This window comes from Doryrhamphus excisus, chromosome 9 (genome assembly GCF_030265055.1).
Source record: "Doryrhamphus excisus isolate RoL2022-K1 chromosome 9, RoL_Dexc_1.0, whole genome shotgun sequence".
Classification (NCBI taxonomy): Eukaryota; Metazoa; Chordata; class Actinopteri; order Syngnathiformes; family Syngnathidae; genus Doryrhamphus; species Doryrhamphus excisus.
Window position 1 is genome coordinate 8,269,547 of NC_080474.1, and position 62,515 is coordinate 8,332,061.

At 40.7% G+C, this 62,515-nt stretch overlaps 5 protein-coding genes across 8 annotated transcripts; 1 reads left to right on the forward strand and 4 right to left on the reverse strand.

Moving 5' to 3' along the window:
* The first annotated feature begins 485 nt into the window (after nt 1-485).
* Nucleotides 486-23,530, forward strand: agpat3 (1-acylglycerol-3-phosphate O-acyltransferase 3). Of its 4 annotated transcripts, XM_058082552.1 has the most exons (11): nt 486-1,079; nt 3,409-3,566; nt 12,162-12,219; nt 12,309-12,539; nt 14,108-14,277; nt 14,385-14,546; nt 16,709-16,862; nt 16,957-17,059; nt 18,570-18,645; nt 19,323-19,521; nt 20,937-23,530. In XM_058082552.1, the coding sequence occupies exons 4-11, from the start codon at nt 12,362-12,364 to the stop codon at nt 21,026-21,028; spliced, it is 1,134 nt and encodes a 377-aa protein (XP_057938535.1). In that variant the 5' UTR covers nt 486-1,079; nt 3,409-3,566; nt 12,162-12,219; nt 12,309-12,361; the 3' UTR covers nt 21,029-23,530. The 4 variants fall into 4 exon arrangements, with proteins under 4 accessions (XP_057938535.1, XP_057938533.1, XP_057938534.1 ...); XM_058082550.1 differs by lacking the exon at nt 3,409-3,566; XM_058082551.1 differs by lacking the exons at nt 486-1,079; nt 3,409-3,566 and adding an exon at nt 4,838-5,249.
* Nucleotides 23,531-25,780: 2,250 nt separating this feature from the next.
* Nucleotides 25,781-27,026, reverse strand: LOC131135798 (olfactory receptor 10A3-like). The gene has a single exon (XM_058082088.1). It carries the CDS (start codon nt 27,024-27,026, stop codon nt 26,112-26,114), a length of 915 nt encoding a protein of 304 aa, XP_057938071.1. The 3' UTR covers nt 25,781-26,111.
* A 1,448-nt stretch (nt 27,027-28,474) lies between these two features.
* On the reverse strand, nt 28,475-29,663 carry LOC131135638 (olfactory receptor 13D1-like). The gene has a single exon (XM_058081770.1). The coding sequence runs from the start codon at nt 29,402-29,404 to the stop codon at nt 28,475-28,477; it is 930 nt and encodes a 309-aa protein (XP_057937753.1). The 5' UTR covers nt 29,405-29,663.
* A 10,589-nt stretch (nt 29,664-40,252) lies between these two features.
* LOC131135854 (frizzled-7-A-like) lies at nt 40,253-44,500 on the reverse strand. Its single transcript, XM_058082225.1, has one exon. It carries the CDS (start codon nt 44,032-44,034, stop codon nt 42,334-42,336), a length of 1,701 nt encoding a protein of 566 aa, XP_057938208.1. The 5' UTR covers nt 44,035-44,500; the 3' UTR covers nt 40,253-42,333.
* A 2,899-nt stretch (nt 44,501-47,399) lies between these two features.
* On the reverse strand, nt 47,400-48,814 carry LOC131135855 (frizzled-1-like). The gene has a single exon (XM_058082226.1). The coding sequence runs from the start codon at nt 48,637-48,639 to the stop codon at nt 48,187-48,189; it is 453 nt and encodes a 150-aa protein (XP_057938209.1). The 5' UTR covers nt 48,640-48,814; the 3' UTR covers nt 47,400-48,186.
* Between the last annotated feature and the right edge of the window lie 13,701 nt (nt 48,815-62,515).

Sequence of the window (62,515 nt, forward strand, 5' to 3'; positions counted from 1 at the left end):
ATACATACGTTAGTATCGATTTGATACGGTCCTTGTATGATGACATCGATATTTGGCTCGATCCGCCCACCCCGAGTTCATACTCGTGATGGGAACCACGATTCCTTTAACTGACTCTCATTCTTATGAGTCACTCGCTGAAGTAACTCGACTAACTCTAAACGGTGGGGGGCGCTCTGCGAACACTCAGTGAGTCAGTGAATTCCCGAATCTTCGGCAGAAAAGGAAAGAGAGATTTTATTTGAGACAAGAAACTGATATGTTGCTTTTCGACGGGGCTGATACATTTATACAAATACAATTACAGTCGCAAATTGCACAATTAATGACTTGTTTACTTTGGCTAGCAGTAGCAGTGGTGAGTACGTGAACGCCTTGCAAGAGACGCGCAACCCTGAGTCCCGATTCAGTAAAATGAGTTTTGAACGACTTGTTCATGACACGCACATTTCTAGTTCATAGTCTGCCTGTATTCCGCTACTTCAGAGGGTAACTAATGAAGCTATGGCTGGAAAATGTACATAATTTTCGTTGTACACGCGTGTAAAAGTTTAACGGAAAATCACTGTAGCTTCATTTGGTTACGAAATGTGCCAACGCATAAAAGTAAAACTATTGATTGTGCTACGTGGGACTAGTTTTATTTGGCACATTACTGAGATAAGCATTTAAAATGAACTAATATGACAATTGTGTTATTGAATTAAAGAACCACTACGTGGAAATAATCGCCAACGTCTATTACTTAATAGGTAACTGTGCAATACTGGCAATAATATGACAGGTGTTCAATATATTATCGTCTATTTTATATTTCCAAGTTGTAGGGGGGCGGACAGACCGGATGTCATCTTCGAGGAAATGTGGCGCTCGAGCCGACAAACAATAGTGCTCTGAAGATCGCATGACCTCAAGTCATCTTTGGAACGTCTCTAGAAGGGGACGTATAGGGAAAAGGGGGCTCAGTAAAGGGGTCTTTATATTTTTTTATTTTTTAACAACCCCACCAGGCCTGAAACCGGTGACAAAGTATTACCGAATCTAGGGACCGGCTCCACTCCCAAGTGCTCCATTTGCAGGTAAGCCCACTGAGAATGAGCCGTACTAACGGCTAACGGTAGCTAGCTAACTAGCATAGCATAACGCTAACCTAAAGCCGTATTGGTGCGCTGGCCACGGGACGGCACAACCAAACCGTACCCCCCCCCCTCGCCAAATATTATCTTCATAAAATATCAACTCTGAATATGCTAACTTCCTTGAATACTTTTCCCTTCCTGTAGTCTCCTTGTGAAATGGTAAATCGTCAGGTGCAGGCTTGTGTCCGCTACTCTCAACTAATTGCTGTTTGACAAGATTCACCGAAGGTCGCCTGATATTCTCAGTTCATCAAATATTGCATTAATATTAATATATGGTATTATGATGTATATAATGTAACCGTATGCTTGCTACTGTGAGTTGGCAGGACTGGTAACAGACATCCCAGGCACATGGGTCACAGATAACTGTCACCATATGACTGCTATGCTAGCAGCTAGTGGCTCAATATGGAACGTTTACGAACATCAGCACCAGGGCTTAGTCAAAATTCAGTAGCCAGAAGCCAGTTGCGTGAACAAACAGCTTGTAGGTGTGTGCTCATGTCAATAAATGTGTGTGCTCATGTCAATAAACGTGTGTGCTCGCTTATAGAGTAATGTCAATCAGATGCAACTTCTGACATTCACCATAAGTTGTATCTGTTCATGGGATGACAGTGAACAAATAATAATTCTATAGCATTTAAAGTAGCCAATGTAAAGCTTGTATAACATAAACTTACCTTCTTCTCCAAGTAATTCAACACACAGCCATGAATGGCCAAATTTGGCAGAAAATGTCAACATTTTGCATGTAATTTGATGACCTCTCATGACTTCTTCATGATAACCAAGTCAACCACCACTTTACACAAAATAAATCATGACGACTTGAAATAAGACTGAATGTAATGCACAAAGTTAGGGAAATTGCAGAAATAATTTGTAAGAGACTTACAAAAGAGAAGGAATGTATTTCCCCATCAGACTGCTCAATCGTGGCGGAATCTCATCACACACACACCCTGCCCCCCCTGAGCTAAATGTGCCGAAGAGTTGCCGATGCCGAAAAAAATCCTCTCTTGAATGGACGCTAGCTGTGTTAGTTTAGTTTATGTGTGTGACCCATGTTAATACAAACACATTTTCAATGTCCTCTGATATCATGTAGGTTCTAAGTGAAATAAGGATGAGATGCATGTTCAACCTTCAACAGACATTCTCAACACAAATTTCGGGACAAAATAAGAGTACCGTTCACCACTTCTGGTCTAACTGTGTAAAGAAAATAAGGTTGTCATAACAAAATGTCTCATTTACTCGAATAATTCAAGTACCTTGATTATAAACAAAATAGTTGAGGATTTTTTTCTGTCCTGGGGAATCTCTTATGTCTCTAACACACTTACACCATCGACGAAGAAGGAAGCTGAGGTTTGAAAGCACGGGAGAATGTGCCAAGGCAACAAAAGGTATGGAAAACAAAATGTAAAAAAGACAGAGAATGTAGCTAAACAGCAAGTTGGACATGCTGAGGTGTATTCATTGTAATGTGGCACTTACATACCACAACAGCACATCTTATGTGGCATCGTCTCCCATATGCAGTGGAAGATCGATCCGCAACAAGGTAAACTTAACATAATGCAAACCAATGAGATTAAGGTTAATGTACCTTAGTGACATTACGTGAGCCATGTGGAGGGCTAACTTTGTCTCAATTCTGACTACTGCACAATGTGTGGCAGTTTATAACCATGGTAACGTGACTTCGTTCATGGTTTATTTCAGCCAGTGGGGGACAGAGAGTGACATTGCAGTGCCTGCTCACGCAACAGTAATTATTGCAGGTTAATGTGGCTCAAAGTCTGCCTCAAAATTAAGGCACCAAAAGACTCCATAGATGTGCACCCGCAAAAAAACCCTGCTCATGAGGACTGTTGTAGTTCAGCCCCCTAAACCACCATCGCACGCCTACTCTAACAAGCCAAAAGGACTTGTATTTTGCTCATAGACATGCCACTAGACGTTGATTATTAGTTGAAATGTCTTATTTTTACTTGTGTATTAATAATTGTTCTTTAACCAAGCAAAAAAAATGTATCTAATTATTTGATTAGTCAAAGGAATATTCCGTAGAATACCCGATTACTGTATTTTCCGCACTATTAGGCACTCTCACAAACCTTTACATTTTCTCAAAAATCAACGGTGCGCCTTATTGTGCACTGACCAATCCGAGAACATGACGTAATATCCACAGTGCGTACCCTTAACGTACGCTACGCCTCCGGGGCTGCAAAACATCATTGTGGCCATCTCTCAGCAGGTGAAATACCAAGTGAAGCAAATGAATTTGGCGCTTGCCATCATTCCAGGAGGATTAACAAAAGAACCACTGGACCGCTGTTGTCCAAGCTTTGGTGAAAACCAGCATAATTTCTCAACAGCCACCTGACAACAACCTGACTGACTCCGACAATGGTGAGAGGGAACCCGGCATTTTTGATGGCTATTTGCAAAATTGTCTCATTATGTATTGTATCAATAAATGTAAGAAGTTTTGCATAGAAAAGTTACAAATGTCACCAGACTATGCTGGTAAACTAAAAGTAAAAGGTCAAATAAAACAATTCCTAAAATAGGTTTTCTGAAAAAATAAAAGATCTTGTTGGACCTTACAAATGTAGGAAGAAACATTTGAGTGTTAGATGGGTCTAACACTCAAAGTTTCACACGTTTTGTCAGTCCCTCTCTAATTTACCTTGGATTTGCAGAGATTTGAATATTTAAATGTAAAGGTAATGTATTCAAGAAGTGGGAGTGCAAACAAAGGTTTGATTGTTTTTGGTGCATGTTGGCCCACTTTTGGATGGTAGGTTTGAACAGCAGTGGTTTTAGAAGGAGAACGTTGATGAATTTGACTTTTTAGTTCAAGTTGCATTCCTGTCCATCAGATACTGTTATGTATGGTTTCAAAGTCCTAAAGGACCGACACAGTCAAAATATGTGAAATGTGTTAATGGGTATGTTACAACATGGATAGATCTGCTGCAGGACTTTAAACCATTCATATACCCAACGTGCAGTCGTAGTAGTTAGTCTGCTTTGTGTCGGTGAAATGCTTGCCACATCTGTAGCCATGAATTGGTTGCCAGCTAACTCTTTTTCACATCGCCACAATCCAAATGTTGTTGCTGTGGTGGTAGCTGTATACCCATAAGATCTAAAGTTAATGTGCCTTATCTAGCCTACAAATATTTCATTGAGGGTCATGTGAAAGGTCCTTGTTGTTTTCATATTTTCCTTGGCCTGGCTTGGGGTTAGAAGTTGTGGTCAAGAATTCCGCAGATCACTGTTATTCTTCTTCTACTGGTAGCAACAGTCCACTTCATTGGTCAGTGATTTGTAGAGAGTTGCTGATCATCAGCATCAGCATTATTATGTTACATGGATAGAGTAAACATGATTTATGCAAACAAAAAGTTGATTTCCGCAAAAGTTTGTAGGCAGGCACAGTGCATCAGCCATGATAATTTGGTGACTATCTGGATACAGGAAATGTATTTGGTTTGAAGGTGCCTGCTTTTAAATGCACAATGACCAATAGCAAGATGGAATGGCAATCTCGACCATGCGATTGGTCCTCGCCACCCTGCTCGGAGAGAGGACTGCCCTCTCCTTTGGTAATGGTAATGAGATGCGACGTATCCAGGATGCCTGTACCTTGCTAATCGTCACTAATCTAATCCATTGGATTAGAGAATGAGAATACAGACAGACAGTTCTATGGGACATGTGGGCCGCCCTCCTTCCTTACATCTATTAGTTGAATCTCCTGACCGTCTATAGTGACCACTCGGTATTTGTGTGGCTTATGGGCATTTTTAACTTTTGCAATTGGAGGTTGTTTTGCTTGCCAGTGAACACTATCTAAGCAGGCAGTTCCACCAACAGAAGCTGTTGCTCTCCTTCCGCTGGATTATGATGGCTATGAAGCAGGGCGGCCTGTGACTACCTGGTGCTCACAGGTGGCGTTTTGTTTTTGTTTTGGCACTCAATCTGTGAATCAGCAGCAGCCAAAATGCTGAACCAGAGTGCTGTGATGATCTTCACTGGGATCTGTGGGGCGATGGTGCTTATGGCGATGGCCTACTATGTCTACTGGTAAGTTCCGTTAAAGTATGGGTCCAGGATAATACGATGGACTATACTCGAAATTGTTTGAAATTTGTTTTGGAAAAAAAAAAGCATCTCTTACATAAAATATAATAGATACTCATTGGTATATGTACATCTTCAAAGAAGCAGGGTTTATATGTTGGCAAACAGGCAAGTAATTCCCTGCCTACAACAGGAGTAGTGGATCGTTAGAGCTTTCCATAAAAATATGAGACTGGAACAAAACAAAAAAATGTGAAGTTCACATCAGCAAATGCCTTTAAATGAATAGTGACAAACAGCTGTCCAGCCCTAAGCAGCTTTAACCCGGTCACTGACTCTAATCTTTCCAAGTTTAGTTGGATCACAAATGGGCCTGTCTTCCTTCAGGCAGCAGTGTTCCCAACAGGACTGTAATCTACTTGTGGCAATGAGTTAAATTTTCTGAAGTGTGTTTGTGCAGTCATCGGGTATTTCATTGAACTTGTGAAACTCTCATCTTACCCAATACCCATACCCAATATATTTTATGGTCTTGTCTCTTGAGCTCAGTGTATTTCACACCCCTTGAAATGAAAAGCCAAAGATACAGCAAAACACTGTCCAATGAAAATATTTTCTCCCCAAAAACCACAAGCTGCTTTATTGCATTTATTGCAAAGTAAAGCTCTTGTGAGGGATACTAAATCTGGCTCTTTTCAGTAGGCATTATAGATTCCTGTCGTGTCCTGCATTTTAAGTCTCAGTTTGTGTCCTGTGCATGTCTATGTGTGTGTAGTGTGTACAAAGTGCAATGATGAAGTAAGGAGAAACGGTGTCAGGAGTGAACAAGAGCAAAGGTCTAGGTCTTTGTGGAAGTGTGGAAATCTGTATGAGCTGTTACTACCCCAACCCTGAACTCTCAATATTGTGTGCAAGCATAGTACAAAAGTGTGTATAAAGGCATTTATCTGTACTTATTTATCCGTTATCTGTACATTGTGCTTCCCATTTGGGTCAAATAAAACAAGCTTATAAAAATGATGACAGAAAGGATAACTTTTGGTCGTATATGCCAAATTGCAAATTATTTCCCCACCCATTGTGAAGAATTTAAGAAATCGGACCGTCTAATAGAAGAGTGGTGCTAAAGTATACAATTTACGTTTGTGTGTAGTGGCTGACTGTGCTCCACAACAGGGTTTTTATTATGGCCAGCAGAACGATATACAGTATTGTTCTATAGCAGAGGTAGGGAACCTATGGCTCGGGAGCCAGGTAGGGCTCTTTTGATGACTGTATCTGGCTCTCAAGCTAAGCTAAGCTGTTTGCTAACATTTTAAAGTAAACATCACAGAAATCACTGTTAAAAATATTAAAAATCAACAACTTTCTTATGCATTTTAATCCGTCCATCTATTTTCTACTGCAATACGGCCGACCATATCTATCTTTCCTGATGATATTTTCCAGGTCAAACACCAAAACTCGATTATTACTGGGTAATGCGGTAGTGTACCTCGGTCATTAAGATGTAAATGTAAACTCCTTTAGTCAAATAGTCACCTAGCTAAAGCTGCAGAACCAAGCCTTCTGGTGAAGATGGCCAAAAGAATGAAATATACTGAGTACGGTGCAAAACCATGCAGCAGCAGAAGTTGCATTAATGGCAACAAGTATTTGATATATTATTGGACACTGCGCTGCTCACGAAAGTATGCTGGCCACACCCCCTTGGCGTGGGGTAGTGTGCCTGGTCTACGTAATTAGAGCCCATTATATCTAAAACTGTTGGTCTTACATAAAAATGCACACATTTTATTGCATTCAATGTTTAAAAAAATGTATATGGCTCTCACAGATACACATTTTAAAATATCTGGTCTTCATGGCTCTCTTAGCCAAAAAGGTTCCCGACCCCTGTTCTATAGGATAGTGCTAGACCTGTCTGGTGGCAAAACAACCACTCTTCCTATGGAACGTTGAGGGAGAGATGTTAGGAGATTGTTGTAAGCAGACAACTTGCAACTGCTATTACAGTTGTTACCAGACAGGCGGACAACCTCGTTCATCGGGCCACAATGATGACAACAACCCAACAGTGACCTGCCCCAGGTGACACCCCCAACAGGGACATGAATAGATAAATTCTAGACATTAAAATTGAGAACCGAAGAAGCCTTTTGGACAAAACATCTACAACAAACAAGAAAAGTCCAGGTGCCGCGATTCAACCTTTATCATAACCTGGATGACAAAAATTTATACAGACATAGTATATATGACACTGCCCTACTTTCCAATTTTGAACACAAATTATCCTACTAATTAATGACCTTTTTACGTTTTCAGAAAAAAATATATAATAAAAAATAGTATATAGTAATATATATATATATATATATATATATATATATATATATATTATATTATATATATAGTTATATATACTATATATATATAGTTATATATATATATATATATATATATATTATATTATATATATAGTTATATATACTATATATATATATAGTTATATATATATATAGTTATATATATATATACTATATATATATATATATAGTTATATATATATATATATATATATATATATATATATATATATATATATATATATATATATATATATACTAATTAATGACCTTTTTACGTTTTCAGAAAAAAATATATAATAAAAAATAGTATATAGTAATATATATATATATATATATATATATATATATATATATATATATATATATATATATTATATTATATTATATATTATATATATAGTTATATATACTATATATATAGTTATATATATATATATATATTATATTATATATATAGTTATATATACTATATATATATATATATATATATAGTTATATATATATATACTATATATATATATATATATATAGTTATATATATATATATATATATATATATATATATATATATATATATATATATATATATATATATATATATATATATATATATATATATATATATATATATATATATATATATATATATATATAATATAATATTATAGGCACCAGAAATAAAAGTGAGTGATGATAAGGTGAATACAGCACTCCCATTTTGGACAAAGGTCATCAAGCAATTGGCCACTGTGGATGTTTGGACTTGATGACATCAGTGGACTTATGGCGCAGATGGTCACGTGACAGTATTGCATCATTCCGCTGCATTCTAACACCAAAAACTTGGAAACATTGTATGTGTGCTGGCCCAAGAGACTGAGCTGAGTGAGGTACTGTAGATAGTGCATGCTTTCCATTCAAACATATTTGCTTCATTGTTTTGTTGCTTTACTTCAAGTAGTTGAAACAATTCAAGTTCAACAATGTCAGCCAGTCAGTCTGCTGTTGCTCTTAATTTCTGGTTGGTTATGGGTTTTCTCATCAGGATTGGTTAGTTTAGAGAGATTGTTTATTACATTTGTTATTATTTATTGATCTATTAATAATTTTCTGTTGTAATCGATGAAATGTTACAATAGAAAGTGAAGAAGTTTGAAAATGGTCCATACTTCCAAAGCTCAGTTGAATCTACCTCCGTAAAGGTCTGAAAGGCATCCACTGTCCCCTTTTGCTGTGGCAGACTGACAGCTAGAAATCAAGCTAAAGCTAGCCAGACCAAGGAGCCAGGCAGTGGTACAATGTTAACGCTGATGAACAGTGAAAGCAGCGAATCGTGGCATTGGACGACCAGCCTTTTTCGATCACTGTGCGCTTTTGGTAAAAGGCTCAAATCAGGTCTGCAATGTAACCTCTTGTGCAAGTTTTGTTTGTTTTTAAAATGTGAAAAATAAAACACTATAGGAACTGATAACATTGACTACATTAATTTCGACAGCAATTTTGTAAACTTTCCATTTATATTTCATGTGCAGTTAAAACAAGTTTGCATTCATTGTTTTTTTTAAATCAATGTTCAATTGGAACATTGAAAGTGTATGCCGTCAATTGTTTTAATTGAAATCATCAGGCCAGGCTTTCTAAAGACCGGTGATTGACCAAAAAATAATCATCAGTTGTCACACAAGAATCACAAGCACGATGACATCTGCCCAAGTCAAAATTTGCCTGGAATTTGCAGTCATTTTAATATTTAAATTGTTTGCCGGTATGAGCTGTTGTAATGTGCTCAACAAGTGGCAGAAATTGCAAATATTTTTGTTTTAGTTGCATGCGAATCCACTTGGGGAATGTAGGTCTGAACAAAAAGGATGTTAAATGATGCTCAAGACTCTGTGAGGTCAGTTCAGTTTGTTTGATACCCAATGAATAATTGTTTTTGTTTAAAATTTTAAAAATGCAGTCTTCCACCTGCGATTTTAGCATATATACAATTTTTATCATGACATCATCTACACTGTGCATGTTTAGGCTTGTTGCCCAATATGTATTGTCCATGTGTTTTTAGGACCATCTTTTCTAGAAAGGCAACACTAAAAGCCACATTCTCAAGTTACATCAGAGTACCTTTGTACTTACCAGGCTTGCCTATCCTAGAAGCAAACAAACATAATTTCACTGGGGGAAACTGGAGCTAGAGATCGAGTCTGGGCCGCATCAAGTATTGGGAGTAGGGCTGGGAGTCTTGGTGTACTTCACCATACAATATGATATGTGATTGCCATACGATAACAATATCTTGATACAGTGATAGGGAGGCACCCAAAAAAAGACAAATGTAACAGTTTGTATGTTGCTGCATTCAGTTGGAATAGGCTCCAGCTTAACCGTGATGCTAATGAGAACAAATAGTATACCAGAATACAAGCAACAATGCTGCAAAAAGAATGAGATTGTTTTAGTCCAACATACTGTAAGTGTAAACAGGATTTTAGTTTCTGTCATGCTGCAAAGTCAAAGTGTCTCGTCGTCGTCTGTTTCTTTCATTCCCACTGTAGTTTCTGCCCAATTTTCTGTTGTTCTGGTGAGGAGCTCCTTCTAGATGACATTTAAATGGTGACTCGGCACATTGACAAAGGAACAGCTTGAGAAGTTGATAGCAGCTATATGTACAGGCGAGAGCCTGTCGATAGTAGGGTTTAATATTGTGATGGTTTGAGATAAAGATGTTTGTCACACCCCTAATTGGGAGTAATGCCAGCTCCCTGCATGCAATGTGGGACGTGGTTTGTAACAAGTGGCTGAAGTTGTTTTGGGGGTTAAGATAGTTGTGTATTATTCCCAATAGTAGTAGTTGCCTCATGGATGACGCTTTAGCACAAAATTACAGTATTTAATGAGTAACGAACCTACCTAACCCTAACCACTACTCATTAGTTCTTAATTTCTTCATTAGTTCTTTAGTAACTACTCTGTTTATGTGCCTTAGTCATTAGTTGCACACTATTTCTTCATTAGTTCTTTAGTAACTACTCTAAATGTATGTGCCTTAGTCATGAGACCGCACAACAATTGTAGGTAGTGTTCTATCTGGTGACACCCGTGGGTTTGAGACCCCTGCTCTAGTTTATATGATGTGCAAGGTGATTTAAGTGATTATTACTCCAGTCCATCTCTTTGGTGATCTTGTGCAGTCCATAAGATACCGCCATATTTGTCAAAGCACATACTTGATGTTGTGGTACTTTGGTTCTTTGATCGGAGCTGCATGCGTCAGTTTACAACAGTCCAACTCTGCAGTCAGCCACAAACGACAAGACATTCTATAACAGCAGGTGTGGCCTGATGCACTCAGAAGTCCACGTTTGATGTAATCACAAAGGTCTGAGGAGGCCCCAGGATATATGAGATGTCCCCTACAAAGAAAACGCCCATCTGTCACCTGGCTTTGTTATGACAACACTCGCCAAGGGATCAGCAATATTTTGCGACTGACTTGTCTATGCTGTGCTTCATTTACCTTACAAGTCAGAATTTGGAAATGAGATTGACATCAACCCATCTGGGAAACAGGTGAATGCTTTCAGGGACACATTCAATGCTTGTCATCAGTTTAACTGCCGTATGTTCATTCTTTTACTCATAGTTTTTATTCATTTAAACGTTTTATGGAAAAGTAACTTTTTTGCCAACCATCAAATGTGAAATTAGACAACCAGTGCATTTTTCAAGTTGGCTATCTATTTCAGAAGCTGTTTCTTTCAAGAAGCGGTTGGGATTTTGGCCCTATTGTGACAGCATGTTTCTACCCTCCCATGACTTGGGAACTGAATGGGAGATTTGCCATTGTATCACGTTGAAGCCAAAAGCCAAGGAGAGTTGCAGCGTTGATGTTATTGATGTTGTTGGATGCACACACTGTCAAACATAACATCATCTCCAAATCCACACAGCACATTGTGGAAGGATTTTTATTTGGGGTTGTTACCAGTTCTTGGGGCTGCAGGCCATGGTGGGAGTCCTGACTGCTGGGCTAATCCCCTTCTTTGTCTTCGCACTGCAGTATGCATGGGAGAGCACAGCCACCTCCTTCAAAGTCCATTGAACAGGCCCATTTAGAGGTTCTTGAACCTCGGGATATTTTGACCGAAGCATGCCACAGTGACATTATTAAGACACCTCAAACCTTGGTATTTGGCACTGAGCACCGTGCCTCGGGCTGTTTTCTATCACTAGACTGTTTTGTCATTTCAGTATATTTTGAAGGTGTTATCAACGTCATACGTTTTCCTCCATAGAGAAGATTGGCTGCCAAATAAAACTCTGATGGATATCTATTATAAGATGTTTCTAGGTCCTTGAGTCAGTGGAATGTAGAATTGTAAGTCTTGGCCGTAATTAATTGTCAAGATTTACTTAACGAGTACAATCTAGCGGCGGAATAGCCTGTTCAGAATGTTAAAGACTACTTGAATCTATGAACCATGACAAATATCCTGTTTGCTTTTGTATGCCTTGCTAGACACAAGTGTCTCTCTCATTTCAGGACTGTAGTATTGTCGGAAGGACCGTGCAAACGAGGCTTATAAAAGGATCCCACCGTGGTAAGGAACAGGAGGAATAATCCTTAGTAGTAATCTTAACTGTGACACACTCACCCATTACTCCTGGTTTATTTTTTTCCACCCCTCAGGTTGGTCATAGTGCATAGAGAGGAGCCTCTTCAGCTCTCTGGGCTCCTCAACCATGGCTCTCCTGGCCTACCTCAAGAGCCTGTTCATCCTTCAATTGTTGATGGGCTTTGTGTTTGTGGTGAGCGGCCTCATCATAAACTTCATCCAGCTGTGCACGTGCATTATCTGGCCAATCAACAAGCAGCTCTATCGCAGAATCAACTGCCGGCTCTCGTACTCCCTCTGGAGCCGTAAGTAGAATACATACTGATATTGTGTGAGTGATTGAAATTTGAAGTCATATTTATAGTGTGCCAAAACTTGGTATCGTAATGGCAACAGTGCCCGCGTAAATGCAAATGCAAAACAACATTGCATTTCTGAACATACAAGTTTTCTTTAGAAGTTGCAAATTAATTTACATTTGTACAGCAAAATAGAATTATTGAAGAACACACTAAAATGACTAAGGACATTATTATTAGCCCTCTTTAAGAAATGGCCATTTATCTCTTCACCAAGAGAGACGTATGTTTTGGAGATAGGAGGATTTTGAAATGAGGACCTGGACCCAGTTTTACTGCTGACTGCTTGAGGTTTTCTTTCAAAATCTCCACATATCTTTCTTTGTTCATGAGTCCTTCCACCTTGACAAGATTTCCAGATGCACTGAAGTATCCCCACAAGATAATACTCCCACCAGCATGTTTCACTGTGGGGATGGTGTTCTTTGGTGGTTGGTGTTCTCCCATTTTTCTCCAAACATAAGCAGCGTCTCTATGGCTAAAGAGTTCTTGCTTGGTCTCATCAGACCATAGGAAATGCTTGGATAGCATTGTACATTGTTCTCCTGCTATGTGTGCATCAATAATTATTTTTCTCAAGTCTAAACTGATTTTCGGCATGGTGCTCTCTCAACTAACAGCTCAAATACCCATACTGAGGCTTTTAAACCATGTTTCAACTTAATTGTTGAGTGAAATCGCCCGATTCTCTTGGTCAGCTTTAAGAACATCACCTGTGAAGTTAAAGCACATCATTTGCACAAAAGTAGTTTGTGCAAATGACTTAATAAATGGTCGTTTCTTAAAGGGGGCTAATCTGGTCATTTTAGATTTTCTTCAATAATTCTGTTTTGGTGTACAAATAAAAATAATTTGCGACTTCTAAATAAAACTTGTATGTTCAGAAATGCTATTTTGAAAATTCCTTGCTCTGTTAAAAAAGTACTTGGGGAATATCTTGAAGAAACTTCAAATTTCATAGGGGGGCTAACAATTTTGTCTTCAAAAGTATGTGCCTTGTTTCGGTGCTAAATTAATGCAGACTTGTTATTGTTATGTGCAAACAACTCCATTGCTTTGCACGTCAACAAGCAACACTTCCCCATGAGCCATCAATGAAGGTCACAGCAAGTTGCATTCACTAATGGAATTCTGAACATCAACATTACAACACAAGGAGGTTGTAACACTTCTAACTTCCTTGAAACAAATTTGACATGTTTTGCATAAATTAAACATTTTCAAGCATAAAAATGGCTTAATTAACTGAAGTACAAATATAAGGCATTCAGAAGATTCGTTAAAGGACAGAACAGCAGGCCTCTATTGATCTCACAGCAGGCACAATAATCCCTGACACACTCCTGTTGCAGCCATAACCCACGCCAAGCTTATCTCCGAACCCACATCATCATTTCCTGTCCACCCCTTATCTCCCCTAGCACCAGAACAATCCTGAGCATCACTGTCCAACGTTAAAAGTTAATACATGTGGCACCTGCACACCTTACCATCTTGTCATGTTTTCTGGACAGAATTAGTGATGCTGCTGGAGTGGTGGTCCGGCACAGACTGCACGCTTTACACTGACCAGGCTACGGTGGACAAATTTGGCAAAGAACATGTCATCATCATCCTCAACCACAACTACGAGATTGACTTCCTCTGTGGCTGGACCATGTGTGAAAGATACGGTGTCCTTGGGGTCAGTTGACTTTTTCCAAATTCAAGTTCAAACCCACGTCTGACTTTTAAGTCTGCACTCGCCTACACTTTTAACGGTATTCTTGTGCCTTTGTATCCCCTTTTTAGAGTTCAAAAGTGCTAGCCAAACATGAGCTACTGAAGGTTCCTTTGATTGGCTGGACCTGGTACTTCTTAGAAATAGTCTTTTGTAAGAGAAAGTGGGAGGAGGACCGCAAAACTGTCTTCAGAGGACTGGAAAGGCTGAAAGACTATCCTGAATATATGTGGGTGAGTACATGGATGCAGAACTGGAGTGTAGTGCTGGGGTGTGTTTTTTGTTTTTTGTTTTTGGCCCATGGTATATTGTAAAAATATAGTTAAGTTGCAGAAAAAGTTATAACGTTACAAGAATAAAGTCAGAATTATGAGAAAAAAAATTACAAGAAGGTGGTAATAGTTGGAAATAGAAAAAAACAACTGTAGTTTCACGATAATAAAGTCAAAACATTTTTTTTTAGAATAAACTCATAATATGAGGAAAAATAGTATCATTTTGTACAATAAAGTTGGAATATTAAAAAATACATATTTTTTTGAAAGTCATATAATTGCAAACAAAATAATGTAATCAAAATTTGACGGTGCACCCTATGATCCGGTTCCAAAACCTGTAAAAATGTTGTTGTGCTACTTTGGTAAGCGGTCAAACTATTTCCAGCTGACACAGGGACATAATACATACAGTGGTATGAAAAAGTTGTGCACCCCTGATCATTTTCCTTTATAAATGACTGGTTGTTGGGATCAGCAATTTCAGATAAATATATCACATAGAAGACAAACACAGTGAAAGATGAGAAATGATCAGGGGTGCCCAAACTTTTTCATGCCACTGTACACTGACAGCGATAAACCAATTGGAGAACATGACATAATACATACAGCACAATATGTACAGTATGCACGCTTAACGTCTGCCACGCCTCTGGAGCTGAAAAATAACATTGCGCCTTTCTCTCCGCTGCTGTGAAAAACCAAGTAAAGCAATGAATTTGGAGCTTGCCATAATTCCAGGAGGAACCAATGGGCCGCTGTTGTCCGAGCTTTGGCGAAAGCATCATTCTTGAACAGCGACTTAACAACGAGGCTGACGCCGACAATGATGAGAGGGAACCCGGGATGCTTGATGGCGAAATTGCCTAGCTGTTCAAGTCAGATACAGAAGATGAATAAAAAAAAATACAGCAAGTGTATTCTTTGGCGGAATGTTGGCTATTACTCAGAACACAGAAAACAATAGTGAGAAACTGACTTTCTTACGCTTTGCGTTGGTTGTTTTTGGCTTTTCACCTCCATGGTGTTGCAAAGATCTTCATGATGTTTTTTGCAGCTGTGCTTCGGATGCACAATGGGGTTGGTCATGTTATAGCCGCCGGGGATTGGTGTGTGGTGTGTTTTGGGACTTGGAATGGACTGCTTGTAGTCGAGTGCTAATGTCAGAGATTTGACACACTGTCTCACGGGACGTCAAGCATGATAGCGAATTTGGATTCTGAGGTTTGTGCAGCTGTTAAGACATTGTTCCACATTTGGTTGACAACATGATGATACCACCTTAAGGGTATTTGACTTAAAGGGTGGCAATGGTGGTCAAGGTCCATCATTTAGTATGCTTTTCACATATTGCACACATTTTGAAGCTTGCTTGAGATCAATCCTTCAAGCTTGGTAGAATAAAATGTAGAAAGGAGTAAAAAGGGTGTCATAAACTTTGTACACAGTGTGACTGCTTGGCTCCCCTCCAGAGCATGGCTGTGAGCACAGCTGAGCACACATTGTTTGAATGCAGCAAACGAAAATACTGACAAAATGATTTAAGTTTGTAGGTTTCAGAGTAAACGTGTTTGGCCTGTTTTTCACTTTAATTTATCTTGGCACCAATACAAATAAACAGATGTTTGTGTAGCTTTGTCTGCCAATATTGATATCGGCGCAGCAAGTGTACCTGAAGCAAAATAAGAAGCAACCAGTACTTACAGTATTAGTCCAGTTTCCTACTTTACTTTTTTGCTCTTATACAGATGTTTGTGCCAGATAGAAATGTACTGCTGTCCAAATTTTATCACTGTTGTTGATTGTAGGAGAACATTTAGTAATAATTCGGACTATCGACTTTTGTTTTGTTTTTTTCATGACTATTTTGTTGAGATTTAAATAAATATGGCGCTATAACTTGCATTGCATATTGCAGTATTTGTTTTATTTTTCACTGTTTATTTGTGAAGTGCATCCAGGCATCACAGTAGCAAAAGCATAATTTGTGCATTCATTTTACAACAGTACTTTGAAGAACTGCCACTACTAATATCAGTATCTGTTGATATCGGTTCATCGGATGAAGCCAATATGGACCATCTCTCGTAAAATGCTTGTATTTCTGCTTCTGCCAGTTTCTGCTGTATTGTGAAGGTACCCGCTTCACAGAGAAGAAGCACCAAATAAGTATGCAAGTTGCAGAGAGCAAAGGCCTGCCCAAGTTGAAATATCACCTCCTACCACGTACCAAGGGGTTCACCACCACCCTGCAGTGTCTGAAGGGCACAGGTAGAGTGGTTAAAAAAACAAAAATATGTTATGTTTCACAACGCCTACATGAAACTGCCCCCTTTTTTTCTCCCCGTTTGTGTTTCTTCTGCAGTGACTGCTGTTTATGATGTGACTCTCAACTTCAAAGATAACCAAACACCGACTCTCCTGGGCATCGTCAATGGCAAGAAGTACAAAGCTGACATGAGCGTAAGGTGAGAAAGTACCACTGGTAACCTGCCAATTTGTCTGAATACAACCCAATACACTGACTGGGCGTTTCTTTGTCATGTACTTTACGCATGTTAAATATAACGGGGGGTTGTGCTCTAGAGTTGTGTTAGAGCCTGTGACTCGAATTTAGTTGGGATAGGCTCCAGGTAGGTAAGCAATATAAAAAGGGATACATTTTCCAATTTAAAATAACACAAAAATGTATTGTTTCCAATTAAGATGTATAATTGTTTTACTTGAATTCCTGAAAAAATGAAGGGAGAAAAAAATTCCAAACCTACTCAGCCCTGTGTGGAAAAAGTGAAAACATAATTTAATTAAGATTAATTGACATTTCTCAGTGTGGAAAAGGTTAGAAAGCCATTTCTAAAGCTTTGGGACTCCAGCAAACCACAGTGAGAGCTATTATCCACAAATGGCGAAAACCTGGAACAGTGGTGAACCTTCCTAGGAGTGGCCGGCCAACCAAAATGACCCCAAGAGGTCACAAAAGACCCCACAACAACATCCAAAGAACTGCAAGCCTCACTTGTCGAGTTAAGGTCAGTGTTCATGACTCCACCATAAGAAAGACACCGGGCAAAAATGGCCTGCATGGAAGAGTTCCGAGACCAAAACCACTGCTGAACAAAAAGAACATTAAGGCTTGATTCTACTGTCTACCAAACATACCTGACGGAGACTGTCCAGCCATCTGTTTGTGACCTCAAACTGAAACCAACTTGGACAATGATCCAAAACACACCAGCAAGTTCACTTCTGAATGTCTGAAGAAAAACCAAATGAAGACTTCTGAGTGGCTGAGTCAAAGTCCAGACCTGAATCCTATTGAGAAGCTGTTGCATGACCTTAAAAAGGCTTCATGCTGGAAAAGCCTCCCATGTGGCTGAATGACAAAAATTGTGCAAAGATTTCCTCCACATTGGCGAAGGAGACTCTGCAGGTTATTGCAAATGCTTGATTGCAATTGTTGGTGCTAATGGTGGCCAAAACAGTTATTAGGTTTAGGTTCATTTAAGAGTGTCAAACATGCAAAATATTTTTTTGTCATTTTAATAGTTATTATTTCTAGTGGAAGATGTCAGATCCATATTTGCGTTCCTGAACATGAAAAAATAGTTTCAGTGATTGAATGCTTGATTAATGTGTAGCTTCTCAGAGAAGACAGGTTGTTTCCCAGTTTTCTACAATGTTGCCATGATGCAATGACAGAAAGACGAGTCACGTGTCAGTATTTGGAGGAGTATTGTAATTATGTCCCTCTTGTTTTAAGTCTTTCACGTCAGGTAAGGGAGCCCCCTGGTGGTCAGACAGTGCCACAGCTCATCTTGTGATGATCGGTTTTTAGTGCGGGCCCCTGTTCTGTTTTCAATGACAATTTCCACCTTTATGAATAAGCACTGGAAATTTGATTTTGAAGTTACCGACTGTCCTGCTATGGTATCTGCCTCTACTATATTGACTTATTTTTTGTTGATGCTTCACATACAGACGCTTCCCCGTGGAGGATATCCCAGATGATGAGACTGCGTGTGCCAACTGGCTGCATAAGCTCTACCAGGAGAAGGTAAGAGTTTGAGTAACATCATGTTGGACATACGTGACTTCTCCAATTCATTAAATTAATCACCAGCTCATCAATATTGTCACTACTGTGGCTGAAGGCAACCTCCTTACAGTCAAGAGGAGCTGCAGTTTCATGTATTACATGTGGTCAGCATCCAGCAGCATTATCAACCTCCGCTTGCACTCTCAGATGTTGGATGTTGTTGACAATGCACTCATCAGTTGTATTAATGCTGGCTGTATCTTAGCGCTATTACATTGGTACTGTTACTGCTGTGTTGTGCAGTATACTTGGTGACACCTAATGATCAAAGAGGGCTAGAATTGCCTTTCCACTTTCTCACGCACTCCAGGTTGTTATTTGAACAGGACCTATTGTGCTTTTTTTCCACTTTTCTGACCTATAAATGTAGCTAGAATGTTGTCGTGTTAAACAATGCCAAAGTTTAACACAATGAGGTTTGCGCATTTGGAAGTGAGCCCAGAAAGTAGTTTGGGATGGCTCAAAACATTCCGTTTCAAAAGGCGTGGTAAAACTGCACATCTGTGATGTCACAGATGGGCAGGCTTCCTTATAGGTTCCCTTTAAGTAAAAACATGGCGTCTTCAAAATATACATAAAAATATCCAATTAGAGCATTTTTATGATTTATTGGCGTGTTTTCCTGTCCCATTCAGGATGCTTTACAGGAAGCATACAGCAAGGAAGGCAAGTTCCCCGGGCCCACAATAATCCCTCCTCGCCGCCCTTGGACGCTGTTCAACTTCCTGTTTTGGGCCACCCTGCTGCTATCCCCACTCATCAACTTTGCTTGTGGAGTGGTGGTCAGCGGGTCACCCCTCCTCATTATTGGCTTCATCATCTTCCTCATCATAGGTAGGTCCACACAACAATAGAGATATACCCATGTTGTGCAGCACGTGGAAAACACATTATGCTTCTTTTACTTTGATGCCACGGGAGCATTTCACAAATAAACAAGCCAAAGACTGCACATCAAATGTTGAGGCTTCAATAAATCACCTGTTTTGTGGGTGAATACAGCCAGTTATGAAGTTACAAAGTTACAAATATATATAGTTTGGCAAATGTTACATATTTTGCCTAAATTAAGTATTTGAATGACCTAAAATGCAAATAAGAGGCATTCAAAGATGCTGGGATGATACAGTATGTGGTATTTTAACTGGTCACTAGGTGTTAGTAATGTTACATTGACACAAGATATTGGCCACTGCAGGGAGTACTGTCCAGAAACTGGAACTGTCGGAACTGTCCGATGCAATGCTAACATTTGTGAGTCTAAATGATGTCTCATTTTCTCTTGTGTCTACTAAATTGGGTAATAAGGTAATAAAATAGTCTAAAGGTAAATATAGGGGTGCTATTTTGTGTCTTGAGGGCTCTGTTTAAAACCGTATTTAGATAAATGTGTTTTCGATGCTCTAACCAAAATAATACAGTATATTTATCAATAAGGAATCCTACAAGTCACTTGTTTTTTCACTTATTTACTCTTGTGTCCACTATATTGGGTAATACAGGTGTATTGGTGACTATAGGGGTGTTATTTCATGTCTAGAGGGCTCTAATGTAAAAACCTGTATTTAGAAGGTCGTAAACAGGTTTTCTTTGCTCTAACTACAAAAGTATTGTATTTTTACAGAAGGATCCTAGTTAATCCTAGTCCACTTATCACAGTCGGTCTGGAAGTAATTAACTGTGACAAGGGATTACCGTACTGTTAAAGCTCAGTTTTCAGCATTAATTCATTCCTAAAGGTCAGACGAAAACAAACGTGTGAAAATTGAGGCAGTTTTTCCCATAGGTAAATGTAAATACAATTTGTTCCAAACACCCAAAAATATTTACAAACATGCATTTTATAGATAATTATTTGAATTTTGCATATAGAATTATAAATATTAGCACTCTGGCACTCGACTCGCAACTTTCTTTAGCCCCATGGCAGGCTATTTAGCAGTCGCACTGAGTAAAAAGTGTCACACATTGAGTCACCAACATGTAGGGTCAGTTGTCCTCTTGATTTTGCGGAACAGAGCTGGTTTATTTAGGAAGACCAAGACAGTGTTTGAAAACTAAGGTTTGACTGTATTCAAGGAAGACTCCTTTTCCCCTCGCATAAATAGCACTTTGCAGAGATACAGATACCGATATAATCACATCATTTTATGCCAATATTGATATTTGTAGACCACATAAATACAGCTTCCACAGAACCAGTTGACATTTGAACTTCTGTCCTCACCCCCCCTTTGTTCTCTGTCCAGCCTCCATTGCCATCCGGCGCCTCATCGGCGTCACTGAGGTGAAGAAAACGGGCTCCAGTTACGGTGACCGGGAGACCAAGAAACAAAACTAAAGCGCATTACCACCCCCCACCCTCCCCGCCATGTACGGATGTTTCTGTTCACCCTGTGGCGTCTTGCCCCCCAACTCCCTTTCTTCTACTACCGTTGAATCCAGGGTAGGTCGGGGAGGAGACCCCAGCTGTGAAACCACAATAGAGACCAGACTTAGAAAAACTAGTGGCACTAGATTAAAGAGCATGGGAGGGAGGTCTGCCGTTCCAGCTCACGGTTGTGTAGCACAGAACATAATGGGGGGGGGGGGCTGCACGGCATCTCAAGCCAACCGGTGACCCACTTTCCACAGCCAAGTCCCATTAAATCCTGGTAACACTGATCTTAAAGCGCTCACCTCCTAACCTATCCGTGGTCACATGCTCACCATAGCCCACGTCCTATTTGGCACTACCTCCCTCCACTTCCTGTCAGTCATCAATTAGTGCTCCTTCTCTGCATCAATAAAACATTCACTTTCATCTGGAGAGCCATGGCTGGAACACCAATGTAAGACTATTTCGGAAAACATTCATGTCTCAAATTAAATACGGCACTTTGTCATTCACTCTGTGAATAAGCCATGACCCCTTAACATCCTGTCAGGGGGGCCCGCGTCTACAATAAGGGCTGTGCATGTACCTGCAACACACCCGCTTCACGTCACCCCAAACATCATTTCCATGAAGTTTTTACATTCAAATTTAATTTGCCTGTCGGAGAGCAGCCATGACAGGTGAGGTCTAGAATGGAAGGGGTTCGGGGGGGTTAAGTGGTGGTGTGCTGCCAGATTCCTGACAAAAGGTCACGGCTGTCTCCATGTAGCCTCACACAGCTGTGAACATAATATTTGGCTGCCCGTCTACATATAGACTGCTGTAGTATGTTAACCTTTGCCTTAAATCAAGCGCTTGCTCAGGCAAGGGGCCGCTCCCTCTCCTATCCCTCTCCTGGCGTTCCTTATCCATACAATACCACCCATAACAACAACAACCTAACATAGCTGGGGGGTCTTTGGTAACGGAAAGCTGCTACAAAGCAATACACGGTCAGGTCCATACATCTCCTATCCTTTTCAGTTCAATGTTGGCTGCTGTATGTTTAGTGGTTACATATCCCGCTCTCTTGACTTTTCTTTGTGGACGTCCTCTTATTAGAGAATTATCTCCACCCAGACAGATTCCATGCAAGCCTTAACTAGACAGTGCTGCTTTATTATTATTACTACTACTACTACTATTACTATTGAAAGGCTGACTGAAAATACTGAGGAGAGTCCACGTCTTTTAAGGCTCTGTCCCTACTACCGTTTAACGATTCCGTCTAAATTTAAGTCATATGTCGGCAAAAAATACAAAGTAAATTCGGCCACAGACTGGAGACAAAAGTGTCGAGTAATGTCTACCACTGGGGAAAAAACATTCTATATATATGAGTAACGAACGGCGTTTAAAGTCAGGCTTAACCGAGAAAAAGGTTTGTAATTTTTACACGGCAGTCGCCTTTTCATGACGTCACACACGCGTCTCACTCTCCAGCCACTGTTAGCGCTAGCATCGCTCGTTTTGAAGTGTACACTAGGACCACTATCACATTTCTGACTGGTAAAGCCGATGAAAGACGAATACAGTCTAAAAATATCATTAAACGGCGCGTGGGGGGGCAGAGTCTTTAGTGTGATTCCAGTCCATTGACATTTTCCCATGAAGTTGCACACACTGGGATCCTTGTGAAACCTTTAGTTGTCCAACCTGTCACCGTTTTTTGTTGTTGCTTTCAAGAGATCTGTTCCGATCTACAACACACTGCACCAGTTGGAAATTCTTCAATTTAGCTCAAATAGAAGCGGAACACTGGATTTTATTCAGTAAATAAATGTGAATTTGGTTTATCAATTGAATAACAGAGTTAACACTACCGTAAGGCGTTTTAAATAACTCAGATTTAGTTTTTGAGGATGTTTTTTTAATGGTTTTTTTTTCGTCAATTACATCACTTACCATCTATTAAAGACTTGAATCACAAAGCAACTCTTTGGATTTATTTGTGTGATGAAAGAATGTACAACAGTCGACCACCAGGGGGCAGCCATGAGCCACCATCTTTTACACTGCATCCATCCATTCATTCTATGTTGTACTGGACCATACCCTCATCTTACCGCCCCCTCTGTACGTCATTTGGACTTGGACCTAGCTCTTATTTCATGGTACGTGTGGCACACTAAGCCGTTTACCATGTGGCAACTGTAAGGACTGAACATATTGGCTACCCTAGTTCTAGAAATCCTGAAGACTCACCAATAGTGGAACAATTCTGTAGCTAAAGCCATCATTAGAAACATGTCCCTGTTGATGCGGTAAAAATAAACACATTTTTCCAACTTTGTAACCAACTTCTTACGTCAGTCATGCAAGGTGTGCAGTAATGGACTACTGTATTATAATGTATTATACTGTACTATTATACTAGTATATGTCACTGAATGGCATTAATTATGACTTTTACAGGTAACAGCTCTGACATGAACTGATTATCAAGAATCCCTTTGTGAGGAGGCTAGTGATTCTTTTTTGCACTCTACTGATTCAGTTGGGGCGGCACAGTGGTCGAGTGGTTAGCGCGCAGACCTCACAGCTAGGAGACCAGGGTTCAATTCCACCCTCGGCCATCTCTGTGTGGAGTTTGCATGTTCTCCCCGTGCATGCGTGGGTTTTCTCCGGGTACTCCGGTTTCCTCCCACATTCCAAAAACATGCTAGGTTAATTGGCCACTCCAAATTGTCCATAGGTATGAATGTGAGTGTGAATGGTTGTTTGTCTATATGTGCCCTGTGATTGGCTGGTGACCAGTCCAGGATGTACACCGCCTCTCGCCCGAAGACAGCTGGGATAGGGTCCAGCAACCCTGCAACCCTTGTGAGGAAAAAGCGGTAGAAAATGAATGAATGAATGAATGATCCAGTTGGTTTAATGGTTACATTTCACAGTACAATACAGCAATACAACATTTTGATTTGTTTTTAAATAACGTGTGTACCAACATACAGTACAGCGGTACTTCAGATGTCTTCGTTTATTGTGGTTAATTGGTTGCAGACTCAACTGTGATAAGTGAATTCCTGCTAAGTATGTTTGCATATTAAAATCTTGAATATTTTAATATCACAACTTTCTTTGGCCCCATGGCAGGTTATGCAGCAGCCACATTCAATAAAAAAAAATGTGTTTTGGCATTGGATTCTGCGGAATGATACAGTACAGGGAATATGATAACCAACAGTGTACACGAAAAAGCTTTCCAAAAACGAGCTTTATTGTAGATGAGTCACCCGAAATCATGAGTGTCTTTTTCCACTGAGAGCCTGATACTTTTAAAAAAAGTGCCTGACTGATGATATTCCTGCCATCTCTTCCTGTCCTTACCTTGCTGTGTGAGGCCAACGTGGCAAATAAAACAAATGTAATCTACTGACAATAAACGGAAAAATACATATATCTATTTTGAATGAATGAAGGCATGCTAACAGGTATAAACATGTATACCAGTAACCACTACAGTGATGGTGTCTAACACCTGATACATAAATGTCAGTCCACTTAAGTTTCAGCAGCCCAGCAGAAAAGAGGCAGTAATAATAACGTGGCCTCATGGAAAGGTTGGTGCATACGCTTGTTCAATCACGCGTCTTCTATGTTTAGACAAAGTAGGAGTCAGCTGGGTGTTGGCCTTTTAACATTAACACTGCCTAAACTTACAGTAACTTTCATTTCACATTTCCAACGCACTATGACTAAAAAAAAAAACTAATATGGTGCTCTTCTAAAGTAAGTCTATTATAGAGTTTTCACAAAAATAACCGCTAATGTTTGTTCTTTACAATTGACTTTATTCTGTTGTTGGTTTTGACTTTTTCCCATCCAGTGTGCTTTTTCTCCAATAGTGTATCTACTACAGACATATTTATGCTGTGTTATAGATTGTGTTATATATATACACACACACACACACACACACACACACACACACATATATATATATATATATGGTGCAATACTGTCCATAGCTCCTAACAAAATACTGTGACAAAATTTGCATGGGAAATACAAAATGAAATGCATTCGTGCACATCATGTTGATGAAGGGAACCTGGATGTTTATTTAAAAAAAATAAAAACCTTCTTGGGTAAGCAAGCTGTTTATCCTAGTCAATATTCATTCTGCTCACCGAAGTAAAAATGTAAAAAAAAAAATGCATTCATTGAAGTGTCCAACTAAATTATTTTTATAAATTATTACTCAAATTATTTTGGATTAAAAAAAATGAAACAGCTGAATCTAATGTAATAGTTATAACAATAAGACAAAAGTAATGTTTTTTTTTAAGTTGGAATATTCAACAAAATCAAACAACAAAGGTATTTGTTGCGGTAAATGTTAGACTATTATGTAAATTAAGCCAAATATTAGGGGAATAAAGTCATAATATTACAAACAAAATTTACCAGAAGACAAAAACAGCTAATTTTACAAGAATAAAGTCACATTCTAATGTGAAAACGTCACAAATGTATGAGAATAAACTCAAAAATGTCATTTCAGCAGCCCAGATTAGAATTATTAAGGAAATGTATTAAAAGTTGCAATATGAGAAGCAAATCCAAATAAACGTAGATATTTTTTGTAAAACTAGGTTGGGGAAAAGTTATGATTTTATGGCAGTAAAGTCATAATAAGATAATGTAAAAATTGACAAAGATGATTTAGGAAGTTGGAAAGAGCATCAAAGAGCTAAGTTGATACTAAGGCAGCCTTTTCATCGATATCACAAAGCTAGGATGCAGGTTTTGAAATACATATATATAACTTCTTAGCGTCCTTTCATTTTTCCTTATGCGGCCCTCTGTGGAAAAAGGTTTGGACACCCCCGGTCGAGGTCCGAGCCTGTGACTGGATTGAACAACAAGCTTCAGATGAATCAAGTTGGAAAGTAAGCCCTAATGAAAGGAAATATATTCCCCCATCGGGGGAGTACAAGAGTGAAAAAAGAGCCTGTCTGCTCCTCTGGCGTTCCTCCTGCGTTGGACTGGGAATCACTGGGAATCACAGCATCTTCAGAATGTGCCTGCGTACCTCTGGAAGCTTCATTCCATAGACTAGAGGGTTAAGGAAAGGCGGAATAACCACAAATTCCAGGGATAAAATGACGGCCACAAACGGGTTCATCTCTTCCAGGTTGTATCTGCTCAGGGCGATGTCACAAAACGCTGTGATGGAAAAAATGACAAACGTAACAACGTGCGACAAGCAGCTCTGAAATGCTTTGCCTTTAAATTCATCCGAGCATCTCCAGCAGGCTCTGACGATGCGCGTGTACGTGTACAGGACATAGACCAGAGGAACGAAAGCTGTGGTGATGGTGAGGAACATACCCACGATGTTGTTGATGAGCGTCGGGACGCACGATAACTTCACCACATTCCAGTTGGCGCAAAACACTTTTTGGATCTCGTTGCCGCATAGCGGCAGCGAAGCGGACAAACAAATGCACACGGTGAGGACAAAGGCGGGGAAAAGCCACGCCAGAGCAGCCAACGCCATGGCCTTAGCGGTGGTCATCTTTGCGTGGTAGTGCAACGGGTGGCACACGGCCACGTAGCGGTCGTACGCCATGATGCCGAGCGTGGTCATTTCGTTGGCGGCGTACGTGTAAATGAAGTAGATCTGGGTGAAACAAGCCTTGCGTGAGATGAAGTGGCTGTCGGACATCAAGTCCAGCAGGAGTCGTGGGAAGAAGCCAGTGGAGCCGTACAAAGCGTTGAAGGATAAGCACGCTATGAATACGTACATGGGCTCGTGGAGGCTCTGCTTCACGATGATCACCAGGATGATGGCCAGGTTGGCGCAGACGATGAAGCTGTAGAGCAGCAGGCACAAGGCAAAGACCGGGTAGCGGTACGGACCGATGTTCACAAACATGGTCAGGTTGAAGTACAAAAACTGACTTGCGTTTTCCATCCCTTTTTTTTCTTTTACCTACACATTATAATAACATCGGAAAAAGCCGGCCTGTAATCACGCAGCGTCTGTGAAAAGGAAAATATTAGTACTACAAGAATACAACGCATGTGAAGTACTTTGGGGCGGACTTACCGAGCTACAGGAAGAAGCGGTCGTCATGTTCTTACATGTCGCTGTGGTGATGTGGTGTGTTCTCTCCGCTACGGATGCACTCGGCTTTAAACACGCACACGCACACTCTGGAGACTTCATGTCAACGTCAGCATCATCATCATCTTCATCTCGCCATCACTTTCAGACTCATTTCCAGAAGTGGGCGGAGCAGTCTAAATATTACTTTTAGTATTAGTAATATCAAAGACCGAGGGCTCCAATTGGAGGCCGAAACTTCATTCATTCATTCATTTTCTACCGCTTTTTCCTCATGAGGGTCGCGGGGGTGCTGGAGCCTATCCCAGCTGTCTTCGGGCGAGAGGCGGGGTACACCCTGGACTGGTGGCCAGCCAATCCCAGGGCACATATAGACAAACAACCATTCCCACCCACATTCATACCTATGGACAATTTGGAGTGGCCAATTAACCAATTCTATGTTTTTGGAATGGGGGAGGAAACCGGAGTACCCGGAGAAAACCCACGCATGCACGGGGAGAACATGCGAACTCAGAGATGGCCGAGGGTGGAATTGAACCCTGGTCTCCTAGCTGTGAGGTCTGCGCGCTAACCACTCGACCGCCGTGCCATCCCTAAGCTGAAACTTCTGGCGTAAAATCGTTTTTCCCTTAAGTAAAGCACAAGCGGTGGTTAGCGCGCAGGCCTCACATCTAGGAGACCTGAGTTCAAGTCCATCTCTGTGTGGAGTTTGCATGTTCTCCCCGTGCATGCGTGGCTTTTCTCCGGGTACTCCGGTTTCCTCCCCCATTCCAAAAACATGCTAGGTTAATTGGCCACTCCAAATTGTCCATAGGTATGAATGTGAGTGTGAATGGTTGTTTGTCTATATGTGCCCTGTGATTGGCTGGCCACCAGTCCAGGATGTACCCTGCCTCTCGCCCAAAGACAGCTGGGATAGACTCCAGCACCCTGGTAGAAAATCAATGAATGAAAGAATAAAGCACAAGCTTCATCTTGTTTGGACTGCATCTGCTGTCAATCACTGTGGCCAATATGATTCAGTCATGAGGGGTGGCCAGTTGCCAAAAAACATTTCAGTAGGTTGATCGAACATGAACATATTTTTCCAGTTTACCAAATATAGTTAGATGGAACATATTTATTATTGGAATTTTTAAACATTATTTATTGTCATAATTCAGAAAAGTCATTATTGAAGAGTTTTTCAGGTGACAAATTTACAAAACAGAATTTAGCCAACCAGACCCTCTTTATTGTTCATCACTAATCCACTAATCCATAAAGACACAACATTCAGCATTTTTCTTCATTTAAAGCATTCTTTTCCTTGTGAAATATTTAAAAATATTATTACGGACGTTTGTCAGTTTCAGGCCATAAATAATGGGGTTGAGTAAAGGTGGAATCATGAGAAACTGGATGGCCATGAAGTTCCTAACACTCTGAGTCATGGATTCGGTTCCGTATCGTGCGTACATCAGGTCAAAGAGCAAAGCCACCGACACGTTCAGCAAACACAGCAGATGTGGCACACAAGTCTGAGTGAACTTCTTCTTCCCATCTTTGGACCGAAAAGCTAATTTAATCACCTGGACATAGGAAACAATAATGAAAATATCATGTCCAAAGTAAAATAATATAAAAATGAAACCGACAATATTGTTAGTTGTTATGGAATTGCAGGACAGTTTCAGGATGGCCCAGTTCTCGCAGTACAGTTTGTGGATGTAGGAACCACACAGTTTGAGTCTGGAGGTCATTATCAACACCGTGCCCTGGCTGAACAAGGGTACAAGTCTGGAGAAGGCCACCAACATCACCACCCTGCATTTAGTCATGATGGAGTGATACTCCAGCGGTCGACATATGGCCACATATCGGTCATAAGCCATCACCGCTAAAATGCTAAAATCTGTCGCTGCGTAGGAATAAATAACAAAAACCTGCAGAAGACAACCAACATAAGATATCATGTGGTTATTAGACAATAAATCATACAGGAATTTGGGGTAAAAAGCAGCCGTCCCATAAAGACTATTAATGCATAGATTGCACAGGAAAAAGTACATGGGTTTGTGGAGTTTTTTCTCACGAATGATGGTGACAATAAGAACGCCATTGACCAGCAAAATCACGCAGTAGCACAGCAAAGTGACAGAGAACAAAACAACTCGGAGCTTCTGCCTCATGTGACTCAGTCCTGTTAAGTCAAAAAAAGGGATGGCGGTTACGTTGGTCATCCTTTACCCATTTCGCATAACACCCTTGGGTGTTCAATGGCTCTACTCCTTGCTCTCTCTTGGCCTTCTTGATGGATCAAAGGTGAGGATGAAGAGGAAGAAGATATCCCGCTTGTCAAACCGGCCAATTCCTTTTATCCTATCCTGAGCAGCCCAATGCTCCAATCAGCAGTTAGAGCCATTACATCATCAGGGACACAAGACGCTCTCTATTCTTCTTTTGAGGATGTAGCACAAAAATTATTTGGGAATAAACTTAATTTCTTGATAACTCCTTATAAGTTTCTGGTGTCCTGTCACAAAAGACTAAGACTTAAAACTATTTTGTGAAGGTTTTGTCCCACAAACAAAACAAAGCAGCATAAATAAATAGTGCTATACAATTATCAATTTCTTAAACAAATATATACATAGAAATTAACCCACGGTGACAAAGCAAATTAGCTTAATATCTATGAGTATAGCTCATTTGACGGAACAGGCTGCTTTACAGTGTTACTAAAGTGAGCATTTCAACCATTTTTTAGTCAAGTTACCTAATAGTTGCAGCATGCAAATCGTTCTCATCTCTGCCGAACAATGGCAGCATTCTGTTTTCATCTCATACACTCATTTTGTGTTCGTTTACGGCAGAAGTGTTCAAAAACATTGAGCACGTAGCTGAGGACATCAGCCAGGTCCAAGTCACCGCCATGTATCACAGACACAGACGTTGCTGTTGCCTGTACTCTCTGATCCAGTATATGGCGACCTATACTCCAGTCACTAAATATCTCTCCTTTACATACGCTTTTAGACTGTCCCTCACTTGAAATGGGCCATTACATCACAAGGAGGGCTTTCTGGGAATGGTTGTTTGTCTATATTTGCCCTGGGATTAGCTGGCCACCAGTCTAGGGTGTACCCCACCTCTTGCCCGAAGACAGCTGGGATAGGCTCCAGCGCCCCCCTCCCCGCGACCCTCGTGAGGATAAGCGGTAGAAAATGAATGAATACCACTCCACTTCCCTTCTTGTTCCCCTGTCAGATGGTCCTTACATTGCAAGCTTTGTTTTTTATCCTGACCTTTTGTCTCTGCTTTGTACTCATATTTTTGCTGCCTACTGTCTGTAAGTAATTGAGTCACTTTGTAAATCCTTATTTGCTAGTTTGTACTTTTAGCTTCCCAGTGACGTTCTGTCACTGGCAACTGTTGTTCCTCCTCTGCGCCCTGTGTTTATGATTTAATACTTTTTGCCATATTTGCCTTGTCTCTGCTCTGGGGTGCTCAACACCTGGCATGAGTGCCACCCAGCATAACACATCCTGCATCAACAATATGTGGAAAAACAACATTGGCTCTCAACACATAAGAGTGAGGCTCGGTACCCAGCATTGCAAGATATGCAAAGTACATTTCGGCACCCTAGCCTGTCAGTGCCCAGATCACATGCTGCGTACTGTGGCAACTGCATGGCTGTTGTGCATCTTTAGAAGAGGCTTCCTTTTGGGACAAGAAAGTTTGGAAACACTTTGCTGAAGACAAGCCGACTAAGGACATAATGGAATAATTAATGTTGTAACCAGTGTTTAGTTCATTGCAATCAATAAAGGCTGTTGGGAAAATATCTGACTATGATCAGAAGCATTTAGGTAAGACTCGGGGAGAGAGGAAAAATGACAAAAATGACCGGATACACAATCCAAGTTTGCTTAGGCAGTGTATTCCATATTCTCATGCATGGGCATAAACCCCAAAACAATATAACAAAAAAAAATACAAAATATATAGTGACAATTAAGGTTCAAAGTTTAAGTGCTCGAGGTTGTACCTGATTGAACAGCTATTCAGTGGGCGCTATTTAAAAGAATATACAAAGTATGCAATGTGTGAGATTCACAAAGGTTCCTTTCAGCTGATAACTAGTCCATCGAGTCTTGGTGACCCGATAATGAGAACCTTGTGAGAGAGGTAGTGACCAAAACAGGGAAGAAATTGTGGAACAGTTCAATATACTAATTGCATAAAGTATCTACAATATAACAATTAATATATTTAAATATATGACATAATATTGTACTATATTATTATCCCATAATTCTCATTTGCTGTTCATGCTAACCAACCCACACAATGATGCTGGGCGGCTAAGCTAAGTAAAGCCAATTTTAGCAACACTTATCAGTTCCGTTCAATATATAATACAAGAAATGCTCCAAGGTATAGTGCTCCCAGTCGCGGCAGTGGTATTGGTTGCCTATAACGTATTTAGATGCAGCAGTGTTAAAACATATTGTTGCTTTGAAATACATTTGCTAGCCTACCAGTGCAGCAAGGGTTTTCCCCATGTATGTCTTCCTGTTAGCTATTTATTGGTTATTGTGTGTCATGTGATCAAGGGGTGATATCCTGATTGGGTTCACAGAATCACATGAGTCAACCCACATGATTCAAATCACCTGTTGTTGAGTGTTGTATATTAAAACATTTTATTTATACTTCATATATATGCATTTAGAATTATATGAAAGGGTATTATTAAATAAAAATATATCTTATACAAGTATATATATAAATACATTTTATTACCAATTTCACTTGGGTTACAATGCTCTGTGGTACGATGGTACCAATATATATACTTGGTGGCAATTGTGTGCGGCAGCAACCAAGTGAGCAGTACAAAATGCGTCTTGCCTGCAGTCAAGCATGGTGGTGGTAGCGTCATGGTTTGGGGCTGCAAGTGTGCTGCTGGCACTGAAGAGCTCCACTTCACTGAGGGAAACATGAATCCGAATATGTACTGTGACATATTGAATCTGACGTTGATGCCTTCACTTCAAAAGCTGTGATGCCACTGAAATTTGCAAGCGTAAACGGTAGTAACCACACCAAAAACACAAGTAAATATCGTTGACTGGTTTCTGTGTACAGGGACAGGGACAGAGGACTCGTTACAGCTGAGACAACTGTTGTGACATTTTAAACATTTTCACTTTGGTGTGCAGGCTACTCGCTTTTGTTGCCAGTGTTTTAGACATTTGTGGGGACAGCAAATACGTCTTATACGGCACTTAGCAATGCAAATGACATGTTGTCTTGTTTCCAGTGTCAGCCATCGTTCCCCATGGGAACGAGGCTTTGCTGTTTTTCTGGACAAAGTTGTCTGTTGTCACCATGATGTGTGGAGGGACTTTGGACACATGTTTGTATATGTGCTCCACAAGGGGACATGTGCTCCCAGGGCCATACACTGACAGTTGATTGGTGTCATGGGGATAATGGACAAATGACCCTAAGGTTTAATCATCATGTTTACATCATCATCATGTGTGCATGTCTGTACCTCTGTGGCATAGCATCACAACAGAAGGGAATTACATCAGCTAATTGTCTATCAAATCAACACTGCCTCAAAAAAACATGCCTCATTGTGGTATGTTTTGGTCTGAATGTCTCAGATCAAAACATGCTTTCATTAAAGCGTGCATGTGCCAAATAAATACAATAGCTAATAAACAGAAAAGACATTAGTCTGTAAAATACTCGCACTATGTATTTTGTAGTAAATGTAGTTTACCAGTATATAATAAGTTTTTAATTGTACTTGCTTTCTACGTAGATGCTGAGTTAATGTTTTGTTTTTGCCACCCTCACAAGGCTCTATTCATATACAGTATGGACTATATGCGTGGAATCATATTATGTTCCTTATTGCAAATTGCATATGTATAATCCAAAGTCCTTCTACTCATGAGCTGCACACTGGACTGGTCGCCTACTCCACGTTTTTGGAATGCGGGGTGGATCTTGGACCTCCTGAATATGAGGCAGAAGTACTAACTAATATACAACCATGCGGGGTAAATCTGCCCTGGTCAACATCAAAATTGCCAGAAGTTGAGAAAAATAGGTATGAACAAAATGTTCTTGCTATTTAATTGCCTTATGTGTTGCTGAGTGAAAACATACATAAGGCACAACTACAGTACACATGGCACTGCTAGCAGGTTGTCAAAGTTGTCTGGACTGACAAAGAAGTGGAATTACTTTGATGAGTCACTATCGAGTATAAGAAAAAAAATATCAGGATAATGTTGACTAGGATATTCAGATATGTTGGGTTTTTCGGCAGCAATACACAACTGCTCACCTCAAGTCAACTATTCAACATGTGAAACAGAAAGACGTAATAACTGATTATGACTATACTGTACATTCATCAGCCATAATGTCAAAATTTGCTTATGACCCCCAGCGACTGGCAAAAATCATGCAGATAAACCCGTGAAACTCAGTTTTATACATTACGAAACAATTAAAGACATACTGTATAGAGTACCGTTCTTAGAAAACATGCAGTTACACAACATCGGGTATCCTCAAAGCATCTACCTGTTGAGTGAAGTCACTTGTGCCCTCTTCTGGATTCATAGCTGCAGCACTTTCCCCCACTGCAGACGGACCCATCACATCACTTTCTATTTACATTATCATAAAAAATCATTAAGAAAAACAAATTATAGTGGTAGATCAGTTTTTGTAGTAATTTGTTCCAAAAAGGTCCAAAAGAACCAAATCCATCCATTTTCTATGCCACTTCTTCTCACTAGGGTCGCGGGTATGCTGGAGCCTATCCCACGCTTTGAACCCTACCTGTGGCTAATTTATGACTAAAAGAACTACAGTTCCCATGAAGTGCAGATTCAGGAAGATTAGATGGATGGATGGATGGATTCTGGGATTACCGCCACGACAGGCACCGACCACCTTACGCCACAGCACCGATCAGCCGCCTCAACAATGGAGGCACAGAACATGGCCCATTCTGTCCTCCCTCGGAACATTGTCAAAGCTCGCTCAAAGGTTGGAGTTGAAACTTCTTCTGACAGGGGACTCCCATCGCTCTCATCAGACCCTCACAATACGTTTGGGCCTGCCAGGTCTGACCGGCATCCTCCCCCACCATCGGAGCAAACTCACCACCATTTGGTGATTGGTTGACAGCTCTGCCCCTCTCTTCACCCGAGTGTCCATTACATATGGCCGCAAGTCCGATGACACGACCACAAGGTCAATCGTCGAACTGCGGCCCTGGGTGTCCTGGTGCCAAGTGCACATGTGGACACCCTTACCCTTGTGTTATCTTGTTCACGAGTGAGGGAAGGATGGAACGCAAGATCGACAGGCGATTGGTGTGGCGCCTGCAGTGATGCAGTCTCTACATCGGTCCCGTTGTGGTGAAGAGAGAGCTAAACCGAAAGGCAAAGCTCTCAATTTACCAGTCTATCTACGTTCCTACCCTCACCTATGGTCATGAATTTTGGGTAGTGACCGAAAGGACAAGATCGTGGGTACAGGCCGCCGAAAGGAGTTTTCTCCGCAGGGTGGCTGGGCTCTCCCTTAGAGATAAGATGAGAAGCACTGTCACTGGGAGAGACTCGGAATAGAACCGCTGCTCCTCCACATTGAGAGGAGCCAGATGAGGTAGCTTTGGACGCATACCCGAGGAGGTGTTCAGGCCACGTCCACCCGGTATAAGACCTCGGGGAAGTCCCAGGCCAGTTGGGAGACATAGTCTCTTCAATGTGTCTTAAGACATTCCCCGCCTCGAGATCCGCCGGGAGGAGCTGGACGAAGTGGCCAGAGAGAGGGAAGTCTGTGCCTCCCTGCTTAGGCTGCTGCCCCCACGACCAGACCTCGGATAAGCGGTAGAAGATGGCTGGATGGATGGCTGGATGGATGGATGAACATCATACCCACAGTAAAATATGGTAATGGTAATGGTTTTATTTCAATTTGCATCAGATTACAATTGAGTGCCACACATAATCAGTTCACAGTTCCACATGTCCAAAAGGAGTAGGAAGAAGCAAAGCTTATTAAATCCTACCCCTCCATCTGGTACTTCTACAATCAGTAACTGTTACATTTGTTCACTTCCTGCTTTCCATAATACAGTTTAAGGTTTGTTTGTTTTTTTTTTAAATAATGCACCTCGTACCGAAGTACGAAGTATGACCATCCAATGACATAATGGGTACCATAGTAAGTGTCAATATAGTGATATATATAGCACATCATGACTGGTTCAAGACTCTTCATCCTCATTCATGTTTAGCAAACATCACCTGCTTATATTGTTTCTTGAATTGGCTCATCGTTGTGCAATCCATTCCATAGTTTGATTCCACATACTAAAATGCTATGGCTTTTTAACATAGTCCTAGCATATCCGAGCATATAAGCTTTATATTATTGCTGTTTCAGAATCTGGAAGATTTGCTGTGATAAATGGAACCATGCTGTCTACCAAAAAATACTGGAGGAGAATGTCCCGCCATCTATTTGTGACCTCAAGCTGAAACAAACTTGGGTTCTGCAGCAGGACAATGATCCAAAACACACAAGTCAACCTCCAAATGGATTAAGAAAAACAAAATGAAGATTGGAGTGGCCTCGTCAAAGTCATGATCTGAATCGTATTGAGATGCTTTGGTAGACTTTCAAAAGGCGCTTCATGCTGGAAAAGGTTCTGCAAAGATGAGTGGGCCTCCACAGACTCATTGCAAGTTATCGCAAACGCTTGATTGCAGTAGTTGATTCTAAGGGTGGCCCAACCAGTTATTAGATTGGGGGGCAATCACTTTTTCACACAGGGCATTGTAGGTTCTATTTTTTCTTCCTTAATCATAAAAAGTTGACTTTAAAAACTGCATTTTGTGTTCAGTTGTGTTGTCCGTCCATCCATGCATCCTTCTTATATGCCACTTATCCTTACCACAATCATGAGTATGCTGGAATCTATCCTAGCTGACGTTGGGGCGAGAGGCGGGGTACACACTGGACTGGTCAGTCAATGACACCAGTCAATGACAGGGCGAATTTTACATTTGATGATCTGAAACATTTGAGTGTGACAAACAAAAGAAAAGAGAAAGATTCTACCCAATTCTAAAATTCTACCGAACGCTTTGGGTTGTCCAAAATAACCAAACACAATATAATGGAAATCACAACCCAGCAGCAAATAACTTAGCACCCAACAGAGATAACCCAGCGAATTGGGTTCTCAGAATACCCAATTCAATAAAAATTACCCAATTAAATGACCCAACAGGCTCAACCCAGCGGTTGGGTCAAAAAAATAACCCAGCATTTTTAAGAGTGTATATGTAAACATTTGGCGGGCTTTTATTCATGTGCGCACAATAGTCCGGAATTTACAGTAGGTATATAGCAATATTTATGCAAATGTACACAAAAAAGGATACAAAGAAAAGTCTTAAGAGTTATAAATATTTGACTTGTAATAGGTTTGCCAAGGCTGTGGTATGGCCCCGCCCTGCTGGTCCTTACAACTATATAAGTTCAGCTGTGGCTGACTGGCGGGGGGAGATGCAGGAGCCAACAGGAGCTCTACCCTATCCTGTGAGGTCTTCTATCATACATCTTTTTTTCATAGCATCCTCTACACCAGTAGAGGAGTTATTGGAGGTGCGGGATATCTGTGGTGAATTTTACAAAATAATCACAATGGAACTGATGTCTGCCTTCTAATCCAGGTTTTATTCCATGTTGTTGTACCTCTCAGATGTCCTCTCTTCTGTCTCGTGCCTTGCATTATTTTGTCAATGTGAATCGTGAATAACACTGACACTCAGCTCTTATTCTTAACAATCCGCCAAAATAAGGAATGGGAAACTCAAGTGAGATTTCATTCTTTGTGCTGGCCACCTACAATAACGTGGGACATTTAAGGTACTTCTACTTCATTGTTCTGCTGCTATGGTACTGTTCAATATGTGTGGCCAACACTGTTCTCATTGTGGTCATATTTGCAGACAGAAGGCTGCATGAGCCGATGTACATGTTGCTTTGCAATCTACTGGTGAATGAAATTAGTGGCAGCACATCTCTGTATCCCCTCATGCTTTCACAGATGTTCTCAGACGGCCACGAAGTGCCTGCTTCGTTGTGTTTTCTGCAGATGAGCTACATCTACACATCCGCTTCTGTGGAGTTCTGCAGTTTAGCAGCCATGGCTTATGACCGATACGTCTCCATCTGCAGCCCTCTGCGTTATACTGTCATTATGAACACAGGAAAAGTGTCTGTCATCGTTCCACTTGTCTGGTTGTATTCATTTGCTTTATTCCTGTTCCAACTCATATTTGTTGTTAATTTGAAATATTGCGACAATGTTATCAACAAGTTGTTTTGCGACCCACAATTATTAGCTGCACTGGCATGTTCTGTTTCAGTCCTCAGCAGTATAACTGAACTTCTTTTTACCATTCTGGCCTTTGTCATCCCATTTGCCCTCATTGTGGTATCCTACATACGGATCCTAGTGGTGTGTTTCAATACCTCCAAAGAGAACAAGCAGAAAGCCATCAGTACCTGTACCCCTCAGATTGTGTCCGTGTCAAACCTGTTTGTCGGCTGCACTCTGACCGTTTTTGAGGCCAAGATTGAGGCGAGCCATTTACCTGATCAAGTGCGGGTTTTCTTTTCAGTCTATCTGCTTGTTTGCCAGCCAATAATCACCCCCTTTATGTATGGCTTAAACCTGCCCAAGATAAGACAGGCATGCAAAAGATTTCTGTGGAGCAAAAAGGTATTTTTCTTGCAAGAATCTCTTTAATAACAGCTCAAACTTACTGTTGTATTTGTAGTTGCATCACTGATTACTTCTCCGGAAGCTGTTTTTGTGACTGTGATGTTGTGCAGGTTTACCTGAAGAGTTGAATAGAATTTCCCTATCTCACCGTCACCTAACAACATCAGACGAATGACAATACAACATGATGTCGTTGCAAATGCAAATAAAACACATTGTTACAGGAAGCGATACGCATGATTGTCAGGCGACCGACTAAGCAGACAAGGAAATATGCACTCATCAACCTTTTCGAAAGCTACATGAAAGAAACCAAAATTGTTAATAAAATGTTTGCTTTGATTGATGCCATTATATTATGTTTGTCATTGTGGCTGTAGTTTCTGGTGGTGTAAAAAGTCATGTTTCTGTTTGGTTTGCGCAATTTGTAACATTAAGGGACACCATTAAGTGCAAAAAGGAGTTAATCCTACCGCCTTTTCCATATCTATGCTAAATCAAGAAAAAGATTTTGTGACTCTGATAAAGTAAAATATACAAATGAGCACTCATTATGATGCAGTGTAATCTACACCAACTACTATAATAATGTATTATAGATTATAGACTGTCTTGAAGTCTAGTAACCTAAATGTATTATATGGCGTGCTATTAAAGACCTCACTGTGGGTTTGAGTTCCTGTCATGTTTAGCAATGAGCAGGTTCTTTGAAATCAACCCTGACAATTAATATACAATTGTTATATTGTATATTTGGCTTTGCTAGCTTAGTTGTTTTCCCCAATGCCTAACTCTGTTCATTATGAACTTAAAATAACATACATTTTGTTGACATTTTACTCACCAAAATATTTTGCCGTCACAGCTGAATAAATTGTAGTTTTGTTTTGTTTGTTACATTAAACGTTTCGTTGAATATTGAGTTTGGGGTGTCGTGTGGTCCATTAGCATTACCTGCTACTTGACTACGCTATGCACGTGAACGTCACGGCTTTCCCGGTCTGCGCTTGGCCTCTTTGTTTAAAGAAGTTACGTCATCATGGCCTGCACTGGGCGTGGACGTTCTAGTTAGTGCATTCGTTTGCTGCCGCCGATAGAGGGCACTGTGGCGCAACATTTCCATACCAGCACAGAGAGCTTTCAGGGACGTCACACTCTTTCAATCTGCCAAATTGTAAAATAGTTTAAGGAAATTATGTAATTGAAGCGAATCTTTATTACACGTTTGATCATTTTATTACTGAAATGTTTTGATTTAAAATCTGAATTTTCAAAATAAATGTAAATACCACATCATCTTGAAGAAGGGACCAATACACTGTGATTTCAATAGGAAGACTCTACCAGCTGACATAACACACAAATTATCCAAGCAATTTAATTCACAAAATGGCCAACCGGCATGGTTGGCACTTTTTTCACTTTTAGAACCTTGAAGAATGTTTGTCACCCTCAGGGCAAATTTTAAGTGGTTGTTCAGCTTGTTTTCACACATGCACTTTCACATAGGTCATAATTACACACAACACATAGAAACGTGTGTAATAATGAGCTATGGAGCAAAGACGTAAACAAATGTTATTTTAAAACTCTTGGAACACTATACACATTTCACATGGTGGCCCCTATTGTGGATTTTAGGTGTGGCGCTCCTACACATGTTGTATGTCATTATTTGCAGTACAGTTTTGCCCTTAGGATCCAACTTAAGTTTGTATTGCAAATTTTGAGAAATTATCCAATGTCACAACAACAATGACTTATTGCTTCTACCATATACATTATTAGTGCTGATTCAATTACACCATCAATTATGACAGCCATTTTGGGGGGGGGGGTTGTGTTTAAAAATGAAATCTGCTCATCAACTAAAGAGAATATTTGTCAGCCACAGCATCTCGTGTATCAGTGACACACAGGATTGAAAGACGTGTATTGTTCACTTGCTGGCAACATTTGCTGCCAAAGCTGCTTCACAATGTAGCCTCTGTGTCACTCCTGATATCTAATAGGTCATGTGTCGCTCCCAGGCCTGTTTTTTTTTTTATTGAGATGCCAGAAGAGGACAAAATGTCTTCTGCTTTATTATGTACTATGAAAAACATTCCATGTGTTATATGTATATACAACTTGGACGCAAGCCGATATGGAGATTGTTTTGTCAACTGCGGTTTTCCAGGTGACCGTTGATGTGTCAGTAACGTATCAAGTTCCATTCCAAGCCTACACAAGATCACACAACCCATTACAAACCTTATCACTTTTATTCAGACTGTACAGATACAACAGGTGTTTAAAAACAAGTAAAAAAAGAGACAAATGAGCATCCCCATAAATACAATATGCCTATAAGAAGTTGGAGGTTAAATGGATTACTTGCATAATGGTCCTACACACACACACACACACACACACACACAAATCTGAAATGATGTTGATAGAAAAACAAAACAGATGACTCCTTACACACGCCAAAACCCAAACATTCATATGGGGATACTGCTAAGATAGTACTATGAAAATGAGTATATACAGTATTTTTGCTAAGATTGTGAAGTGTAGTGTATTCAGAATATAATTTGTGTGATGGGGAAAAAATAACCCACATTTCTGAAAGGCTCTTTTTGCTATTTACATGTAGAAAAATGTGCAACTTGACAAAAATCCACTGATGCACTGACAAGATTGCTTTTCCCCACAGACTAGTTATTTATAGTCGGGCTCAAAAGGCTGGTGTAAGCTATAATAATATCAAGGGGGGTTGATTATTTTTACTGCTGCATGATTAAATGCAATGTGCAAGAATGTCTCCTCACCCGGACGCATAAAAAAACTCTCAGATTACATGACTGAGCAGTACTCCCCTATAAAAACACTAGTGGGTTGTTTAATAAGACACTTGGTTGACAGTTTTCACAAACATGTCTGTTAGGATATCATTATGAGTGGTAAACAATTCAAGGTCATGCAAATGTAATGCTTTAACACACACACAAACACGCAAATGACAACTGCCTGACTGCTGAACACAGCGAGGTGTCTCTCCCGCACTCGCAAACACTCACACCACTTGGGACAAATCAGGCACAAGGACTGGAACATGGCTTCTGCATGGCACATGAGCAGAACATAAAGAGCCATGCACCTTCTTTCTGTTCTGAAAGGCTTGCAATACTTGCAATTAATAAAATCAATCTCAAATCTCAGTCTGGATGTGGGACAACTTAAAAAAAAAATAAAATAAGAGTGAAATCCATTTAACACATCTAAATGCAATAACAAAGAATGGCGGGCTTAAGTGTGAACAATCGTCTTTATCTAAGCAAGAATAACATTCAAAATCCACTCCCACAAACGCCTTACAGTCTTTCTGGTCCAGTTCAGAGACCACACACACAGAGTGAGCTGAAGCTGTGCTGTGTGTGTGTGGTCCCTAAAATCCGCCCATTGGTACCGATGAGTTCATGAAGAAGCACAACACAAAACTGAAGAAGCCAATTGAGACTCGGAGTAGGTTTTTCTCTTTACAGGCATTAAACTGGCTGCAAACGGGTCGTCACAGCAAAGGCGGTGCTTCATCATGGCGGTAACAGACAAAAGATCGGGAATTTGACGTCACGTTAACTTTCAGCTGAGTAAGCCTTGTACTGTAACAGTCGTTTTTAACACTTTTTTTTTAAACAAACCTTCGTGCAAACCAACACAAACAGTAACTTCATTCACCTTCGGAGTGAACATTCAATGCAGGTGGAACAATGTTGAAAAAGATTTCCACGAGGATTGTGGGCAGCACCTTGGCACAAGCTACTGCATTTATCTAATAAGCTTATTAGCAGTTCAGTCTTCCACGATGGGTAGAGTAACTTAACATGTACAATGTCAGAGCCAGGTAAGCCGGAAGAATGCATTCACAGTCAGGACACGGGGGTGGGGGAGTTGCTGCGGCACACACACCTTGGGCCGTTTTTAAGGCCATCAGTCTTATTTTTCCGTCATGTCATGCCACTGTGATAGTAGACACAAAGTACATTCAACATGGAAGCAAACGTAAAAGGATGTAGTGAGTGAGGATAAAAACTTCAAGTCCGGTGTTAATGACAGTCCAAGGTTGTACATTAGGAATCCAAAAATATATAAAAGAAAGAGTTCTGGGGGAAACTATGCGGATTGTTCCATTCCAAATTGAGTATAAAGGATAAAAGTTCAGTCTGTGGGCCTGCGGACTTGTCACAAATACAAAACAATAAGTCCAAAACAGTATAAAAATGAAAGCTATGTAACCTCATTTCTCTTAATGGTTATTGTAATTCTGTACCTTGTTCCACTTTACACTGTCGTTTCCCCATGGTTACCGTTGCTAAGGCGCTTGTAGAACCTCCTCCACGACTGCAGGGTCTTGCCGGACCAGACCCAGAAGCCAGAAGTGATACCGACGATCATGGTCATTAGGTATTTGATCATGAAGACGGTGAAATCGGGGGTCATGGGGGCATAGTTGTGGAGCGGACAGGGCACGGCAAAGCGCTTGCACGTCTGCATGTGCCAGGTCCTCTCCCAGTGCTCCCGGAAGGCCTGCTCGTAGAAGTAGCAGGCGATGACGATGGTGGCCGGCACGGTGTACAGCACACTGAACACGCCAATGCGGACCATCAGCTTCTCCAGCTTCTCCGTCTTAGTGCCGTCGTGCTTCATGATCGTACGGATCCGGAAGAGGGACACAAAGCCAGCCAGAAGGAAAGAGGTTCCGATGAACAGGTAGACAAAAAGCGGAGCCAGGACGAAGCCCCTGAGGGCGTCCACGTTGAAGATCCCCACAAAACACACTCCAGTCAGAACATCTCCATCCACTTGGCCCATGGCCAGGATGGTGATGGTTTTGATGGCGGGGACTGCCCAGGCAGCTAGGTGGAAGTACTGCGAGTTGGCTTCGATTGCTTCATGACCCCATTTCATGCCTGCTGACAGGAACCACGTGAGGGACAGAATCACCCACCAGATGGAGCTGGCCATTCCAAAAAAGTACAAGACCATGAAGACAATGGTGCATCCCTCCTTCTTGGTCCCCTGAGCCACAGTCCTGTAGCCGTCATCCTTGAATTTATCCACACAAACAACTTTGTCCTCCAGGAAGAAGCCAGCGGCGTATGCCACAGCCACCATGAAATAGCAGCCAGATAAAAATATGATGGGTCGCTCGGGGTATCGGAAGCGCCTCATATCCACAAGGTAGGTGAGCACTGTGAATAAAGTGCTCACGCAGCACAGGATGGACCAGATCCCCACCCAGAGGCGGCCAAATTTCACTTCGTCCTCCCGGAAATACATGATCCCGGTGGGCTTGGTGGGTTCACAAGGGGCCCCGCAGTCTTTCACCCCCATGAATCTGTATCCCAGGTACGACGGAACCTCCAACTGCAGCGGGCAGGAGAACTCGTGGTACTGGTTGTGCTGTGGAGACTTGGGTCGGCCCATGCTGGGGGGGAGCGTCATCAGCTCGGGTGCGTACGGTGAAGACGAGGAGCCCGGGCTGCTGGGCTCGGATGTGTTCTGACCCACGCAGATCTCACCAGCTCCGTGGACGGGAAAAGCCTCACAGCGGAGCCTCTCCGGCCACTGGAAGCCGAATTTGTTCATCAAGGCTTCACATCCTTGTCGTGCACGCTCGCACAGGGACCGGCAAGGGGGGATGGCTTGCTCCAGAACCGTGCACACGGGAGCGTACATGGAGCAGAGGAAGAATTTCAGATCAGCAGAGCACTGGACCTTCACCAAGGGGTAGAACTGGTGCACCTCCAGCCCGGCGTCTTCTTGGTTGGTGTGGCCCAGGAGGTTCGGCATGATGGTCTGGTTGTAGGCGATGTCGGTGCAGAGCGGGATGGAGATAGGTTGGCAGAATCCATGCTCCGGGATGGATATTCCACTCTCGCTGCTGTAGTGTTGAGCGGAAGCTGGTGAGAAGGACATCCCGCACAGCAGCCACATGATCCGCACAAGCACATAGCCAGTGGTGGACCTGGCCGCCGCCATAGTTGAGGAGGAGGAGGAGGGGGAGGGAAGGAAAAACTTTGATCCAAGTAGGGCGACTCAATGAGGGTCCAAAAAGCGACGCAAATCTACATTTAACGTCCCAAGGGTTCGCTGCTACTCTCGTATAACTCGAACGTCTCGACCCACAATCGAATGTTGTGTTATTTTCAAGAGTTACATCCAAATAAATCCTCGCCGTGTCATGACTTCTTGATGGTCTTTGTAAGTGACTCCAAGCAGCCCACTCTCACTTCAGTGGAAAAAACACGTCCCGGTCTTCCAGAAAAAAACGGAAGACGACGCACACCAAAGGTCCTCAGGTGAGCGTAACGCTACGTCGTTGCTTTGGTGGAGAAAAGCGAATAAAAATGTCTCAAATGGCCATCTTTTGTGGCTTGACTCCTCGGAGTGGCGGCTCTCAGGCGGTTGGAAGTCCGCAGGCTCGCTCTCGTCACTGTGGACTGTTTCAAGGTGCCCCCCATTCACAAGACCCCCCTCCCCCTTCAGCGGGCTACAGGGCGTCTTGAAACCGGCGCAGCGTCTCAGCCAATCACAGCACTTGTTTTCCTACAGGACTCGTCCCTGATTGGCCATTCGCTCCCCAGTCGGAGGAAAATATGCCACAGTAATTAAATTACTCTAGAGATATTACCGAAATAATCATAATTTCTGCTAATTTCTCAAGAAAGTGAGTGACACTGAAGAAAAACTTTAGATTAGTTTCTTTTGTACGGCACTGCAATTTGTTTCTACATGATTATTATCATTTTCACTGAATCATTTATCGTTTATTTTTTTCGCCTCATAGTAACAAATCTTTTTTTCTCATTCTTATCAAACGAATCTCTCCAGGCCTGAGGCGTAGGGTTGTATTGTGGTTAAGTGGTTTAAATGTATAAAGTTCTAAGCATGCATCCATTACCCTAAGAGGTTTATTTCAAACACCTCCAGCAGCAACCAATGTGGGAACAAACACCAACAGTGAGTTGAATTTACAACACAATCGATTCGCACACACAGGCCACAAAGTGAGGGTGGTGTGGGCGGTTCTTGTTGGCCTTGCTGCATTTGGTTTCTTGCCTGAGTGGGATGAAAGGAGGTGGGGGTAGCTTGGCGTGGGGGAGGGGACAGGAAGAAGAGAGAAGGTCGGGGAGGCAGGAGGAGAAAGAGTGGGAGATCCAGTTGGCCAAGCTCGACTCAAAAGAAAAGTCAGCAGAGTTCCCTGCTGTCAGATCGCCTCTGAACAACAAGTGGAGTTGTATTGAAACAGGCCAAGAGGTCAATTTGGATTCAGAAGGCCTTCCAGCAATAGTTTACCAAACTGTAATGTGATTGCTTCTGTCAGTCTTTCAATGACATCTTCATTTTTTGTCTTCAAAAAGTATTTTTTTCATTAAAACAGCACAGTGTTTGTGTATATTGTAAGATTGCACCATTGCGCCACAGTGTATGTAGCACGGCACCCTGGATGGGGCTTGAACTCGCATCCACAACTCCACGCAGCAGCTCAATGGGAGTTAAGTTTTGCAGCATGAGGCGTAGAGCTAAAATCCCGAGCGCAGCTCCTAAAGTATCAACCACACCGGCTGGCATCCATTACACCAGGGGTGTCCAAATCTTGCCCGGCGAGGTCCATCTACGGTAAAATCAAAGGCCACAGGGGACACTTTGTAAACAATTTTTGTAACATTTTGTAAACAACCTTTGGAGATATGCTGACAAATTACACTGTATATATTTAAAGAAAAAACACTCTGTATTATATGTAACAAAGCATATCCACTGTTCATTTTCTATTTCTGCTGTCGTTTTTCAAATATTTCTTTCTTATTTTGTGACAAACAAATAAATAAAAATTTGTTGTTGTAGCTTTGTGCTTTTATTGTAGTTTTTAAATGTGCCAAGGTGCATGCCGCACATGGCCCCCGGGCCGTACTTTGGACAACCCCTGCATTACAAAAAATAGAAGGCACTCTACCCTGTCAAACTTTGTGTATATGTAGTGTACATAGTACACATATTTAATAGTACTGATGGAAGTACAGTGGTACCTCCGTTCTCGTTATTTGTTCAAGATTTGTTCAGATTTTGACAAAAACCAAGGCAATTTTTCCCATAGGAAATAATGTATATATAATTCAAGTTTTACATGCAGAAAACCCACCTCTTTAAATCTGTTTTTAATGTCTTTTTATATCTGACTGATGTGCCCCCTCCCGCTTTTACTCATGTTTTAACTGTGTATTAACCAATGAATGTTGTATTTTGGTGTGTCTTCTATTCTGTTTACTTGCTTTATTCAAGTTCTTCTGTAAAGTGTATTTGAGTATTTTGAAAAGCGCTATACAAATAAAATGTATTATTATTATTATTATTATTATTATTATAAAAGAATGTGAACTAATGAAACTTATTGTACATCATGGTCAGATGGAGTTCAATCGTGTTTCTTGCTGGGTTTTGCTCCTTCTTTGGCCCTATGGCGGGGTTTTTTTTTTGCAGTTACACTCAATAAAAGATGCACAAAAGGTATTCCTCAATATACAAAATACAAACATGAACCAATTCAAGTTTAAACCCCACAACATTTTATAGTCTTCCAACAATCCATTTTGTTTGGGCAAATTATTTCATATAGAAAATCTTGGATGGCACTGCAATATTGCCTCTGTCCACCAGAGGGATCCAGACGAGCCCAAAGGAAGGCTGATGTCATTGCAGCGCCCCGAATGACGTGAATGCGTTGCTTAGACGCAATGCATTATGCGAAATCTTCAAAATATATTTTTTTCATTTCATGCATTGGCAAATTTCTATATATTTTCCAGTATACCTTTTCAGTGTTAAGTTGCTGTGTGATGACCTTAGTGTTCTCAGTAAAATGACACCATGAGTCAGACTGTTATGTTGTCATATTGTTATATATAATGACATCCTGAGATTTCCAATGCGTTGACAAGCTTGTTGTAAGTGCACTGATAGTTTGTGATTGTCGCCCTCATACAGTTGCCTCATTGACTTACTTTGTTGTCACAAACTTAGATTTTAGCCGTAAATTAGCCACACTGCTAGAAGCCGCAGAGTTCAAATTTTATGAAAAGACTAGGTTATACATCAGAATTTACAGTAGTTTTCTCATTTCCTAGCGTTTTTTTACACAATTCCAGCACATTTCTGCTTCAATTTTCTGTGATGTTTTCATGAATACTGGCTCAGCTGAAAACATCAAAGGCATACTTTTTATATGGGTTTTATTTTTAAGGTGCTATTTGATGCTGCCCAGGAACTAACATTCAGGTATTTGAAAACAGGGCAGAAAAGAAACAGTGTTACCGATGTGTGCAAACAAAGTAACGAGCTGTTACTATACTTAAAGCCGACATACTAATACTAATGTGAATTAAAGAAAACAAAATACTCTATATCATAATTATGTGTATCAGTGTTGTGTGATGTCGAGGGTGATGATTATCATGATGATTAAAACAAATTATTCCACAATTACTTGAGGCATGTATGAATAAAACTACCAAAGACAGGAAATTCATTCATTCATTTTCTACTGCTTATCCTCACGAGGGTCGAGGGGGTGCTGGAGCCTATCCCAGCTGTCTTGGGGCGAGAGGCGGGGTACACCCTGGACTGGTCGCCAGCCAATCACAGGGCACATATAGACAAACAACCATTCACACTCACATTCATACCTATGGACAATTTGGAGTTGCCAATTAACCTAGCATGTTTTTGGAATGGGGGAGGAAACCGGAATACCCGGAGATGCACAGGGAGAACATGCAAACTCCACACAGAGATGGCCGATGGTGGAACTGAACTCGGGTCTCCTAGCTGTGAGGCCTGTGTGCTAACCACTCATCCATCGTGCAGCCATTTGAAATATAAAAAGACAGACATTTGAATATAATTGTTTTATTTGACATTCAGCTGGGTCATTAAAGCATGGGACAAGAGGAAAATAGCATCTTAGGGGATATTGTACCACACATTTATTTATGAAATCATATATTTTCTCCATGTGAGTGTGAATGGTTGTTTGTCTATATGTGCCTTGTGATTGAATGAATATTTTCTCCATGTTTATTTAAACCTCCTCGGCATATGTGTGCTGTAGTATTTTATACATAACAGGCTGTGCTAGGCTGTGCTCACCACACAGAGTCCTGCCACCGGGAACTTCTCGCAGCGAAGACTCTCTGGCCACTGGAAACCTCCTTCGGTTATCATCGATTTACATCCCCGTCGTACCCGCTGACACAGCAACCTGCACGGGGGAATGGCAGCCTCCAGCACCGTGCACACCGGCGCGTACACAGTGCACAGGAACATGGGGAGATCCGCCGAGCAGTTGGCGTTCATCAGCGGCTCGAACTGGCGCATCTCCCGCTCCGCGTCTTCTTGTGTGGTGTGGCCCAGGAGGTTCGGCATGATGGTCTGGTTGTAGGGGACGTCGGCGCAGAGCGGGATGGAGACGGGCTGGCACACCTCATGGCGGACGCTCTCGCTGTTGGTTGCTGGGGAGAAGATCCCGCACAGCAGCCACATGATCCCCACAAGCGCGGAACTTGAAGTCAACCTCACGGCCGCCATGGTAAAACAGGAAAAATAGCAAATTTGGACTCAAAAAGTGACAGTAATCACAGCCACAGCAATATAAAGCCTCCAGTGTGACTTGTTGATGGTCTTTGTCAAGTCTTGAAGCAGAAGAACGTCACTGTTGTGGAGAGAAAATCATGTCCCACCCTTTCTCAATACCTCCAAACAAACCAATTATGTCGCAAGCTTTTGCTGTAGTACAGAATACTAACTATAACAGCTAAGGTTTCTGTACCATCCTGGCCCAACCATGTTTTCTTTTAGGCTAAAATTGTAAAAACGAAACAAAAAAGATTGTTGTGCACTTGACCGGTTTGGTTCAGGTTGAAAGTGGACAAATAATGCTCCGTGGAATGGTGGAACGAAAGCGAAAGCACGTTAGTAAACCTCACTCCTTGACACCTTAAGAGCCACGCCGGACAGTGAGTTGATGGTGGGTTGTTGGTTCGAGTCCATGATTTTCCATGATGAAGAAAGAGGCTAGAAAGTGGACTGGTACAGTATGCAGTAGATCACACATGATGTGTTCTAGTGAATATCGGTCCCCAAGAGGCATCGAAGTTCATTCATTCATTCATTTTCTACCGCTTATCCTCACAAGGGTCGCGGGGGTGCTGGAGCCTATCCCAGCTATCTTCGGGCGAGGCGAGAGGCGGGGTACACCCTGGACTGGTCGCCAGCCAATCACAGGGCACATTTAGACAAACAACCATTCACACTCACATTCATACCTATGGACAATTTGCAGTCGCCAATTAACCTAGCATGTTTTTGGAATGTGGGAGGAAACCGGAGTACCCGGAGAAAACCCACGCATGCACGGGGAGAACATGCAAACTCCACACAGAGATGGCTGAGGGTGGAATTGAACCCTGGTCTCCTGGCATCAAAGTTATGTTTTCATAATTATATCCATGCACATTCCCACTACAAAAGTGTTTGAAACCGAAACAATGAAAGTGTCTCATCAGCAGACGTAATGCTTCTGTCTGTCTCATAAACTACATTCAGGCGCTTTAGTTATGATTGTGAGAGATGAATTCAAGGTGCGGGCCACTTGTGATGACATGTTTGTTGTCGTTGGTGGGGTGAAATGTGTGTATACAGAGATGTGTAATAATTGAAGACACCAGCCGCTTCAGTTATTGATTAACTTGACTGTTAGCAGACTCTCAAGGGTTTTTCACAAATCCTCTTTTGCACGTCTCAACACAATGAACCAATGAATGGTGGCGAGATGAGATGTTTTCATTTGGGAATGAGATGCATGTTTCTACTATTACAGTCGTTTTGTCGACTTTTTGTGGGTTTGCAACATTTTCCGTGCTCTGATGGCCCCTTTGAGTTTGAGCCACCATTGGCAGGTTGATGTATCATGTTTGACTTCTGAGTACTTCTCAGTATTTTGATTGTGTGATGCATAATATCACCACAATATAACATTCCCAGGTTTTTTCCCACTTAGGACCACACACTGAATGGATGTAAGGGCCACTTAAAAAAAAAAAATGCATCTATAAGGTGAAAAATTGTGTTTATTAGTATGCATTTCGGTCTTTTTCCGCTGTTTATTTTTCATTTTTCTAATACTTAAACTTTCTACTGCAATAATCTTCAGAAATGTTCTTCTAATAAATTATGTTATGTATAATATTTTTCCCAAACCCAATTTTACAAAAAATACTATTACATTATTAATTTTTTGGTCAATATTTCATGCTCTGAAAATGACGTTTTTATGAGTTTATTCTTGCAAAATTGCAACTTGCTTTCTTATTGGAATACAACTTTTTTTGGTAATTTTTTGGTTTATTCTTATAAAATTACAGTTCCTTTTTTCATTTCTGCTGTTGTTTTTTAAAAGATTATTATTATATTATTATTATTATAGATAATAGTTATAGATATAGGTTATTATTATAGATATTATTTATTCCAACTTTCTTCTTGTAAATTTTATTCTCGTAATTATGATTTTAGTCCCACAATATTTTGACTTCATTTTTGTAACTGTGTTTTTTTCTGCAACCTAATTTTCCACAAAAACTTGTTTGTGCTTCCCAATGGCATTATTTTTCTTCTTAATATGCCAAGTTTACTCAATTTTTCTTCTCTGATTTTTCAAAATTCAATAAAATGCTTTTATGTTAACATTTTTGCTTGTCTGAAATTGATTTATTGCATTTACCTTATTTCTCATGGGACTTTATGGAACGAATGAATGACACTTACCAAGGTTCAACTGTCTACTATCTACACTTATTACTTGTCTACTACAACTGTTCAACTATCTTTACCTAGCTAAACAAGCTAATGATATAACCTAAAAGATAATACTAGATAAAATATTGTGATGTGCTGCTATCTAAAGTGTTTAAAGTGTATCTTGCACACAGTACAAATGTCCAAGGAAGGTAAATAAAATACAGCATGTAGTAGCCACGTCAGGTCAAGTGGACACACTCTGAGTTGTGTAACTACTGCTGTTTGCTTGTGTATGTCTGTGGCCACGGGTGGTGTGTGCCGTGGTCAGGCAGATGGAGGCAGTCCAGCAGGTTTCCAGACAGTCGCCTGGTGTTCTGTCTGACTTCTGTCTGCTGCAGCTGGAGGTTTACTGTTGACCGATGGGAAATAAACAAAAGAAAAAGCCAATGATAGCTCAGTACGATAACAGCCAAACACATGCAGTATTTTTTGAGCTCCCGTGAGAAAACCAGAAATGAGTGTGGGTTAATTCATTGGCTCCAGGCGGAAAAACACAAGGTTTCTACTTGTGCTAAGGAGGTTATTCAATTTGAGGGCAGCTCAGAGGGCACGTGGGCCGGCCACATTGGTTTGACCAACTTAAGTGTTTTAGAGGATTTACCTCGACTGTTTAATCTGTTTCACTTTCATCTGTGTGCATGTGTGTGCCATGAGATTAGAAGTCAAATAAATCCTATGTACAGACTGCAGTCTGGATGTGGCTTAGTAAGTGCCTTGTTGGAACAGCTGCTCCACCACCAGCAACTTAATATGACTAGAATGACTTTGTTGGTTTTCCATTTTGAAACATTCCTTATCAAATTTCTGGCACTTGCTAACTTTGGTGTCAGGGTGGTTTATTTTGCGGGAAAGCACACAGAGCACTCAGTAATACATTGTTCCCTTGAACATCACTTTAGCGCTTCCCTGGCCGGAATCTGTCTATAGTGTCCCGACTCTAAAATACCCTATATGTCTGTGTGGACAAAATCATGAAGTCCTGGTCCTTATACGGTCAAGTCCTTCCTCTTAGTAATACAAAGTGCCAATTTATGTCAACATCAACATACTGTACGGTCAACCACTTTCCTCTACATAGAATTTCAGACCCAAAGTAGTAATTTGGTGTTGGCAACACGGTGGAGTGTGGTGAGACCTGGGTTCCAATCTCCACTTGGGCATATCTGTGTAGAGTTTGCATGTTCTCATCGTGAGTGGGTGGGTTTTCTCCGGATACTCCGGTTTCCACCCACATTCCAAAAAAACGTTAGGTTACCTCCAAATCGTCCATTGATATGAATGTGAGTCTGTATGTGCCCTGCCATTGGCTGGCAACCAGTCCAGGCTGTACCCCGCCTCTTGCCCGAAGCCAGCTGGGATAGGCTCCAGCATAGGATAAGTGGCATAAAAAATGGATGGATGGATAATTTACTATTGTGTAAAAAAATTACAAAATCTGATTCAAGTTGTATTTGAATAATTTAATTGAATAATATCTATCTATCTATCTATCTATCTATCTATCTATCTATCTATCTATCTATCTATCTATCTATCTATCTATCTATCTATCTATCTATCTATCTATCTATCTATCTATCTATCTATCTATCTATCTATCTATCTATCTATCTATCTATCTATCTATCTATCTATCTATCTATCTATCTATCTATCTATCTATCTATCTATCTATTTATTTATTTATTTATTTATTTCAAACTAGGGAGTATATCAAGGTAGCGGGGTGATTATGTGACAATATAGCCAAGCTAATAAACAACAAAAAAAAAACAATGGACTAAATCTTGTCAAATACTCAAAAATGGCATTTTAAACAATAAAAAATAACGTACGAAAAATTATAAAACCATTAAAATAAATGTGTCTCTGTTTATGATTGGGTCATCATTTCTACAGACAAACATTAGCTCAAATTTTGATTTGAGTATTTTTCGTCCGAAAAGCTGGCTTTGGAAGTATCGATATTTCAGTATGTATGCGCACATCGGCGTGAAATGTTGTGCCTAATTAACCATGGATATCCAGTAGCTGATCTCTGCTGACTGGCTCACTCATGCAGATGTTAAATTCACGAACGAGTAGTCTTTTGAACATTTCTGTAAATAGAACATTAGGAATTTCAGACATTAAGCCATTGTTCACTTAATAGAACCATTCTAAAGACTCCACTTGTTCACAAGTCTCAAGAACTTGATGCAGCAATGGCAAGCTGTAGCCGTCTGGAGTTAAAATCGGCATTTCCAGCATGTAAACAGGGGTACTACATCAATGTCACTGATATAAAAGGTAAGAACATACATGTGAAGTGTACATTATGTTAGGGTAACCAAATTTTCAATATCAATAACCTGGGAATGAGTCGAAGTTGACTGAAAGATATCTATTAATTTCAATACGCCTACAGTATGCTTCCTCCGTATGGATGGAAAAAATTGTTATGTTACAAAATACATTCTAAAACCAAAGACAGAATTCAATGTTTCCCTTGTGTTCTACATCTAAGAAAAAAGGTCCTGGTTAATTACAATACCTGGTACAATACTAGCGGTAAAGTCAAGGATAGAAGAGCAGATCGGTATACGAGAATTTACTTGAATGGGGGGCAGGGAAAATGGACCAAGAAATCAGGAGAGAGAGAAAGAGAGCGAGGAATGCAGGCAGCTGGTTAATGTCTGTCAGTGCAACACAGAGAACCCACAGTACTGGACTACTCAACCCCCCTTTCCTCACACTCTCTCACACACATATGCACAGTACTGAAAGAAGTATTTATTTGGGCCAACAGAGTGTGTGTTCCGCAGTGAGAGCCTCATTAGCCTCTGAAAAAGAATTACTAATACGTACCACCACACTTCTCTCTGTCTGATCTGTCCATCATTTCATCCATCCTTCCATTATGTCTCAATGTTTATCAGGAACTGGGTCATGGATGCAGAAAACCCAGTTGGGAATAATGTAGGTGTTCTTCTGCTTCCCCAGCAGGGCCACCCCAGAAATTGCTTCCATGTTTTCCAGTGTGATATACCAGAACATTCAGGAGGCGTAATGATAACAGTGTGTGTAGCATCTTAGCTGAGATTGCAACTCAAATTCTGTACATTTCTCAGAGAGGAATTTTGTCGTTCCCATGGGTCATGGTTATGTTCATGGATTTGAGTTTGGGAAAAGACTGCTTGTAGTAAAGGGCTGCACGGCGGTTGAGTGGTTAGCGTGCAGACCTCACAGCCAGATTCCACCCTCGGCCATCTCTGTGTGGAGTTTGCATGTTCTCCCCGTCATGCGGGGGTTTTCTACGGGTACTCCGGTATCCTCCCACATTCCAAAAACTTGCTAGGTTAATTGGTTACTCCAAATTGTCCATAGGTATGAATGTGAGTGTGAATGGTTGTTTGACTTTATGTGCCCTGTGATTGGCTGTACCCCGCCTCTCGCCCGAAGACAGCTGGGATAGGCTCCAGCACCCCCTGCCACCCTTGTGAGGAAAAAGCGGTAGAAAATGAATGAATGAATGCCTGTAGTAAGGTATATATATATATATATATAGATTTTTATATGTGGTTTCGGGTTAGGGTCATAATTAGAGTTAGGGAGAATACTGCCTTCAGCAAGGGTCTAGACTAAGACATTCATGTATGGATTATGATCTCCGAGTGAAGGAGTCCTGCATGCCTGAGAGGGGAGCTCATAGGGGAGGGCTTGGGCTTGATCTATTGTGTCTGGTTCAGTAGAGCCTGAAGAAACAACATGGAGGACGTTCAGGCTACTCTGTGTCCACCACCTGCCAGGAAGGGTAATTAAGTCATACGTGTGTTGTCAAACAGGCACCAGACAAAGGTCGGGCTGTGGCGTCTTTTTACATGAAACGAATTTTGGAATTTTGCCCACATGAACACTCACATCTTTTTCTTTTCTGTGTGTTCTAAAGATACAAAAACAGATAAAAAGAGAGAGTGACAAAGCAGGCTCATGCTCATACTCAATGACGAGGTGGGTAGTCAGACTAGTGAGGACATCTCTAAGGGGGGGAAAAAAACGAAACGCTTGAACGTTTGAAATTGCTACTATAACAACTATAAAATAATACAACAGAGGTCAGTAACGTGGGTGTTCCTCTCTAAATGCACTCAGCATTTCAGTGTGAACTGTGGAGCTGTAGAGGACATTAGTTATGTCCCCACCAAGGAATCTGAAACTTTTGACACTCCTCAGATCCATCACTGTGTGTGTGTGTGTGTGTTTGTGTAGTGGGGGTGGTTGGTCTGACTGATGCGTCCACAGTGATGTTGTCAGACACCAACTGTTTAGCACTTCCTGCCCATAAGGTTTGTTTTGTCTATAAATGTGTTTTGGCTTTGGATATAGAGCACTGATGCTGGAATTACCGTTCACCTCACATAAGTGTGGAGAAACGTTTAATTTGTAGTTCTCTACATGCAACTTGGTGTACAACTTGATAATCATACACCCCCCCCCCCAGTTAGGAATACCTCTTTCAAATTCTTCTGGCTATCCCGTTTGACATGGCGGTTGCTTGGGATGAAGAGGAGAAGGAGTTGCCACTTGTCACCACTTTAGGATAATTCATCAGGAAATCAAAGTCCCAGCTGTAGAGGAAGGTGTCAAATCCCAGATCCATGTCACCAGTAGCACAAGGCAGCAGAGACTAAAACCCTGTCTTCACAGGAACTCTCACACAGTGTGGGATCAGTAAATAGTCACGTCCACACGGGAACGGATCACTGTGTGAAAATCATGCACCTACCTGTGGCGTTGGAAACAGACAAACAGGCAGAACCAAGCAACGTACCAAAACCGTAGAACTAGACAGGACACTTGCGGAAATCATAAGGTCTGTTGTATTCCACTTGACCGGCCCTGTGAGATTACTTCTATGAGTCACTTTGGAGAATAAGACAAAAAAATAGCAGACAACTGGGACTTCCTGTTCAGTGCAAAGTAAGCATGAGCCTGGATTCTACCACAGCAGCTAACAAAATTAACTCATTTAATTTGGTCATTTTTAGATTATCTGCCCCGGGAGGAAAAATTTGTACGAAAATCCTTATGAACACAATGACTTCCTGTTCGGTGCAAAGTAAGCATGAGCCTAGATTCTACCACAGCAGCTAACAAAATGAACTCATTTAATTTTGTCATTTTTGGATTATCTGCTCCGGGAGGAAACATTTGTACGAAAATCCTTATGAACACAGTCACTTCCTGTTCGGTGCAAAGTAAGCATGAGCCTAGATTCTACCACAGCAGCTAAGAAAATGAACTCATTTAATTTTGTCATTTTTAGATTATTTGCTCCGGGAAGAAAACTTTGTACGAAAATCCTTATTAACACAGTGACTTCCTGTTCAGTGCAAAGTAAGCATGAGCCTGGATTCTACCACAGCAGCTAACAAAATGAACTCATTTAATTTTGTCATTTTTAGACTATTTGCTCCGGAAATAAAACTTTGTACGAAAATCCTTATGAACACAGTGACTTCCTGTTCAGTGCAAAGTAAGCATGAGCCTGCCTAGATTCTACCACAGCAGCTAACAAAATGAACTCATTTAATTTAGTCATTTTTAGATTATTTGCCCCGGGAAGAAAACTTTGTACGAAAATCCTTATGAACACAGTGACTTCCTGTTCAGTGCAAAGTAAGCATGAGCCTGGATTCTACCACAGCAGCTAACAAAATTAACTCATTTAATTTAGTCATTTTTAGATTATTTGCCCCGGGAAGAAAACTTTGTATGAAAATCCTTATGAACACAGTGACTTCCTTTTCAGTGCAAAGTAAGCATGAGCCTGGATTCTACCACAGCAGCTAACAAAATTAACTCATTTAATTTTGTCATTTTTAGATTATTTGCCCCGGGAAGAAAACTTTGTACGAAAATCCTTATGAACACAGTGACTTCCTTTTCAGTGCAAAGTAAGCATGAGCCTGGATTCTACCACATCAGCTAACAAAATTAACTCATTTAATTTTGTCATTTTTAGATTATTTGCCCCGGGAAGAAAACTTTGTACGAACATCCTTATGAACACAGTGACTTCCTGTTCAGTGCAAAGTAAGCATGAGCCTGGATTCTACCACATCAGCTAACAAAATTAACTCATTTAATTTTGTCATTTTTAGATTATTTGCTCCGTGAAGAAAACTTTGTACAAAAATCCTTATGAACACAGTCACTTCCTGTTCAGTGCAAAGTAAGCATGAGCCTGGATTCTACCATAGCAGCTAACAAAATTAACTCATTTAATTTTGTCATTTTTAGATTATTTGCTCCGTGAAGAAAACTTTGTACGAAAATCCTTATGAACACAGTCACTTCCTGTTCAGTGCAAAGTAAGCATGAGCCTGGATTCTACCATAGCAGCTAGCAAAATTAACTCATTTAATTTTGTCATTTTTAGATTATTTGCCCCGGGAAGAAAAATTTGTACGAAAATCCTTGTGAACACAGTGACTTCCTGTTCAGTGCAAAGTAAGCATGAGCCTGGATTCTACCACAGTAGCTAACAAAATTAACTCATTTAATTTTGTCATTTTTAGATTATTTTCCCCGGGAAGAAAACTTTGTACAAAAATCCTTATGATCACAGTGACTTCCTGTTCAGTGCAAAGTAAGCATGAGCCTGGATTCTACCACAGCAGCTAACAAAATGAACTCATTTAATTTTGTCTTTTTTAGATTATTTGCCCCGGGAAGAAAACTTTGTACGAAAATCCTTATGAACACAGTGACTTCCTGTTCAGTGCAAAGTAAGCATGAGCCTGGATTCTACCACAGCAGCTCACAAAATGAACTCATTTAATTTTGTCATTTTTAGATTATTTGCCTTGGGAAGAAAACTTCTCCTTATGATCACAGTGACTTCCTGTTCAGTGCAAAGTGAGCTTCAAAATAAAAACATGACTGAAAGAAAAAAGTAAGTCAATGAAATACATTTTTTGGGAGGTGCACAGCAAGGGAGGGTTATGGGGGATTCACGCTGGTAAATATTGTTTTTTCAACACGCATGCAAAGTTCCTTTAACGCCCTAATGCTCGCTGAACTGATATGATGTAATGTGCTCGTGTGACATGCAACTCGCCATGCATGACAGTAGTTGGTTGAATTCCCAATTGTATGATCTCAGCTACGTTCAGGGAAGGGGAGGTAGTAGTTTTTCTAACATGTATTGAGCTGTTAGTGTTGTAGATATGCTAAAAGGAGTTCTTCAAATCTAATCCCATGCTGATAAATATGCAAAAAAAGAAAACACCCATTTTAAAGGAAATGACTGTGTGGAGCTAAAGCTTATTCTGGGCTTGACTCAATTATGACTCAACTCAACAGATAGCAGCATGATAACTCTTTGTCATTAATTCACCCTACCCCCACAGCACACACACACACACACACACACACAAGGCACACACGGTCTTGGAGGCCATGTGCTAATTGATGCAGAGTAATGGTGATGTTGCAATAGCCGCCCATCTTATCTTTGAAGGTCCTTGTGTTGTCTTTCCTTAAATAAAGCATTTATTCTTAATGCTCGTATTTGATAGAGAATTTCAACTGTGTGAAATAGAGATGGTGGGGGAAGGGGAAAACGAAGAATAGGAGCAGAGGGCCAAAGAGAGGGGAACACGGAGAAGGAAGAGGATTAGGCGAGGGGGGGAGGCCTCCTGCGGTGTGGAGGTCACACACACAGCTGTGGTCATCACCTTTCACTGCAAGGGACTCACACACACACACACAAACTACTGTGATCATCACCCTCTGTGGGAGGTTGACCTGAGCCAGATGGCCGTGGCTCCCTTTTTATGACGCCTTTTTGGGCCAGCCTGCTCTCTGTCCACACCTTGCTTCACGACAAAACTCTCGACATTGCAAAACACCAGCATTACATTGCAGTGTGAATGCGTCAATCAATCAGTCACATGAACCACACCAATGAAGGCATGAGAAAAAAGCACATGCAATAAAGTGATGCATTTCTGTCACCTTAACATTTACCAGCTAATTATGACTGTCACAGTTACACAAACTTTACACAGCTTTTCCCAGGACATACATAAGTCACATTTCATGTTAAAGCGATTTATGCTGAATTGAAAAATTGTTCCACATTAACATTCCCACCCAATGTCGGACCTTTTGCTTAATGTGCACAGCTGTGTCTATATTTAGATATTTCAGAATGATTACATTGCTTTCAAATGTGCATCATAAAGTACAAGGGTCCTTCAGTGCTGAAGGGGTTGAAACCAGCTTTGCTGCACCAGGATTTTCCTGGCAACCCACTTTTCCTGAACTTAAGCCACCCCTGCTCCATATAAGTCATAATTATCATTTATTTGACTTTAACTTGGTTTACTTTCAAAAGAGTCCAAAAACCAAATTGTAAAAATCTAAAAGTATTTTAAGCCCGTCACTGTTAAAAATCAAAATAGCTCACCGGTGTGATTTCATACGTTCTGCGTAAATCCTGCATTTTTCATTTTTGGATGTATATTTTCTTCATAGTATAATTTTTGCCTGCATGAGCGTGTAACAATCAAGTGACACCCGTGCCCATGAGGCTCCAGGCAGACATGTGTTTTTAATGTTCTTAAAAGGCAGTCCTGCACACATGTGCTTAGCCTCCGTTGCCAGATAGTTTAAATGTATCCCCACCCTTGTCTAAAAAAACTCTCTTTCTCCATTTTTGGGGGATCAAGTAAAAAATTCTCAGAGATAATAACTATAATGTTTATCATTGACAAAATGTATATGATACAGTCAAACTTCAGGCTCAATAAAGGTTGGGAAACATTGTTGTACATAATAAAACGATAACTACTGTATAAATAAATTGTATAGAATTCTATATTACCATACAGCAAACCCTCACCACTTTGACTTTTGCTTGGAACTGACTGGTTGGCCAACATGCTAACCACTCAAACATTCATTCAATTATTTTCTACTGCTTTTCCTGGGGGTGCTGGAGCTTATCCCAGCTGTCTTGGGGCAAGAGGCGGGGTACACCCTGGACTGGTCTCCAATCAATCACAGGGCACATATAGACAAACAACCAAATCAATTATTTTCAAGCAAAAAAATGGCTAAACTAATAAAATGCAAACATAAAACATTCAAAAGATGCATTCAAAAGATATTGTGATAATATGTAGTATTTCACACAGGTCACCAGTTGTCAGTAATGTTACTGTAATGTTTGTCAAGCACTAGTCTTGATTGCCGTAACAACAGTCTTTTATTGCAGGTTTGAATGATCTCACAAGAGGCACAATAATGGCTGAAAAGGGCTACGGTTGCGGGCTAACCCATGCCAACCTAAAACTAAATTCTCGACAGCTCCCGTAGCACCGGAGCACATTTACAGCACATAAGTCTTATTTACTTCTGTTATTATGTCTACTATATTGGGTAATACGAGTGTAAAGGTTACTATAGGGGTGTTAGTTCATGTCTAGAGGTCTCTAAAAATGTTAATAATGTTAAAATTCAAGGTTGTAAACAGAGTGAGGCACTCAAATCATGCATTGTGAATTTTCAGGCCTTTATCAGCATACCCGTGCACTTGATACTTCCGTTTGAGACACTTTTCACATATAAGCTTGGTTTTATTTATTTGATTTTGAGTGCAGTCAGAAGGAGTCTACAAAGCAAAAACTAGTTCTAAAGTATGGCCCTTTGTACATTAACTGTACATCTATGAAGAGTTTTCTGAAATGTGTTTATGTGCCTTCTCCTCACGCTACTATGGTTGATGAAACCACACTCTCAGATGTGTTCTGTGGCCTGGCTTCATGTTGGAATGTTTTTTCCTTCAAATACACACACAAACACACACACACACACACACACGTGCAGGCTGTGTCCACACTGTGTTCTTTAGAGCAGGACTTTGACTTTATGAGGGTTTTGATAAACACACAGTGGCATCGAGTGTGTGGCTGCACACTTACAACCTGGATTTCTTTGTTTGTTTTTTTGAGTCTAAAACTCAAGATGGTCGATATCCAGTTTGTTTTGTCATTGAAATGCAGTCTTATTCATGAGCGACACATACTACATAAATACTATGTTGATGTAACTTTCAGCATAGCGATGATCTAAAACATGAGCCACACATATTACATGAATACTATGCAGGTGTAACTTCCAGCACAGCAATGATCTAAAACATGCAACATTGGTATGATCCTGGAGTGGCTTTAATCCCAGGTGTGTCCAACGGCTGGTTTGAAAACTTGAAGTTGCCGAGTGACAGCCTCAAAACTTTTATTTCTTGACTTTCTGTATTTTGTGTTTGTTTGTTTGACTCAAAATCAAAAATGATGGACTGCTTTTATTTTTGTGTGTTGGTGTATAAAATAAAATAAAATAAAATAAAATAAAATAAAATAAAATAAAATAAAATAAAATAAAATAAAATAAAATAAAATAAAATAAAATTTTACCCACATTGCAATGTAATGTGTCTTACGGTTGCCATGGAATATAGCTACAGTAGAAATACAGTAATAGCACTCTATTACTTTGCATCTATGCTGGTGTAAAAGAAACACTTTTTACAGCACTTTGACGCTCAATATTACATAAAGAATACACACATTTTGGCATTGAACTATAGCATCAACAGCGTCACAGGCTACTATTTTCCAAATAACATTAACAATAACATTGTAGTAGTAAATACATGACCCTTAGATTTCAAAACACTGGCAATGTGCAACTTGTTTGGCATCTGGCAGGTTTCTTTACATCCAACCTTTTATTAGTGAAATTATTGATTATTATGTGTGTCACATTTTTGTCATTATCTGCTGTTTGTTATTTTCTTTTTTTTCTTTGATGCTGTTTGTAATAAGAAAAGTATCCAGCAGGTTTTGGTTTTGACTTTAACTCAGTGGTGGAAAAAAGGGAAAGAAGGGAAAAGAGGAAGAGCCCAGTACTTTCCCCTTCTTGGAAACATGAGGAATGAATCATGCATCATGGATTTTGGGGACTAACTTAAAGCATGCTTTTTCCCCTTGATTGGTTAATATTTGCTTTTTATAGGAAGGAACTCAGTATAGTAGATCTTCTCTCCTGAATCAGTGTGTTTATTATTCTGGTTGTTGCCACCTCGCTGCACTTCATCATACAGACAGCTGTTTTTAATATTTTGGTGACTGTATTTATGTGAGAAGTGCAAAATACAAGAAATATATCTCAGATCAGGGGTGTCCAAAGAAAAATGGCATTTGCATTTGAAACAATAGCACTGAGATGGAGATATAACCATGAGAGGCTTCCTCTAGTAACAAAAGAAACGTACACGGAAAGACACATCACCTGAGATGAGGGAGTGGACCAGGTGATAAAAACCTGCTCTCCCAGACTGTTGGCTTTGAGTGCCTTTACACTTCCTCATGCTGTCACCAACTCTTTAGTCTTTATTCTCACTTTAGTGCAGGGGTGTCCACATTTATTTCCACTGAGGAAAGGTTGAAGGGTGTGGAGGTGATATTCTGTGATATTCTTCATATTTTAACTCATCAATCACCAGCCTATCCCAACTGTCTTGGGGCGAGAGGCGGGGTACACCCTGGACTGG

What these genes read in the sequence shown, in the direction of transcription:
- LOC131135855 (XM_058082226.1), bottom strand. Translation starts at nt 48,639, where the DNA reads ATGGCGGCCGTGAGGTTGACTTCAAGTTCCGCGCTTGTGGGGATCATG.
- agpat3 (XM_058082552.1), top strand. Translation starts at nt 12,362, where the DNA reads ATGGCTCTCCTGGCCTACCTCAAGAGCCTGTTCATCCTTCAATTGTTG. An exon ending in GCAGTGTCTGAAGGGCACAG is followed by an intron (nt 16,863 to 16,956) that starts GTAGAGTGGTTA and finishes TTTCTTCTGCAG; the next exon opens with TGACTGCTGTTTATGATGTG. An exon ending in AAAGCTGACATGAGCGTAAG is followed by an intron (nt 17,060 to 18,569) that starts GTGAGAAAGTAC and finishes CTTCACATACAG; the next exon opens with ACGCTTCCCCGTGGAGGATA.
- LOC131135798 (XM_058082088.1), bottom strand. Translation starts at nt 27,026, where the DNA reads ATGGAAAACGCAAGTCAGTTTTTGTACTTCAACCTGACCATGTTTGTG.
- LOC131135854 (XM_058082225.1), bottom strand. Translation starts at nt 44,034, where the DNA reads ATGGCGGCGGCCAGGTCCACCACTGGCTATGTGCTTGTGCGGATCATG.
- LOC131135638 (XM_058081770.1), bottom strand. Translation starts at nt 29,404, where the DNA reads ATGACCAACGTAACCGCCATCCCTTTTTTTGACTTAACAGGACTGAGT.